The sequence below is a fragment of the Capra hircus genome, chromosome 15 (genome assembly GCF_001704415.2).
Source record: "Capra hircus breed San Clemente chromosome 15, ASM170441v1, whole genome shotgun sequence".
Taxonomy (NCBI): domain Eukaryota; kingdom Metazoa; phylum Chordata; class Mammalia; order Artiodactyla; family Bovidae; genus Capra; species Capra hircus.
Window position 1 is genome coordinate 6,358,844 of NC_030822.1, and position 59,593 is coordinate 6,418,436.

The window sequence follows — 59,593 nt, forward strand, 5'->3', positions numbered from 1 at the left end:
TCTAACTAGCAAGGGCCCTAGGGCTCAAAGTGGCGGCAGTGGGCGGGCCCATCCTTTTCAGCCCCTTTGAGCTGAATTTAGAATTTTCTAACCTGCCCTCTCCTCCCCTGGGGCCTGGCTTCAGCTCGAAGGGCGTGGGAGGCAACCGAGACAGCACTTGCCTGGTTTTGTTGGCAGCTCCACCTTCTGCTCCAGGAAGGAGCTGGCTTGGCTGAGGCCTGGAAGCTCCCAGGGGGGCCAGGCAGGAATAACACCCGCAGGGCTCTTCTTAGCCCTGGGGCCAGCCGTGTGTCAGATCCGGGCAGTGCAACGCAACTGCCTGGGCCCTGGACTTCCATCTGGTTTGCTCAGCCACAACCTCTCACACCATCAGCAAGCATCCCGGTGGTTTGGGGAGTCCCCCACCCTGCCTGGTCTCTCTGGAAACAGGACAAGAGCACTGCCAGCTGTCTCTTGCTGTCTTTCCTTCTGAGCCAGAGGCTGGTGCCCGGGGTTAGCGGGGAGCTATGCCGCAGGGAGCAGGTGAGGTCGGGAGGAGCCGAAGACGGCGGCCTGCCGTCCCGAGTCTCCGTCACACACGTCACCTCACTGAACACGTGTCTCATTACTCACAGCCCCTGAAATGGGAGCATTACAGCCAAGGAAAACGAGGCTCTAAGAGGGGTCTCCTGGGACCTCCCTGGTGGTCCAGTGGTTAAGACTACCAGCTCCCACTGCAGGGGGATGTGGATTTGACCCCCAGTCGGGGAACTGAGATCCTACGTGCCCCATGGTGTGACCAAAAAAAAAACGAACGAGATTTCCTGACCAGTCCAGGACCCCTAGCAGCCCGTCGGGCTCTGAACCCTTGCTGTGCCTCACGTGGCACTTCTCTTCCCTCCCCGGAGCCTGTCAGCGACCTGGGGCTGTGTGACGTGGGAGGAAGAGGGTAGGTTTTTGCAGGACAGGAGGCGATAAAGTACAGAAAAAGTTTATTGGAAATCTCTTGAATACACTTTAAATAGCTTAGTATTTCCAAATGGAGTCGGCTGGAGGCGGGGAGGGGCTCTTCCCCCTGGAGACGCGACTGGTCCCAGCCCTGTCGGGGGGTGCTGTGGAAGTCGGTCTAGGGCTCATACCTGCCACTGCACAGGGCTGAAGGACAAGGGCCGGCCTTGACAGTTGCCCTGCTCCTCCCAGGCTCGGCTCCAAGTCCGGCTCAGCCCCCCTGGCCTCTCACGGAAGGGGTCCTGAAGAAAGGCTGCTGCCTGCAGAGGCCAACAGTTCAGAGTCAAAGAGGACACCGGCTCAGAGGTCTTCCCCTGCTGGGCCTTGGAAGGAGGGCTGAGAGGCTGGCTGAGGTGGGAGTGGGGGGCATCAATAACTCACCAGGGCCTCCACCCTCCTCACTGCTGGGGCCCTGGGGGGTAAACCGGGATTGGTGTAGCAGCCCACAGGTGTGCTCAGCCGCACACCAGGAGGCCAGCTGGATGCCACTGCGAGAAACGTGCCTTTGTGGCTGCAGCGGGTGTGCACAAGGCTGGGCTCAGCCCCACGGAGGCGGGGACAGAGCTGACCCCAGCGCTGGGATCTGCCTCATCGCGGGGGGCCACTGCTCCCAGCCCCCGCTAACAAGCAACGGAGGGCCGCCTGCTCTGCTGCCGAACAGCTTCTGCCAATGAACACCCAGGTGGCCGCAGCAGGCCGGGCGCGCCTAGCCTTCCTCAGATGGGGCTACAGGTGAGGCGACCAGGAACAGATGGTGAGTGAGTGAGGCTGGGCCCTTGGCCGACTCAAGTAACAATACCTGAAGGGTTAAGTCAACTGAATGCCCAGCTTTGGTTTCTCAACAAGGAATCGATGCAACTAGTAAACCTAAACCTCAGGGCAGGGTATAGACCCTGGGGTTAAAGAGAGCTGGTGGCCAGGCCCAGGTGGAAGGGGGAGAAGGCCCGTGACCCCACCCCGAGAAACCAGAACAGTACCCCAGAGGGAGGGGCCTGCCCAGCCTACCCCAGGGCCATAGCGGGGGACACACACAGCCCCGTGGGCACTACCAGTGGCATGACCCTGGTGAGTCATCACATTTTGAATCCAAGACTTCCTGGGCTGCCAGGACATGGTCGGTCTCTGGAGAAGCTGGGAGATGGAAGGTTCTCCCCAGGAATATGCACGTGTCTAAGGTAGAGTCTGTGGTCAGCTGTCAGTTCAAATGCAGCAATTCTGGGAGGCTCTGTGGCCCCCGGCCCGCCCTGTTCTGGGATCCCACCTTCTACGCCTGGGAAGGAAGAGCTGGGAGCAGCAGCCCCGAGTCTGAGGAGCCTCTAGAGAAAGAGGCGCTGCCCCGGGGGCCCTCCAACCTTCCCAAGTGAAGACGTCTAATCTCAAACATGCTCTCTCTATAAAATATGATTTCTCTGAAAGTAATAAATAGTGACTGTGTCCTCTAACGGGGGAAGAGGGGAGGAGAAAGGGGAACCTGTGCTGTGACTCCAGTGACAACTCCTAGAGACACAGGCCTCTGCTTCCACACAGCTGGGCAGGCAGCCGCCAGGGCTGCTCAGATGGGCGGGCATGGCTGACTTTAGAGTTCTCATCACCTGGGGCGGGAAGCCCACCACACTGCCAACAATACAGGCCGGGGACAAAGAAAGGGATGAAGAGAGAGGAAGAAGATACCAGAACTAAGAGGAAAAGACCCTGAAGGAAAGAGTCCTGGCCCCCTCCTCCCGGCAAGGTCTCCTTCCTCCTCCTGCCTCTGCTCCAGCCTCGGGGCTACCAGCTGGAATGTCGCCCGGCGGATGGCCACGGCAGGCCGGCAAGGGGCCAGCTGCTGGGCAGACCTGGGGCCAGGGGCTGGCAGGAGGAGCGGGAGGATGGCCTCTGTGAGGCCGCCACTGAGGGTGGCATGAGCGGAAGGCCTGCAGAAGGCGGGTGGCGGGGGTCCTCGCGGATGCCGTCGCAGGCCTTCACTGCTGCCACCGGTCTCTGGGAGGGACCAGAGCAGGGGCTCTCAGGTCCCCTGAGGGGACCGCCTCCCATCGGCCTGGCCTGGAGCAGGATAAGGGGTGGGAGCAGCTGCCGAGGAGGAGGCGCTCTGTGTCCTGGGGCCACAAGAAGGGGATCCTGCTGGGACTCAAGGACACCAACTTTACTGCAGCGTTTCTACAAAGGCATCAAATTCTCGGACATTCTTCTCGTGTGCAGCCAGCTTCTCTGGGAGTGAGTCCTGTGCAGGGAGGGGAGAGGAGCTGCTTACTCAGTAGCCCGGGAAGCCAGCCGTCAGCCAGGAGTGCAGGGAGCAGGGTACAGAGTCCGGCTCTGCAGGGCTAGGCTGCCGAGCAGCTGAGCAGTGCTGGCCAGTGGGGGCTGAGGAAGGAGACAGAAAAACTGGAGAATCCAGGCTGGCCACACACGCAATGAGATGGAAAAGGGCCACGCCCACAATGGGTCGACACAGAGAAATCCAACGTGAAATGTCTTTGGCACAGAGTAGACTGACATTAGACTAAGACAGTGGGTTTAGAGCCCTACAGGTTCAGGAAGCGAACGCTATCTTCACAGCCTGCGCCAGGCCGGCGGCAGAGTCCTGTGGGGGCACACAAACCAGGCAGTCCCTGCCTCACCCTCAGGAGGTTCTGACCCGGCAGGTTGGTGGCCAGGTTGGAAGTCTGCATCTTTACACCAGCTGAGAAGGGGCTGGGTCGGGGTGCAGAAATAGGCGGAGTTAAGTGTAACTGCCCACAGGTTTCAGCCATTAGTTAAAGCCTGGCCCTAAGCAGGTGGTCTGGCCCCACTGCCAAGCATGCGCCGGCAGAGTTCACTCCCTACAGAGGATGCCCTGCCAGGTGGGGGCACCTAGAGCTCTTTGGAAGCAGCGCAGATACGCCGGCTGCTCAGGTGGGTTTGGGGGGCCGGAGCAACCGGCCAGGGCCGGCTGCAGCTTCATCCTAAGAGCTTTTGGACTCCAGCTCCTTCCAAGCAAATTTCAAATGAGTCCAGAGAGTCAGTTAAAAGCCTAAAATCAGAAGCCCGACTCTCAGGGGTTAAACCTTTGTTTTGCTGGCTCAGTGTAATCACCAGCGAGTTATTTGTTCCCAACGTCATTCCTCTCATCTGTAAACTAGGATAATAAGAAAACCTACCTCTTGGGGTCACTGAAGATTCATGGAAAGCACTTTAAAAATGCTTGGCACCTAGAAAGCTTCAATAAATGTTAATAATGACATTTTTGCTATATTATTATTACCGAGCAGGCTTTTCTGTTTAAGGCAAATCAAGGGCAGCTGAGCCAAGATGCCCTAGAGACACTACTGACTGCAGTATAGGAGGCAATATTTCCACCTCCACATCTCGTGGCATCGGGCACTCCTGGATCTGTGGCTGTGGCAGATACTCCTCTGCCCATTGAAGACAGAATATAGAAAACACCCTAAACGGTGATTACAGTCGGTGTCAGGACAGCTGGCTGAACTCGGGAGCACGGGGATGAGTGAGGAAAGGGCAAGAACACCGCCACTCGGTCCTCCTGCTGCTTCCACCTGTGTCCCTGGCACCTGCCTGGCAAGCTGGACAGCTGATGGCAAGAGCTGCTGAGGCAGCCTGGCTGAGTGGCATCAGCAAGTAGAGGACATCAGGCAAACAACAGGAGAGTGTGAGAACTGCTGGGATGAGAGTGCAGAGAAAAGGAGGAAATAAGCGCAAGCAAATTCAAGATCGTGACCGTGGGGCGCAATGCAAATCTCGAGTGTGATCGCAGGAAGGTAATGGTTTAACCATCTCGTCCTGTGACCGCAAGATGGGAGGTGTGGGTGTGGGGGAGCAGCTGGAAGAACTCTCCAGGCATGCGGAGCAGGAATGGCCACGGAAGGAGGACAGGAGGCCAGAGGGTGAGGCGGTGGGCAAGGGGCTTCCGTACCAGGTCCTCGGCCATGGACTGGGCCCCGATGTCAAGGGAGAGGCTGCTCAGCTGAGGCGGGTTCTGAAATTCACGATAGAAGGTCCCCAAGTCCATCGGAAGGATGTCATCTTTAGAAAAAGCTGGTTTCTTAAAAAAAAAAAAAAATGAGACCGACTCAAGTTTAGCTTGCCTTAATCCACAGTGGAAAGTCAGACGGGCTCAACTATCAATAACCCTCTTTCCTTTCAGGAATTAGAAAAGAAAGGGCTCCTCCAGGCTGACCTTTGTGGAATCTTTACAAAAAGTTTTCTCTTCTGAGCAGCTAAATTCATCCTGGGGATGACCTCCCTCTATCCTGGGCAAATTTCTGTCCCCTGCCTTTACACTCCTCTCTTTAGCAAAGGGCTATCCATTCATGATCAGTGAACTCCGGGAGTTGGTGATGGACAGGGAGGCCTGGTGTGCTGCAATTCATGGGGTTGCAAAGAGTCAGACACGACTGAGTGACTGAACTGACTGATCCATTCATGAATAGGACCTGCGCAGGTCCGACTGGACAATCCAATCCCATTTCAAGGTGCATTTCAATCAAAGACATAGCACAAAATGCCTTGCTGCTCATGGGCCTCCACGTCTCCCAAGTGGCATGTAAGGGCAGGTTCCCCACATCAAGGGCACAGCCGGCACCCACAGTCCCTTCCCTCTGCCTGGACCAGCCCCTTCCCTCTGCCTAGACCAGCCCATCGGATCCCCGAAGGCCTATTCAAGAGCAACAGGTGCTTCTAGGTTTACTGCCCCTGAAGCAGCAGCAGGCAAGGGAGACGCTGGCAACTCACGAAGTCGATCATGACGAAGTCGTCCTGGGTATGGCCGCTGCTGCCCCCGCTGGAGCCATCAGAGTGCAGGCTGCCCTGGAGAGGAGATGTAGTCTCTGGGGAATCTGGCGGATTCACCTGTTTCAGAACAAGGCGGAGGCAGGGGCTGGTCCTGGGCACTGGCTGTAAACCATGAGCCAAGGGCGTGGGTAATGCTCCGTGGAGGAACAGTGAGTGGCCCACCAAGAAGGACGACCACTGTGGCGCTGTCTCCCTGCAAACATCACTCAGCGACGGACTCACCATGGGGTCCGTATCCTCCAGCTCCAGGTTCTTGGGAGCAAACATGGCAAAGGGTATGTCCAAACTGGTCAGGGTCACCTGGAGAGACGCAGGAGAAAGTATTAGTGCGGCCCCTTCCCCCAGCTCGTCTGCTTCCTCAGGGGCTTCCAGAAGTGGGGGGGCATCCAGCAGGTTCACACACTTCAGCTGGCCACGCCACCCTCAGGTTCCTGTCTTGCTGGAGACCCCTCCAGTCTCCCCTGCTTCCCACCACATGCCCACAGCATCCACAGGACCCTGGAATTCAGCTCTGGAAGCCTGACCCACAGCAGTTCAGTAACAAGTGTTCCTCACTGGCAGAGCTGCGGAGGACTTTCCTGTCTCAAGCGAGGCTGAGTTGGTGACACTGCAGTGCGACGTGTGTACTAAATGGCGTGGTCTCCTCTCCTGTGAGACCCCAGAGCAACGGTTCTCAGCGTTTCTGGAGTGCTGTCACAGGTCATTCATCCTCTCCATAGAAAATTCACACACAGCCACACCATTCTGCATGTGATTTCAGTGGTTCCACAGGCCCCAGGTAAGACCTCACCCTAAGGGCTCACACATTCTCACAGGTTGCGAGGGCAGAAAAATCACCTGGTTGATAGGCTTGTTGACAAAAGCCCCCACTTTCCGGACAAAGATGGTCTCCAAGACATCGTGGGGGGAGGCCCGTCCCTCGCTGCCGTTTGATACAGTTTCAGCGTCCTCACTGGAGAAGAAAAGGTCATGTCAGCTCTCCTTCTCAAACCACGGCAGAGCCTACTGGGTTCCCCGTAAACCCACCACCTTGTGAAGCACCGCCCAGGACAGCAGCTGCCCCCACCAGCCCAGGCGTGTGGGAAATGGCAGTATGAAGCCTGCCTGGGGCCCTGTCACCCTCGCTTTTGAGTTGGGAGCAGAGGACTGCATTTCCTGGAGGAGCTAAAAATAGGCACATGTGAATGAAACTCGGTGTTACAACTGTATAAAGCTTCCATAAAATTCACTGTCATACCAGGGATAAGCATCAGTCACCGTGCATCCAGCTATCATACATATGGGCAAGCAGCTCTCATCAACAGCTAATTTTAATGTCAGTCCAGTTACAGAGCCAGACCGAAGATCTTACAGCCCCTCTTCACTTTGTCGTTTTGCTGTCTGAAGCTCCGCTCCACGTCTCCTGCCCTTTCCCTGCCCCGAGTCCTCTCTCTGTTCAGCAAGGTCTCTCAACAACACGCCCAACCTGGCTGCCCCTCCCTTTCCTCCCAGGTGGCGCAATGATAGAATGAAGAACCCGCCTGCCAATGCAGGAGGAGGGGCGAGTTCGATCCCCGGGTCAAGAACATCCCCTGGAGAAGGGAATGGCTACCCACTCCAGCATTCCTGCCTGGAGAACTCCACGGATAGAGGAGCCTGGTGGTCTACAGTCCAAGGGCTCAGAGTAGGACACGACGGAAGCAACTAAACGACTCCCTCCCTCCCTCCAGACTGATGCTGAGTCCTGAAAGGTGCGGGACGCCAAGCAGAAGAAACCGGCTCAGACTGTCAGTCACAGCCCTACGAGAAGCCGGGGACGGGAAAGCCCCAAAGCAGGGGCTCAAGATGGGGAGGACTATGCAGTCCAAGGGGCTCCCGGCCTCCAGACACCAGGGGGAACCAGCGTCTGAGAGCCCCCGGCACAGGGTCCTCTGTCTTCAGCTACTCCAGGTCTTACCCCAGGAATCTAGGCTCGGAATACGAGAGTAAAACAACTACACGGAGGCTTTCTTGGCTGTCCAGTGGTTAGCACTCTGCTCCCACTGCAGGGGACACAGGCTCAGTCTCTGGTAAGAGAACTAAGACCCTGCACGCTGCCAAAACACAAAACAACACTGAAGAGGGCTCCCCTTTGATTGTCTAATAGGAGGAAAGAAGATGGAGGTTTGAGGGGCCAGGCATGAAAGTAATTATTTTTCCTGATGGATGGCATGGAAAGATCCTTCCAAATAAACCCCCTCCCCCAACTCCACTGTGGGAATGGAAAAAAAAAAAACCCAGGAATTTCTAATATCTGAAAGTTCATTTAAGATGCAATGGGGCAATCGACGTCATTATTTCTGGGGCCTTCCAGTTAAGAGGGCAGTGGAGGTCAAGGCAGGCCCAGCTTCCCACAGAACTCTGGGTGAAACGGGAAAAGCGAGTCTGGGCTCTGTAATCCAAGAAGCCAGGCCTGTGCCTGGCCGTTCTGTGAGCTAACTATTCTCTTAGGCCAATCACTTAACCCTTCTGAGATCCTGTCACCTTTTAAAGGGAGGTAACGTGGTGACTTTAGCAGGGTGGGATTATGAGAACTTTCCACCCAATCCATGTCTTCAAAATCTGACTCACACTGTATCACTTCTGCAATCAGAAAAGACAAGGTTTCTTTTTGTATTCCAGTAAGGAAAAGCAGTTGTTTCTACGGGATCTGCAGGAGGCGAACACAGGGGAAAAAGAAACTGGATCCTAACTCCCACTGCAGACACACCGTGACTCCGATGTCATGGGTGTGGTTAACAACACTCTGTTCTGGTCTCAGGGAATTCTGAGGACACCCAGGAAATCCACCTCAGGGGACGAGAGGAACATCTCAAAACACCTTCCCTGCATCAGGGTGAGGTGCACCAAGCCCAGCTGCCTACTGTCAGAAGCCAGTAGTGCTGCCCAGGGCAACCCCCCTCACACACCAGCTGCAACGCAAGATTCTTATCGGGAATTTGAAGGAGTCCACATTTTCCCTGCCAATGCCAAGCCTGAGCCAATGCTGAAAGCTATTCTTTACTTGCTGATACCAAATAAGCAGATGTGTTGGGGAGGACAGGCCCCTGGCTGGTCTGAAGAGCGGCTGAGGCAAAACGTGAACTCACCTGCTGGACGGCGTGGCGGCACAGTGGGCCCCATCAGAAGGGGTGTAGGTTGCCAGTCTCTCCTGGTCAGCCTGGGCACCATGGGCAGGCTGGTTGGGACCAAGGGGTACCCCACCTTCCTTCCCGGGGACCATTAGCTTTGGGGGAAAATGAAAAAATACAGTGAATCACGGCAACATCAGGCAGGAGGGGAGACTTGCTGCCTAGCACGATGGCATCGGCTGTCCAGCTTTCCCCTCACCAATGCTGCCACCAAGTGGGCAGGAAACCTTGGAAATCTTGATCCTTTCTGGGGCTTGCTCAGTTAATCGAAGACATGCACGGAGGTGACTACAGAGGGAAACAGGGGGAAAACACTCGGGAAGCTCTTCTTTTCTTTCTGAAGTATAAGAGGCAGCCTCTCAGAATCATCTTAGTCCTCCGAAGTTAAAGAAGAGCTTTGCTTCAGAAGACTTAGAACATGGGTGTCTCAAGAGGCCCCTCTAGTGTGTCTGGGCAGGGGAGGCAGCACAGGAACCCCTAGTGTCCTCCCCATCTTTAAAGATACCTGGTGAGGGTGTGTGGCGTTTAAGCCAGCAGCAAACACTACTGGATAAGCCAGGTCAGCGGATCCAACGCCCAGGGCAGCAGGCTGATAGGAAAGGCGAGAGCTGGAGAGCTAAGCAAGAGAAAAACAAAGAGGGGCCGCGGAAAGGAGGAGGGAAAACAGGCACTCCCAGAGTGTGACCAGCGATCAGATCAGTGGGGTGAGGAGCGGGTCCAGCCCACGGCCGCACAGTGCATGCGCTGCGGGGGAGGGCCTCATGTGAGGGTTACAGACAGACCAGGCCGTTGCTCTGAGAGTAGGAAGACAGACTGATCTGCAGTGGGGCTGACAGCCTCAGCTCCGTGCCCTCCCAAGGCCTCACAGGAGCTCCCTGCTCCCCCTTCTCCCAGGAGTTCAGCTAACTGGCTCAGTTTCCAGCCCAGCAGATCTGGGGAGCACCGTCTGGGCAGAACTGGGAGCCAGAGCCAGCAGCTTTCCCAGGTCATTCTAGTCTCTTCTTTGACCTTGAGGTCCCTTTGAAACACAACGCATCTTTTTAAATCACACCTTCCATTACCACTAGGTCTGGGAGGGTTCCTATTTATAGTGAAAAAGAAAGAAAACCACTCTTGGATGGTTTATCCGGAAAAAAAAAATCTAAACAACTCCATGTACTTTTCACATCAAGGGTAGGAGGAGGGGCGAATGATGAATCCTATTTTGGGCTGCTGTGCAATGGCTGCATCCTGTTAAAAATCAATTACCGTACCTCAAAATAACCCACAGAACACTTGGGGATATTTAAATAACTATACCCTGTACTTTATTTATAGTTTTCAAATAAAAAGAAACCATCTGATAATATCCCCTTCTTCCCAGTATGGACTCACTTGGTGGGAAAAGGCCAGTCCTGCCGTGGGGACCCTCAGAGTGTCCGTCACCACAGGAGCAGGGGTCTGAGAAAGTGCCTTTGTGGCCGTAAGCACACACTGTGCACAGACACACACGGAGACAGGAGAGACAGGAGAGAAAAGAAGGGGCTTGTGAAAGAAGTGAAAGGAACCCTGGAAAGGGCAGTAGCAACAGAGGCTGAAATGCAGTGAGGTCAGGAGGGAAGCAGGGAGAAAGCTGTATGACCGCCTTCTGAAAAGGACCGCTTGGAAACATCTGAAGAAGAGAGTTTATCCCTGGCGTCCTCCCTGACGCGCAGGTGGAAAGCAAAGCTGAGTCGAGCTGCTATGACTTGGTGAAACCTGAACCAAGCATTAGTCTGCCTTTAGTCAAAAGAGGGTCTCTTTTAGAAAATTTCCAACAGGAGGGTCCTGAGAACGTACACAGGGTATGCTAAACAGGAATGAGGATGCTGAGACTAAGATATTAGACTGAAAGCCTTTTTCTGGGGACTCAGAATCTGTAGGCTCAGGTTTAAACAGTTGAGGCTTGTTGGCTGTACTTTTAAAATGCTCAGGGACCCAGCGGTGAACTTTCTTGCATCAGCTCAGGGAAGATGAGATGGCGTGCAGGTGTAGGCATCAGGGTGCGTGTGTGTACACGCTCACAGTACCTGAGGGTATGGAAGAGCTTGATGGAGTGAAGGCTGGGGCATTTTCAAAACTCAGAATTTCAAAGCTAATTATGGGCAAGATGATTGTTTTGGGTCTTACTGTTCCATCTTTAAGTCTCGCCAATTAGCTAATTAATTAATGCCTAGAATTGGAGGTAGGACCTCAAGATACAGTACAGGTTCTGAGTCACACTATTTATTAACTCAGCTCTGTGCCCCAATGATACAACGATCCTTACTTTACTAGAAAAACAAAACAAAACCAGCCCATTAACAGGTATTTACTGGATCAGAGCAAAAGCTCAAACAGAAATTGCTGAACACTTATGCGATTCCCTAGATTAAACAAAAGAAGAAACTATTTCAATATTTACAGGAACAAAGAGACCAGGTGGTAAATGACTTTTCTCTCTCTGTTCTACCATCAAGCTTCAAAATGAGTATTTCTGCACCAAACTGTATAGTCTTGATTACAGGTACTCAGGGAGCAGTGACAAGGCTCACCCACTGGGTGCTCTCTCTGATGAAATCTTGACGAGATCTACTTTTAAACTGTGACAAGACACAATAGGCAACTGATAACATGAAACACACAGGCTCTCCTTACGCAGGTTAATAAACCTTTTTGCAAACCTCAGCTACAGAAACGACTTAACTTCCCTTTACCTTTGGGGTCAGGCTGAATTTCCACTGTATCAGAGAAAAAAGAAAAAATGATGTGTTAAAGCCCCAGGCTCACCATCCCTAACATCTCCCAAGTTTATATATTGTTTATGAGTTTATCAGTTGTTAAATGAGCATTAAATGACATATTCATATTTTGATGATTTAAAAAAACCATCAACTCACCAATGTGCACTAGTAAGAAAGTAAGCTTTCCTTCTTTTTGGGTCAGTATCGCTCCCTGTCAGCAAGCACACCAGAAGCCACCCTCTTCCAGAGCAACGGCTATATGTATGCCTACATATATTAATGGGGAGGGGGGAAGAATAACAATTCCTACACCCCCAAACCAAACTGTCCAAACAATTTCACAAAACTCTCTTAAACTTTAAATTGTCACATTAGAAATAACAGTGACCCATGAATTTCTGTAAAGTCCTTCATACATAAGTTAGCTTTTGTGCTTAACCCCTGTTTTTAAAACAAATTAGAACTATACTTTTAATTTAGTATTTAAAAGCACAGGATGGAATAAATTTAAATTTTTCCTTAATGAAGAAAATATAAGAGGATAAAAATGTATGGACAGCTAATTAATTTGTTGGGTCCGACACCCCCAAGTAAGATGGCGAAAGTAAGATGGTGAAAAAGGATAATCAGGGGCTAATTTAGGCTTCCCAGGCGGCACTAGTGGTAAAGAACCCACCTGCCAGTGCCGGAAATGTAAGAGATATGGCTTCGATCCCTGGGTTGGGAAGATCCCCTAGAGAAGGGCTCCAGTGTTCTTGTCTGGAGAATCTCATGCACAGAGGAGCCTAGCAGGTTATAGTCTATAGGGTCACACAGAGTTGGACACAACTGAAGTGACTTAGCATGCATACATGCATGAGTCTAATTTAAAGGAAAACAGAATTCACTTAGGGAACCATCTAATATGAAAGAAAAGAGGAGGGAAAAAAATAGAGGCAGGCAACGGGTAGATGATAAACAATCTGAGGTGGAAGGGAAGAAACATGCCCTAAAATTCAGTCAGCTGGGAAAAACGACTCCTTATCTGAAGCAGTCTCAGAACCACATGTAATATCCTACACTTCTTTGGGGAAAGTGTTCACATTGCTTGGAGCCTGTGTTTTATTGAAACTGGCTGTGACACTGAAGATGGAGCCTAGTGGAAAAGTTAATGGTTAATCATGTTCAGAGGGAATGCAGACAAGCAGATATCTATGGAACTATTAAGGAAAACTGTATAGCTGGGGTCTTAATGGCATTTTATGCTAAATGATCACTGGCTCGTTTTTTGCTCCTTCCATTATTAGGAACCACATTTTGGAACCACTTCAAAGAAGCAGCAGCTACTGGGACTTCCCTGGTTGTCCAGTGGTTAAGATTCCATGCTTTCACCACGGGGGCATGGGTTCGATCCCTGGTCAGGGAATGAGGATCCCGGATCTCATGTGCTGCTGGGTTTGGCCAAAAAAAAAAAAAAAAAAGAAGTAGCTGCTAGTTCTAACAAGCGTTGCTTTCAGTGTCTCTCTGGTGCCAGAACATAATTCTGATTTTGTAGACGTTTTCTGTGGCTGATTTTCTAGGGAATTTTAAGATGTCACCAGGGACCTAAGTTACATGGAATCTTGCATGTTAAGATTACAGACTAGAAATACTACAGTATTATCTGCTGGGTAAGAAGGTTCTCCTTTACTCCTCAAAATAACTCCTTGAAATAATCACCACCACCACCACCACCACCACCACAAGAGATTGTTATCTAAATTTTCACATGAAATTTTCATTTCATAAGGCCCATATATGTACCAAATAACTACCACCACGCCAGAACCTGATTCCCCCTACCTGGGAGGGAGGCGAGGTGGAAAAGGAGGTGGCGCACACTTCTTGAGAATCTTCCACAGAAGGACACGTTACTCCAGTGTCCTCGCCGGTGGTTCTGTGGTGAGGGGGAAAGAAATCATGAACTGACTGACGGCAGCCAATTTCATAAAGGACACAAAGAGAGCTGAGATACGGATGCAAGTTGTGGTAAGAATTCTTTCTGGCAGTCCCTAATGTCAACGGAGGTGCATTGAGTCCTTGATAATTTCAAATATGTTCAGAAAGCAGCATCTAAAGGTTGACAATGGCTTTTTAAAAAAAATCCGAACATTTCACCTGACATATCTTTGAAAGCATTTTTTTTAAAGCCTGGCCAGTGTAGGGCCAAAGAATTATCAGCAACAGAGAATGCAGTGAAATAAAAACCTAGACTCCAAAGACAAAAACCGATCCAGCTTCACGAGCGCTTCACAGAAAGGTAGCATCTTCCCTGGTACACATCTATTCCAATCTCGTGACAACTCTGTTTTCTGGGATCTAGGCCTGGAGATGTTTGATTCTGAGGAATAAAACTGAATTGTGCCAGTGGTGACCTGAAAACCACCTAATCTGCAAAGGACATTCTTTCTCCACATTACTGCCACTCTCAGAGTTTCTAAGTAAAATCAAACCAAAAGTCAAATCAGTACTGTCTATGTCAAAATATTCAACGATTTTCTGAGACGTGGTCTACCTTTCGTCTAGGGGTACCTGATAGGCAGCAGCAAGGATACAGCCAGCCACTCCACTTCCCTCCCCGTGGGGTCTCCATCCATGCGCCCTGCCTATCAGTGAGTGCGGATAAAGGTGCTCTACGGGCCTGTGCGAGATGGATGTTTCCGGAGCCACAGTTTGGAAAAGAGTTTTCCACATTCCTCACCTGTAATTGCAGGGATGCATGGGCGAGGAGCTGGGATAGGGACGGTCCACAAAGTGATCAATAATAATGCCCATGATAGGTGGGGTCCTCTCAAAGTGCCTGTAATGCAGTAAGCAGACGGCCACATTTGTTAGAATGCCTTGTCACGCCCCCTGAAGCCCTCAGAGATCCCTCGGCCTCTTGTCTATTGGAAGGAACCACAGAACCTCAACTCCTGCATCCCTGAAAATAAACCATCACTTCTCAGCTTCTCCAATCTGGCAGCTGGGTTCTCTCAGTTCAGCAACGGCAACGCTGAACTCTAGGCCTAGCTGAGGCAAGGAGGGGGAGTGGTTGGAAGAAAAACAACTTTAATATCTTTGGAAGAGTTCCTTTTTTGGGGGGGAAGATTTCTGTTGGATTCCTAGGCTCTTTCCTCACCTGGTGGACATGAATGCCAAGTTAATTCTGTAAGCACAGGAAAGAGTGATGGTGCCCACAGGGGTACCCACTGTCCCAACACGAACTGTCTGGAAACCTAGGAAAAGAGATAAATAATTAGCTTTTTTCCAGACAATACTGACACTACCATCAGTATGTCTTTCCCTGAACCATTCAGCCACTTGTACAACCTCTGGCATGACCCACTTAGCTACCTTGAATGCAGCAGCCTCAATTTCATACATATGTGTATGTGTATACAAATAATTTTATTTTAATTTATTCTATGTTGACCTAATACTGGCAGGGGAAAAAGCATCTGTTTCCTGATAAAACTACCTTCAAAGTGGTAAAATGATTATTAGTCCTAAAGCTTAAACAAGTCCTAACAAACCCTGTCCAGATATGCCAATAAGACATTAAAGGGGCACAGAGAGTTCCTCACACAAATACCTCAATTTATGAAGCAACTGCACTCCCACCCAAGCTGCCACCCCAGAACTAAGCACAGAAAAAAGCCAGGGCATTACAATAAAACTTTACTAGTTTTCGGCTTTACTTCCAATTTTTCAAAATTATTGATGCTCATCAGAAACGTTTAACATGATCACTGTAGAAAATTAGGAAAACAGACAATCATATAAAGAAGAATAAAGAATTCTGAGTTACTAGAACTTTTGGGAAAATTATTCCGTTATTCCCTGGTGGCTCTCCAGATCTCCTACCTGTCTTTCCCTTACTTGTATCACACATACTAAAATCACAAGCTGTGTAGTATTACAGGCAGCATCCAAGCACATCTCTGAAGTCAGGAGAACACTTAGCACCACTACAAATGTTTTTTAACCTTGATACATACCTTCCCCTAAGCCATTCAGCTGAACGTCCCCAAAATATATTCTGTAGGGAAGAAAGAAGAAAATGTTACTTGATTCTTTATTCTAAGGGCCTGCATATTAAACATCTAGAAACAAAGTCAACAAAACCAACCCTTCTTTTCTCATCTGCATGAATATCTCTCCAAATGGAGCAGTAATGCTACTATTTGATTAAGCTGTAGGCATGAGGATGGTTATGGAGAGGACTGGTTAAAAATTTAGAAAAATAAAAATTAAGTGTGACCTACTGTTTAAGTTTCTTATTCCTGCTTCTGCAGCATATCTGTAAAGTTATATGCATGCATGCGCGCTAAGTTGCTTCAGCTGTGCCCAACTCTTTGTGACCCCATGGACTATAGCCTGCCAGGCTCCTCTGTCCATGGGATTCTCCAGGCAAGAATACTGGAGTGGGCTGCCATGCCCTTTTCCAAGGGATCTTCCCGACGCAGGGATTGAACCCGCATCTCTTATGTCTCCTGCACTGGCAGGTGAGTTCTTTACCACTAGCACCACCTGGGAGCCCTTTGTAAAGTATGCCTACTGGGAAATAGAGAATGTACAAACAAAATTGGCAAATAGTTCTGGAACTTCTATTACAAGATATAAGACTTTTTTTTTTTTTAGAATTGACACACAACATTATATTAGTTTCAAGGATATATAATGATTCAATATCTGTACACATTGCAAAATAATCTCCACACTAAGTCTGGTTAACATCTGTCATCATTCACAGTAACATAATTTTTTTTTTTCTTGTGATGAGAATTCTTAAGATCTACTTTCCTAGCAACTTTCAAATATGGAATAGAAGTCACTAGATTTTGAAGTATGATCTTCAATCAAAGTGGGCTCACTCTGCTTCTCGAAAGTCATTCCACCATTCCAAAGTAAAGAAAGAAATTAGAATATCTTTTCCACCGCTGAATAAATAGGCAAGACTATTCTAAAACTATGAAAATCTAAACACAGTAGAACCTTTCCATGAATCTCCCTGGGAAGGCCAATCTATTTAGCAAAAAGTCTGAATTATAAAACACTTAAAATGTATTTTTATATTTTTGAAGTACTACTCTTGAAAATTAAACACATACATGGGTATGTTCAATAAAAACTAAGCTCTGACAATCTACAAAGCCCTAAGGTTAGATGTTAGAGATGAGATAAAGATAAACTAGGGCCAAGTCCTAGGATGAATCTGAATCCTAGGTCTCACAGATTACAGTTTGGAATGGAAGAAAAGAAATGTATATACATATCTGAAATACATGCATGAAAGTGACAGACACCATAAAACAGGGGTTAGCCAACTTTTGTTTAAAGGATCAGTTAGTAAATATTTTAGACTTGAGGGCCATATAGTCTGGGGCAACTACTCAGCTCTGCTCTCATACTACAAAAGTAGCCACTGATAATAGGTAAATGAATGGAGTGGCTATGTTGTAAAATAATTCTATTTATAAAATTATTTGTAAAAGAATTCTATTTATAAAAACAAGCAGATGGGGGAAGAATTCCCTGGTGGTCCAGTGGTTAAGACTCTCTGCTTCCACTGTCGGGGGCCCAGGTTCAATCCCTGACTGGGGGGAACTAAGATCCTGCAAGTTCTACAACTTGGCCAAAAGAAAAAAAGGCCTCGAAAAGTAAACACACCTAGGGTTGCTAGATTATTTCAACAGAACTAGTTAATTCTCTAATCCGTGGTCCTTCCATTCTTTTATACCAATTCTTCTCAAAATCAGCTCTTTGCATGTAAGCCAAAGGCCAACACCCATGGCTCATCATTAACATGAAACAGAGTCCTGGCTAATTTGGGAACCCTGACTTTCCAGGCTCTGCTCTCGCACTTTGCTAAATATCCTCTTCACCACCACTCTGGTCCATTCAACAACCTATATCAGTTCAGTCGGTCAGTCGTGTCCAACTCTTTGTGACCCCATGGACTGCAACACGCCAGGCTTCCCCGTCCACCACCAACTCCTGGAGCTTCCTCAAACTCATGTCCAACTCGGTGATGCCATCACTTCATGGGAAATAGATGGGGAAACAGTGGAAAGAGTGAGAGACTTTCTTTTTGGGGGCTCCAAAATCACTGCAGATGGTGACTGCAGCCATGAAATTAAAAGATGCTTGCTCCTTGGAAGAAAAACTGACCAACCTAGACAGCATATTAAAAAGCAGAGACACTACTTTGCCAACAAAGGTCCATTTGGTCAAAGCTATGGTTTTTCCAGTAGTCACGTATGGATGTGAAAGTTGGACTATAAAGAAAGCTGAGCGCTGAAGAACTGATGCTTTTGAACTGTGGTGTTGGAGAAGACTCGTGAGAGTCCCTTGGACTGCAAGGAGATCCAATCAGTCCATCCTAAAGGAAATCAGTCCTGAACATTTATTGGAAGGACTGATACTGAAGTTGAAACTTAATACTTTGGCCACCTGATGCGAAGAACTGACTCACTGGAAAAGACCCTGATGATAGGAAAGATTGAAGGTGGGAGGAGAAGGGGATGACAGAGGATGAGATAGTTGGATGGCATCACCGACTCAATGCACATGAGTCTGAGTAAGCTCCCGGAGTTGGTGATGGACAGGGAAGCCTGGCATGCCGCAGTCCATGGGGTCGCAAAGAGTTAGGCATGACTGAGAGACCAAACTGCCTGAGGATTTAAAAATCCTTTCCATAGCAATCAAGACTGTGTATAAACAAAAGGATAAAGAACTTGGAAAAAGCTGAGGTTCATAAAGGAGAATAGACAGGCAATCACAGTAAAGGTATAGCATTAACCATCCAAATATCTGTCCAAAAATTAATCATGGAATACCTGAATGCTGGTCAGACAATGTGCAAATTGATGAGTCCAAAGTGTGAATCATGAAGGTGAGCTGTTTACCTGTATAAGATGACATATTCATGCCCTTGCTTTCTGGAGAGTCTGTAAGCTGGTGTCACCCTAGTTATAGCAAGCAGAGACTTCAGCAGCAATGACAATCTGTTGTACACGGCATAGGAAACTTTGATTTCTTTATCACACCTGAGGAGCAAAGACACTATTAGCATTCTCCTACTCAGCTAACACAAAACAAAGAACAAAAATGCAATGGATAGAGACATTAGTTATGCTCCATGAAGTGACTGACATTATTTGTCAGCATTAGAATATATAACTGAATAACCTTACTGTACACTATAAACTAATATGACATTAAATATCAACTTGATACTTCAATATTTAAAAGTCTAAAAAAAATCTGTTAGCATTATTCATAAATTCGGATAGAATATAACTTGATATGCAGCCTAAATAACATTTTACAGAGTATTACAGTCAAAAGAAATAGTTGCTAATTAAATGCTGGAACTGTATAAGATTAAATTTATAATTAAAACATCTTCTGAACTAAACTTCTAATCAGAGTGCTTTGTCAGCTCATCAACAAATTGTTGATGGTGACCAAAGTTTTACTTCCCCATGCAGCAAAGGCAGGTAGGCAACAAAAGCTCTCCAGTGTATTTTTTTCTAGCTTTGAAGCAGCTATCTTTCAAAGAAATAAAGCAGAACACTTAAAAACAGTAATTCAATATTGCAGTTCTATTACTGAAAGTACAAACATAATTTCACTGTACTATCTTACAGCAGTCTACTTCTATACATCTAACGGGAAATCTGGAGAAGTGCTTGGTACGAAAATTTTGGACTATAACCTGGCAACTGCTTTTTATTTAAGAAAGAAAAATAATGCCTATACCACTCATACTTATTAAAAAGATTTTTCCTTTGATGTGTTGCTATTTCCTCAATATTCCTATATATTCTTCTTGAAATTCGGGCAGGAATTCAGCTAATCTGCCCTGAAAAAAGAAAATGGAGGGGAAAATAACTCGCATTCCCAGTCCGTGACCAACACAGCGTGTCTGAAGGAGTGGTGAGGGGAAATCTTATTGGATGTCTGCCACACAGAAAACAGACAAAACAGAGTAGTCATGTTACAAGAGCTCAAGGGATTTAACCAGAGAACTGTGTGTGCTCTGGGAAAACAACAAACCCTTTTTCAGCCTCCTCTCTGCTCCTCTCCCTGTGTTGCCTGAGTCTCTCTGGACCAACGCTCCTGCTGAAGGTCATTGCTGTGCCTGGGCTGGAAGCCAAGCATGAGGCCAACTGTAGCAAAGACCTACCAGCTTTGTTAAGTGGTCAGAACATTCTCTGTGACTGATACAAGCCCTGCTTTTCACGTGATGTTGTGCACTTTATCCTCAGCTACCACAACCAAGGATTCTAAGATAGAACACTTACATACTTTTAAAATGTATTTATTTTTAATTGAAGGATAACTGCTTTATAATACTGTATTGGTTTCTGCCATGCATCAACAGGAGTCAGCCATAGGTATGCATATGTCCCCTCCCTCTGGAACCTTCCTCCTGTCTCCCATCCCATCCCACCCCTCTTGGTTGTCGCAGAACGTCAGTTTGAGCTCCCTAGAGCTTACTTTTCATTCATTTCCAGACACCAGATTTCCAGCTCCATGGAATCTCCCTGTAAATGGAACAATAAAAGGTATTGTTAAGATATTATTAAAAGATATTTCAGTTTTGCTTTTGATAATCTTTTTTATTATAAAGCACAATACAGCCACTATAAAAATATTACACAGTATAAATAAGCAAAAAGAAGATATCACTGAAAACACAATCAGTGATTTTCCTAAATAAAAGTGAGCTCATACCATACATTCTATTTTTTATCTTTTTTTTTTGTATATACTATTTTTATCACTTTTTTATGTGCTTTAAACTGTGGTGTTGGAGAAGACTCATGACAGTCCTTTAGACTGGAAGATCAAATCAGTCAGTCCTAAAGGAAATCAATCCTGAATACGCATCAGAAGGACTGATGCTGAAGCTGAACCTCCAATACTTTGGCCATCTAATATGAAGAACTGACTCCTTGGAAAAGACCCTGATGCTGGGAAAGAGTAAAGGCAGGAGGAGAAGGGGATGACAGAAGATGAGATGGTTGGATGGCATCACCAACTCGATGGACATGAATTTGAGCAAAGCTCCAGGAGTTGGTGATGGACAGGAAAGCCTCAAGGTGCAGTTCATAGGGTTGCAAAGAGTTGGACATGACTGAGAGACTGAACTGAACTGATCACAACATGGAATTCTCCTTATAATTAAAAATTCTACATTATTTTTAATGGCCACATAGTATTTTACCAGGGCTTTCCAGTGGCTCAGGAGCAAAGAATCTGCCTGCAGTGCAGGAGACCCAGGCTCTACGTGAGGGCAATTCTTTGGTTGCAGCAAGCAAGGACTAGTCTCTAGCTGGGGTGCAGGGGCTTCTCACTGTGGGGCTTCTCTTGTTGCGGAGCACAGGTTCTAGAGCACAAACTCAACAGCTGCTCCACAGCATGTGAGATCTTCCTGGATCAGGGGTCGAACATGTGTCTCTTGCATTGGCAGGCGGATTAGCACTGAGCCATCAGGGAAGTCCAATCACAACAGTTTAGAATCTGATTTCACAGATGCCTGAGAGAGGAAAGTTCTTCCTTTTGGACTCCCTAAGTATCACTAAGGAAAATAACTCACAGTATACACCAGTAATTCAATAAAGAGAATAGGATGTTTTATTTGGTACTAAGATTTCCACAAAATAAGTACTGACATCATTCACACAATAAAAAATTAAGAGCCTACTATGTGCCATCCCAGGCATTGTGACAGGCACAGAGATGATTATTTATTACATCCTGCCTCGTTTCAAAAAGAATTGAAAAACTACACAGATAAATAAGGTGTGGCATAGCTGCTGAGAATAAAAGTGTAAAGTATCAGTAGGAACATGTAATAATTGTCTACCATATTTTATTTCTATACTTTACAAATAAGAATTAAATGAAATACAGAAGTGTAGTGGTGGTAGAGGTGGGGCTAAGTAATTTGGCCAGAGTTGCTCAGCTAGGCTCTGAATTTGGGTCTGTATAGCTCTAAACTCCATTAGTCCTTTATTATTCCACGCAGCCTCACAATCCTGTAGTGGAAATAGATTAATAAACATACAAGAAAAAATACCTGCATCATGGAAAAAGGTGGAAAAACACATTTTAAAAAATCACATTCCAGCAAGTTACACTCTAAGAAGCAAATATAAGCAAAGCACACAGGAAGTCTAGAGCGGTTAGAAAGGGAGACCTTTTGGAGCCCACGAGTGCTGCAGGACGGGTGGAAGCACACCACTCACAGACGGCAAATGAAGATGAGAGTGAAGAGTCTACTCCAAGCGGCTGGAAGAATAAGTACAAAAACCATGACCTCCTCGGAGAACCATGAGAGGATCAGAGAGGGAAAGCGTAGGAACAAGGCTGGGTTGGAACCAGAGTGTAAAGTGCTCTGGGTGCTGAGCTAAGACCCTGTCCTGGCCATAACCTTACCTCAGAAGTCTTGAGTGAGATCTCTACACACATAGACCTCCCAACAGCAGGCAGCTGCCCTGCCAGGGCCTTCTTTGCTTCATGTGTAACCTCTGGGATGTCTTTGATTGCTAAATTGAACTAGAACACAAGAAGAACTTTGTGTTAAACACTCACAAGGAACATTATGGAATCAAAGTAGTAAGACTGGATACTGAGTAACGTGGGCCCTGCCCTTAATGAAGGACAGTCATTCACTTCTCCTTTCCCCTTAAGAGAAAGACCATCAAAGACCCAAAACTCAGGTTGATAAGTTTTCACTCATCACAGAGGAAAACCAAAAAATATCCAGGACTAACATTCAATGAAGAACATATTTTCCAAGTGAATGGATCAAATGGAATTAGGCATTTTAATGTTATGACTTAGTAATACTAGAAATATTATTATTACTACACCATGATTCCTTGTGAGAAACACCATAGTATATCTCTCGGCAAAGAAGAGGAATTTTACCCAGTCTGAACCCGTCGGGGAAGAAGACGAACGAGTACAAATCTTCTCTCCCAGTCGAGCCTGGACGATCACTTGGACAGTCTAAAAAAAAAACCAACCAAACAAAAAAGTCAAAGGTGAAAAGTTTCAACAAACCGATTTGGCTCCTAATCAAGATTAAAACCCTCTCAATGCAGGGTTAAAAAGGTGCCAATGATCATAACTATACTTCAGGAAAGGGTAAGATTTAAAACCATCAAGAACAGAAAAAAAATGGCACAAAAATAATACTGTAAATATTCCTGAGGACCTAGTGTCAACCAATTAAGAGAAATCAAAGTCTGAGGCTTATAATCTATAATATACTCACATGGCAGAAGGAAAGCTGCACACGGTGGCTCTGACTTTCATAAAGAAACAAGTCCAATCGTAGGTTTAAATATTCACTGCCATACACTTATGTAATCATAGTAGATTTAAACCAAGGAATCCACAATTATTCATATGACTTGGCCCATATGGCAAAAGTCTTCCGGCTAATTTTACAGCCAGAATCTACTGCATGGCTTGTTCTTACATAGCAATGGTTGAGAGGAAGGAGAGACAGAGGTGGAAATGATTTTTAGATTTAGGGAAAGACGCCTTCTATAGCACTCAAAATTCAGTTTTAATTTTTCATTTACACAGAAGGGGACAATAAGCAGAAAGTGAGGGATTTCAGAGGTAGTTAATGCTTAGGGAAAGATGCACCAACTGCTGTCCATTCTAGTCCAGTCTTTGTTCTCACCCCAAGGGAACACACTGTGCCAATAACCTGGCATAATAAGTTTGACATTTCTGCAAACAGGCTTGCAAAAAAAAAGTTATTTTTTTTAACAAGTAGCTTTGGAAAATTGGAAGCTTTTTAGTTACACCCCCAGTACCGCCCCCAAATTTCACAGTTTGGTTTACAACAGACAGAAGTATCCCTTAAAATGGGCAAGCTGCAAGCTGTTATGCTGTATTTCCAAAAAGGGAGAGGCATGGAAGTTATTTCGAACAGTTCTAGGCTCAAAAGAACGGATATACTACCTTGAGGGCAAAAAACTTAATGAACTTGTCCAGGTCCTTTCTGTCCTGGGAATTAAGATCAGTTTCCATTGCCTATAGGAATCTAAAACAGGAAAAAAAAACAGTGTTGAATAATGTGACTGTGTTTTAAAAGGGATTGCTACAACAAAGCATACAGAGATGGCATTGTCTACTAGCTTATGAACAGTCATGTAGGAGGTAAAACCTCCCCTCCCCTCGACTAAAGACACCAACATGAAGAACAGAAGATACTATCTTTTGAGGAAAATAAACTCCACACAAAGAGCTAAATCTACAGACCTAGAAAACAGATGAGACAAGCCATTTTACCTGAATATGGAACTTTGAGCTTTTAAACTTATTCATTAAAAAAGTTTTATTACCCAGCATACTGAAGACTAAGTTTTAATGAGGCAAAAACTTCATTAAAACATAAAATAAGTTAACATTCCTTCAACCAATCCAGGGATCAAACCCGCATCTCTTATGCCTCCTGTATTGGCAGGCGGGTTCCTTACCACTAGAGCCACCTGGGAAGCCCAACGTTCCTTCAAAAGACCACTAAATCAATTTAATTTTGGGTGGGAGTAGGGTGGGGGGTGGGATGAGAAGGGGCTGGTATGAAGAAGAAAGCATTTAGGGGAGAGAAGAGTATGAACAAAGGCATATAAGCCACAGGAGAAAAATGGGTTTGGAACTATTAAGTACTCCAATTTTCCAGCGATTGGGTATGGCTGGTTTAGGCCAGACCACGAGAGTCTCAAATACAGTGCTAAAGACTGGTGCCAGAAAGGGGAGTACCCTCGAGGCTTTTGAGAAGGGGAAGCAACACAATCCAAATGGTGCCTTAGAAAGATAGCACTGCTGGCACATTGTAGAATAGTTTTGGGTACGGAGAGCAGGGAAATCAATTAGGTCCTTGGCAATAATTCAGGCTTGTGGTCAGGGCTAAAAGTCTAACAGAGACATGATTTGGAAATATGGATGGGAGGTATTTTAAAGGAAGAGCTGACAGGATTTAAGGACTGAGTGTAAAAAGTTTAAGCGGGTTTCAGGTAACAAAAAAGAGAGTGAGAGGGAAAGCTAGTTTTAAGAAAAGGCTAGAGCTGAAACGGGAAATCATGAGTACAAGTTGGGTGGTGCAGAGGTTAAAGCGTCTGCCTGCAATGTGGGAGACCTGGGTTTGATCCCTGGGTCGGGAAGATCCCCTGGAGAAGGAAATGGCAACCCACTCCAGTATTCTTGCCTGGAGAATCCCATGGACAGAGGAGCTTGGTGGGCTAAAGTCCACGGGTTGCAAAGAGTTGGACACAACTGAACGATATATAAGAAATAAGATTCTTTATTGAGGTGTGAACTTACATCAGTGAAATGCACAAATCTTAGGTGTACAGCTCAATAAATATTTCATATGTGAACACTCATACGATGACAACTCAGATGGAGTTATAGAACACCTGTAAGCCAGAGGCTCCTTTTGTGTCCCCTTGGTCAATAAACTCACAGAGAAGTAATCATTATTCTAACCTCTATCACCATAGATTAGCTTTGTCTGTTTTGAATTTCTTATAAATGGAATCAAATAGTATTAACTCTTCTGTTGTGTAGCTTCCTGTATTCAGTAAGACTCATTTATAACACTGCATGCAGCAGTTTATTCTTTTGCATTGCTATGTAGCACTCCATGTTATGAATATATCACCATCTATGAATTCTGCTGATGAACATCTGGGTTGTCTCTCGCTTTTAGCTGTTATACTCTTGCATGCCATTTCTGGTGAATAAAAACCCTCGCTGGGGTCAGATGTAAGGCCGGGAGTGCTGAGTTTGGGTCAGCAGGCATACCTTGTTTAACTGCACCTCACTTCACTGTGCTTCACAGATGCTGCTTCCCCCTTTTTAAACAAATTGAAGGTTTGTGTCAACCTTGTGTTGAACAAGTCTATCAGTGCCATTTTATTTTGTGCCTTGGTGTCATATTTCAGTAATTTTTGAAATATTTCGAAACTTCCACCAGCAAAAGGCTCAGGTGATGGTTAGCATCATTTTTTAGCAACATTCTTTTTTCCGGCCGTGCTGGGTCTTTGTTGCGTATGGGCTTTTCTCTAGTTGCAGCAAAGTGGGGGCTCCTCTCTAGTTGCGGTGTGAGGGCTTCTCTCGTTGCGGAGGACAGGCTCTGGGCGGTACAGGCTCCAGCAGTTGCAGCACGTGGGCTCAGGAGTTGTGGCTCCCGGGCTCGAGAGCACAGGCTCAACAGCTGTAGCTCACGGGCTTAGTCACTCTGCAGCCTGTGGGGTCTTCCCGCATCAAGGACTGAACACGTGTCTCCTGCACTTGCAGGTATATTCTTTACCAGTGAGCCACGAGGGGAGCCCTGAAGTATTCTTAAATGAAGTTTTGTACATTTGTTGTTGTTCTTTTTCTAAGGCCATACTGTGGGGCATGTGGGATCTTAGTTCCCAACCAGGGATTAACCCGTGCCCCTGCACTGGGGTCACTGGGCTGCCAGGGAAGTTCCTGCATGTTGTGTTTTAAAGACATAATGCGATTTTACTCTTTATAGTTTAAACACAACTTTTATATGTACACGGAAACCAAAAAAATTCATATAATTCATTTTATCACAGTGATCTGGAACCAACCCACAATACATCCAAGGTATGCCTGTGTTTAGCTTTGACAATTACTGCCAAACAGTTTTCCAGGGTTTGTATCAATTTATGTCACCACCACAAATGCACTGGGCTCCTGTGGATCCACAGTTATAGCACCCCTTTGAACTGCTGGTTCTTTCATCTTAGCCATCCTGGTAGAAGTGTGGTGGTATCTCATTTAATCTGCATTGAATGACTGATGATTAAATTAAATGCCTGGCATTTAATGCCTAAATTATGACTGCCTTTCCCCTACTGGCACTTTTTTTCATGTGTTTGTTAGACATTTGGATATCCTCCTCTTTTACAAAGTGCTAATTCAGGCCTTTTACCCACTTGAACAAATATTAAAGTAAAAATAAAAAGATCTTTTAAAGCTTTAAACAGCTCAAGGCCCTGAAGCAACCCAGCCACAGACCTGAGGTAAGCACAGTGCTAGGGGACTGTGCTGCCCCTAAAGTGGGGACGTGTTCCTACTATCAGAGAATCTACCGATGCAAACGCTACAATGGCATGACTCTTGCGACTTTTTGTACCACTGGAAGCACTAAAAGGATTATCCAATAACTAGAATTAAAGGGGGGGGGGTTGTCTCCACAGAGAGTAAGACACCAGCACTTATTGTCTCCTTAGGCCTAGATACCAAGGATGTTAATTCATCCTCTACAATAAACAATAGGTGGTTTGCCTTTGCTTTGCTCTTGCAAAATTCCTTCTCTGAGTGCTCCCAGGATTATAAAGGGAAATTTGGTACAAACATTAAAGAGAGACCCACAGTTGAACTTTTCTTCCTGCTCTTTACTATGCTAACCAATTACTAAATCCTTCAAACTTTTGCTTATATAAAATCCTTTATATTTGCGGCATTTTCATTTCCATAGATAACCACCTTAATTCAAGCCTCATTTCTTATCTGGAAGAGATACCAGATCTCACTTTACCTTTGAAGAGGATCAGGCTACGCCATTCTAAAATATGCTACTTTGGCATAAAGATTATTTTAAGCTAAAGACATTTGAGATTCAACAGATGTAGAAAACCTTTTCAGCGCTTCCCTTATCTGACTAAAAGCAGCAACTTCTAAGAAATGAGGACTGCCATAAATTCTCATTTCAGGTTGGCATCTACTCCCAGGAGAAAGACCAAGAGTAAACCTAATATAAATTCCCCATCTGGGGGAGTTTCATGGTCATGAAAAAGATGGAAAGACCATTTGCACCCACACAAGGAAATATTATCACCAACTTTCTTATTTCCCATTTGTTGTCCTCAACATTCGTGTTTCCGAAAGAAACTTGTTTGTTCTTCCCATAAAAGCCTTTTTCCCCCTTTTTCTTCTACTAAGTTAGGCATAGAAATTCCAAAATTTTACTGCTTCTTTGAACTATTTATCATTGAGCACTCCTGTGGTATAAATTTTGCAGGCTTTAATAAACTCTATCTTTTCTCTTGCTAATCTTGTTTGTTAGTTTAATTTGCACACACCGACCTACTGAACCTAAGAGGGTACAGGAAAAGTTTCTTCCCCAACCTTCTAGATTATATGGTAAACCTCAGGTAAACCACTGAATGGTTAGACTAATAAAGCATTATGTTGTCATATTGCTCCTATGTGCCAGAATTTTGGCCAAACTCCTCAGTCTGACCTTTAAGATACCACATGCAAAATCAGTAGCGAAAACAGGGAAGTGATTTTTGAAAGGTAACTGGAAGCCTGCGGGCACTTTCAGGAAAGATGTTGGTCACTGAAACTAGCAAATAAATGATCATCCTGGCCCAGGGTCTAGTGCTTGGATGTACATGCTCAAAAGAAACAAATTTTATTAGTTCAGTCAAGGTCTGGGGGGACTTCAGTTACAGGAGACAGTTTATATACACAAATGCAATTTATTAATTGAGAAATAAAACTGAGAAAGGAAGCATCAAGTGATTGACATGTTGCCTTTCTTAAAAGGAGACCATTTTGGGGACACTAAAATTCTATCAATCCACTATTAGCTTCATATAGCTTTCTCCACCTTGGGGGCAAGCATGTTGGAATTCTGACACCAAGAGGCTAGAGAGGGTCTACTTCTTGGCTGACAAGGTATGTATTTGACTTTTTTCTTTCTCTTTTTTTGACTTTCTTTTCTTTACAGACAAGTACTGATGTTAGTCATTGTTACCAACATGTTATGATTGCCAAAATGACTATCTACATTAAGACCCCCGATGAGACAGGTTTTAAGAAAAATACGCTCTAAGTCGCTTCAGTCTTGTCTGACTCTTTGTGACTCTATGGATCATATTCCAACAGGCTCCTCTGTCCACGGGATTCTCCAGGAAAGAATACTGGAGTGGGTTGCCATGCCCTTCTCCTGGGGATGTTCCCGACCCAGGGATCAAATCTGTCTCTCTTAGTCTCCTACATTGGCAGGCGGGCTCTTTACCACTAGGGCCACCTGGGAAACCTAAGAAAATACATCAGCTTCTAGAGGACTAAACCAAAGTAGGGCTTGTAGGTTTGTTGCTGTTGTTCAGTAACTAAGTCATATCCAACTCTTTGCAATCCCATGGGCTGCAGCACAAAAGGCTTCCCTGTCCTTCACCATCTCCTGGAGTTGGCTCAAACTCCTGTCCATTGAGTCAGAGATGCCATCCAACCATCTCAGCCTCTGCTGCCCCTTCTCCTGTTGCTTTTAATCCTTCCCAGCATCAGGGTCTTTTTCCAATGAGTTGGCTCTTCAAAACAGGTGGCTGAGGTATTGGAGCTTCAGCATCAGTCCTTCCAATGAATACTCAGGGTTGATTTTCTTTAGGATTGACTGGTTTGATCTTCTCGTAGTCCAAGGGACTCTCTAGAGTCTTCTCCATAACCACAATTCGAAAGCATCAATTCTTCAGCACTCAACCTTCTTATGGTCCAACTATCACATCCATACATGACTAACGGAAAAACCATAGTTCTGATTATACGGACTTTTGTCAGTAAAGTGATATCTCTGCTTTTTAATACAGTACCTAGGTTTGTCATAGTTTTCCTTCCAAGGAGCAAGTGTCTTTTAATTTCATGACTGTAGTCACTGTCCACAGTTATTGTGGAGCCCAAGAAAAGAAAATCTGTCAGGGTTTCCACTTTTTCCCTTTCTATTTGCCATAAAGTGATGAAACCAGATGCCATGACCTTAGTGTTTTAATGTTGAGTTTCAAGCCAGCTTTTTCACTCTTTCTTCCTTACCAAGAGGCTCCTTAATTCCTCTTCACTTTCTGCCATTAGAGTGATATCATGTGCATATCTGAGGTTGCTGATATTTCTCCTAGCAATCTTGATTTCAGCTTGTGATTCATCCAGACCAGCATTTCACACAATGTACACCGCATGTAAGTTAAACAAGCAGGGTGACAACATACAGCCTCATCATACTTCTTTCCCAAGTTTGAACCAGTCCATTGTTCCATGTCCAGTTCTAACTGTTGCTTCTTGACCTGCATACAGATTTCTCAGGAGACAGGTAAGGTAGTCTGGTATTCCCATCTTTTTAAGAATTTTCTGGTGTTTTTCTGGAATTCCCTTGCTTTCTCCATGATCCAATGAATACTGGCAATTTGATCTCTGGTTCCTCTGCCTTTTAAACCCAACTTATACACCTGAAAGTTCTCAGTTCACCTACTGCTGAAACCTGATAAATCTGTATGCACGTCAAGAAGCAACCGTTAGAAATGGACATAGAACAACAGACTGGTTCAAAATTGGGAAAGGAGTATGTCAAGGCTGTATATTGTCGCTCTGCTTATTTAACTTATATGCAGAGTACACTGTGTGAAATGCTGGGCTGGAAGAAGCACAAGCTGGAATCAAGATTGCCGGGAGAAATATCAACAACCTCAGAAATGCAGACACCACCCTTACGGCAGAAAGTGAAGAGGAACTGAAGAGCTTCTTGATGAAAGTGAAAGAGGAGAGTGAAAAACCTTGCTTAAAACTCAACATTAAAAAAATGAAGATCATGGCACCTGGTCCCATCACTTCATGGCAAACAGATGGGGAAACAATGGAAACAGTGACAGACTTTATCTTCTTGGGCTCCAAAATCACTGCAGATAGTGACTGCAGCCATGAAACTAAAAGATGTTTACTCCTTGGAAGAAAAGCTATGACCAACCTAGACAGCATATTAAAAAGCAGAAACATTACTTTGCTGACAAAGGTCTGTCTAGTCTAAGCTATGGTTTTTTCAGTAATCAGAGTTGGACCATAACAAAGCTTAGCACCGAAGAATTGATGCTTTTGAACTGTGGTGTTGGAGAAGACTCTTGAGAATCACTTGACTGCAAGGAGAGCAACCAGTCAATCCTAAAGGAAATCAACCCTGAATATTCATTGAGAAGACTGATGATGAAGCTGAAACTCCAATACTTTGGCCACCTGATGCGAAGAACTGACTCACTGGAAAAAGACCCTGATGCTGGGAAAGACTGAATGCAGGAGGGGAAGGGGATGACAGAGGATGAGATGGTTGGATGGCATCATCAACTCAATGCACATGTGTTTGAGCAAGCTCTGGGAGTTGGCGATGGACAGGGAAGCCTGGCTTGCTGCAGTCCATGGGGCTGCAAAGAGCCAGACACAACTGAAGTGAACTGAAACATAGCTTGAAGGATTTTGAGCACAATCTTGCAAGCATGTGAAATGAGTGCAACTGTATAGCAGTCTGAATATCCTTTGGCATTGCCTGTCTTTGGGAATGGAATGAACACTGACCTTTTCCGGTCCCGTGGCCACTGGTGAATTTTCCAAATTTGCTAACATACTGAAGGCCGCACTTTAACAGCATCATCTTTTATGACTTTAAGTAGCTCAGCTGGAATTCCATCACCTCCACTAGCTTTGTTTGTAGTAATCCTTCCTGAGGCCCACTTGACTCCACGCTCCAGGATGTCCAGCTCTAGGTGAGTGATCACACCACCATGGTTACCCAGGTCATTAAGATCTTTTTCGTATAGTTCCTCTGTGTATTCTTGCCACCTCTTCTTAACTTCTTCTGCTTTTGTTAGGTCCACACCATTTCTGTCCTTTATTATGACCATCCTTGCAGGAAATCTTCCCTAGATATCTTCAATTTTCTTGAAGAGATCGCTAGCCTTTTCCATTCTATTGTTTTCCTCTCTTTGCATTGTTCATTGAAGAAGGCCATCTTATCTCTCCTTACTATTCTCTGGAACTCAGCATTCAGTTGGTTGTATCTTTTCCTTTCTCCCTTGCCTTCTGCTTCCTTTTTACCTATTAGGTTGGTGGCAAAAGTAATTTTGGTTTTGCATTGTTGAAATTTTCCATTTGATACTGAAATATATTTTTAAATAAAGGTGGCTATGTTATACATCATTATAATGCTCATTTCTTGCTTTATATGTTTTTGCTAATGACATTACTTGCTATTTATGTTTATTTTAGATTATAGAAATGATGTTATAGACAAAAAGCAAATTTGAGTGACTTTTTTATTCAAGTTAAAAATGGGTAGTAAAGCAACAGAGACAACTCACAACATCAACAACGCATTTGGCCCAGGAACTGCTAAGGGACATAGAGTGCAGTGGTGGTTCAAGAAATTTTGCAAAGGAAATGAGAGCCTTGAAGATGAGGAGTGTAGTGGCTGGCCACTGGACGTTGACAACGACCAACTGAGGGCAACTGTTGAAGCTGATCCTCTGACAACTACACGAGAAGTTGCTGAAGAACTTGACACTGACCATTCTATAGTCATTTGGCATTTGAAGCAAACTGGAAGGGTGAAAAAGCTCGATAAGTGGTGCCTCATGACTTGACTGAAAGCAAAAACAGAAACAAAAACTATTGTTTTGAAGTGTCATCTTCTTTTATTCTATGCAACAACAATTTCTTGATCAGATTATGACATGTGACAAAAAGTGGATTTTATATGGCAACCAGCGATGACCAGCTCAGTGGATGGACTGATAAACTCCAAAGCACTTTCCAAGGCCGAACTTGCACCAAAACAGTCATGGCCACTGTTTGGTGGTCTGCTGTCCATCTGATCCACTACAGCTTTCTGAATCCCAGAAAAACCATTACATCTGAGATATATGCTCAGCAAATCAATGAGGTGCCCCCAAAACAGCAACACCTGCACCCAGCGCTGGTCAACAGAATGGGCTCTATTCTTCTGCGAGACAACACCCAACCGCACGTCGCGCAACTAAGACTTCAAAAGTTGAGCGAATTGGGCTGTGCAGTTTTACCTCATCCGCCATATTCACTTGACCTCTTGCCAACTGATTACCACTTCTTCAAGTATCTCAACAACTTTTTGCAGGGAAAATACTTCCATAACCAGCAGGAGGTAGGAAATGCTTTCTAAGAGTTCGTCGAATCCTAAAGCACATATTTTTACGCTATAGAAGTGAACAAACTTATTGGCAAAAATGTGCTGATTGTAATGGTTCCTATTTTGATTAATAAGTATGTGTTTGAGCCTAGTTATAATGATTTAAAATTCATGGTCTGAAACTGTAGTTACTTTTGCACCAACCTAATATATGTAAAGCCTCCTCAGACAACCACTTTGCCTCCTTGCATTTCTTTTTCTTTGGGACGGTTTTGGTCCCTGCCTCCTGTACAATGTTATGAACCTCTGTCCACAGTTCCTTAGGCACTCTGTCTAACAGATCTAATCCTTTTCATCTATTCATCACCTCCATTGTATAATCACAAGGGATTTGATTTTGATCATACCTGAATGGCCTAATGGTTTCCCCTACTTTCTCTTTTTTTTTTGATTTACAACATCATGTTTCAAGTGTACAGCACAGTGACTCAGTTACAAATATATATTTGATTATACATATTCTTTCTCAGATTATTTTCCCTTATAGGTCATTACAAAAGAGTATATTCCCTGTGCTATACAGTAGGTCCTTCTTGGCTATCTATTTTATTTATTTATTTATTTTGCCTGAACTTTGCAATAAGGAACTCATGATCTGAGCCACAATCCGCTCACAGTCTTGCTTTTCTTGACTGTATAGAGCTTTTCCCTCGTCATCTGTAAATAACATAATCAATCTGATTTTGGTATTGACCATCTGGTGATGTCCAAGTGTAGAATCATCTCTTCGGTTGTTGAAAGGGTGTCTCCTTTGACCACCGTGTTCTCTTGACAAAACTCTGTTAGCCTTTACCATGCTTTATTTTGTACTTCAAGGCCAAACTTGCCGGTTACTCCAGGTATCTCCTGACTTCCTACTTCTGCATTCCAATTCCTTATGATGAAAAGGACATCTTTTTTTCATGTTAGTTCTAGAAGGTCTTGTAGGTCTTCATAGAACTGGTAAATTTCAACTTTTTTGGCATCAGTGGTTGGGGCACAGACCTGGATTACTATGATGTTGAATGGTTTGCTTTGGAAACGAACCAAGATCACTCTGTAGTTTTTCAGAGAGTACCCAAGTACTCTGGATTCTTTTGTTGTTTGTGGACATTGTTCATCAGAGAGTACTGTGGACTCTTGTTGACTGTGAGGGCTACTCCATTTCTTCTAAGGGATTCTTGCCCACAATAGTAGATATAATGGTCATCTAAATTAAATTTACCCATTGTCGTCCATTTTAGTTCACTGATTCCTAAGATATTGATGTTCAGTCTTGCCATCTCCTGCTTGACTATGTCCAATTTACCTTGATTCATGGACCTAACATTCCAGGTTCCCATGCGATACTGTTCTTCATAGCATCGGACTTTACTTTCACTACCAGACACATCCACGACTGAGTGACGTTTCTGCTTTGGCCCAGCCACCTCATTCTTACTAGAGCTTTAAGCAATTGCCCGCCACTCTTCCCCAGTAGCATACTGGACACCTTCCGACCTAGGGGGCTCATCTTGTGGTGTCATATCTTTGTGCCTTTTCATAATGTTAATGGGGTTCTCAAGGCAAGGATACTAGAGTGGGTTGCCATTTCCTCCTCCACATTTTGTCAGACCCCTTCACTATGACTCGTCTGTCTTGAGTGTTGGCTTTGCATGGCATGGCTCACAGCTTCACTGAGTTACACAAGCCCCTATGCCATGACAAGACTGTGATCCACAAAGGGGGAGGCTTTCAGGTTACCACTCAGTTTAAGTCAAGGTCATTTTGCCTCTTAAGTCTAGTCTCTCAATTATGTAACAAACTCTTCTGTAAACATTCAAATTTCTTTTCCCTTTCTTGTTAATATGCTGAAAAAGTAAATTAATCAGATTTACTCAATATCTTCTTTGTTAAATTTTTTTTCACCTTAGGGACATAACCGAATTACTATGTATAATTTTGGATATTTACAAAAAGTTCTATGTGGTTCCCACCCACATATATTTGATTAAATTTAGCAGGTGTCACCTTTCCTGAAATGCGTTATTTAGGTCAAAAGTATACTTATGAATCATAAAGTGAAAGTGAAAGTGAAGTCACTCAGTTGTGTCCAACTCTTTGCGACCCCGTGGCCTGTAGCCTACCAGGCTTCTCCGTCCATGGGATTTCCCAGGCAAGAATACTGGAGTGGGTTACCATTTCCTTCTCCAGGAAATGTTCCCGACCCAGGGATTGAACCTGGGTCTCCTGCATTGTAGGCAGCAGCTTTACCGTCTGAGCCACCAGGGAAGTCCTTTATGAATCATAAAGCTCCTACAAATACTGCTGTCCCTTCAAGCTTCACCAACACCTATTTTCCCAGACTTGCAAATACCTCATTTAATTAAGGCTTAAGACATTCAACAGATAACAAAAACTATTAACTGGACCTTGATTAACAATTTCAATTTAGCAACATTCTCTATATATCATTTTCATTTCATTAACAGAAGTTTATTACAACCAATAACTCTGTCAGCTTCCCATGGTGTTTAGAACAGGTGCAGACGTGTACCATAGTAATGTCTTTAAATAATTACCTGAAAATATAATGGATAAGCAAAATGTGGTATATACGTACAATGAAATATTAGTCAGCCATAAAAAGGAAGGAAAATTTGACCATGCTACAACATGCATGAACCTTGAGGACACCATGCTAAGTGAAATCAGTCAGTCACAAAAAGACAAATATTGTAAGATTCCATGGATATGAAGTACTTAAAAGTCAAAACTGCAGAGATAGAAAGTATAATGGTGGTTTCTAGGAGCTGGGGGAAGACAGAATGGGGAGTTACTGTGTAGTAGGTCAACTTTGCTTCACAAGATGAAATGTTATGAGGATGTACAGCAGAGAAGGATGAACAACTGTGTAAACATATTTAACACTGCTGAACTGCACACTCACTAATGGTTAAGATGGTAAATTTTAGGTGACTCGTATTTTAACATACACACAAAGACGCCATTAAATAAATAAAGTTCCCACTGTTATGCAATGGATGTAGATAAGCACCAACATCTAAATACTAGACAGAGATTCTACAACATGGCTTAACTGTAAATGATATAATCAGCTAAGGGAAAAGCACACTTATCTGGGCAGACAGGTTTTCCAGATCTTTTACTTACGTTCACACTGAAATGCTAATTTTAGCATTTGAAATAAATGTTTTATAAATAATAAATCTTTAAAATAAACAGATAGAAACCATTCATCTCACTATTTTACCAATCCTGAATTGAAAGTACAGAGATGCAAAAGCTATAAATAAAGCCAAAAGAAGAAATAACAATGAAAGGTGTCAACAAAATACTGGGGAGAGGAAAACAGACTGGTTAAGGATAAAGGTTTCGATGTTTCTATTTTGTTCTACTCACTTCTAAAAAACAAAGAGTGAGGAACTTAAAAAGTATACATACAGACAAGAGATAACAGCATCAAAGTCCAGGAAAGTAGGACAAACAGATAACTGAATAAGCCAAGCATAGCTGATATCCAAGCCAGCAGGAGAAACCCTAAGCAAAGAAAGCTCATCTGAACCAAATAACCTGAGAAAGGCTAAGGAATTAGTCACCAGATAGCTCCTAAAGTAGGGTGGCAGACGGGGGTGAAAACAGGATTGAAAGTCCCAGAAGAAGCAGTTAGAGCCCACTCTAAACCCTCTAAGTGCCATTCCTCCCTAATGTCAGAAAACTGGCCTTTGGGAGGTCCTAAGGCCTTCCCTTCTAGCTCAGTCGGTAAAGAATCTGCCTGCAGTGCAGGAGACCAGGGTTCGATCCCTGGGTTGGGAAGATCCCCTGGAGGAAATGGCAACCCACTCCAGTATCCTTGCCTGGAAAATCTCATGGACAGAGGAGCCTGGTGGGCTGCAGTCCATGGGATTGCAGAGTCGGGCACAACTGAGCGACTAACACTAAGGTACTGGAGTAGGAAGACTGAGCTCACCTCCTCTCACGAGCACCAAAATTACAATTATTTATAGAATAATTACTGAGGAAAAAGACCAGAACCTACCAGAAAAGATCTTCCACAACTAAATACAGAAAGGAGGAATCACAACATGATAGGTAGGAGTGTGGAATCCTAACACAGTCAAGACCCATGACTCTAGTTGAGGGACCTACAAACAGAAAAATTGTTACAATATATTTTCCCTCTGAGGGAATGTCTCCAAAGAAGAATTTCTCCAAAGAAGCCCCCAATCTCCTGCTGAAAACAAGTTTTCAACTCCTTTCAGTAAGGAATGGGCATGCAACCGTTGGATAAGAGTATGTTTATTTTGTAAGAAACCATCAAATGGTCTCCAAAGTGGCTAAACCATTTTGCATTCCAACCAGCAGAGAGAATTCCTATTGCTCCATGATCTCTCCAGCATTTGGTGCTGTCAGTGTTTTTGGATTTTGGTCATTCTAATAGGAAAAGCAGTACGTCAAGGCTGTATAGTGTTACTCTGTTTATTTAACTTATATGCAGAGTACATCATGAAAAACACTGGGCTGGAAGAAGCACAAGCTGGAATCAAGATTACCAGGAGAAATATCAATAACCTCAGATATGCAGATAACACCACCCTTATGGCAGAAAGTGAAGAGGAACTAAAAAGCCTCTTGATGGAAGTGAAAGAGGAGAGTGAAAAAGTTGGCTGAAAGCTCAACATTCAGAAAACGAAGATCATGGCATCGGGTCCCATCACTTCATGGGAAATAGATGGGGAAACAGTGGAAACAGTGTCAGACTTTATTTTTTTGGGCTCCAAAATCACTGCAGATGGTGATTGCAGCCATGAAATTAAAAGATGCTTACTCCTTGGAAGTAAAGTTATGACCAAACTAGACAGCATATTGAAAAGCAGAGACATTACTTTGCCAACAAAGGTCCATCTAGTCAAGGCTATAGTTTTTCCAGTGGTCATGTATGGATGTGAAAGTTGGACTGTGAAGAAGGCTGAGGGCCGAAGAATTGATGCTTTTGAACTGTGGTGTTGGAGAAGACTCTTGAGAGTCCCTTGGACTGCAAGGAGATCCAACCAATCCATTCTAAAGGAGACCAGTCCTGGGTGTTCATTGGAAGGACTGATGCTAAAGCTGAAACTCCAGTACTTTGGCCACCTCATGCGAAGAGTTGACTCATTGGAAAAGACCCTGATGCTGGGAGGGATTGGGGGCAGGAGAAGGGGCTGACAGAGGATGAGATGGCTGGATAGCATCACCGACTCGATGGACATGAGTTTGAGTAAACTCCAGGAGTTGGTAATGGACCGGGAGGCCTGGCGTGCTGCGATTCATGGGGTCGCAAAGAGTCAGACACGACTGAGTGACTGAACTGAACTGAATAGGTGTGAGATGGTAACTCATTGTTATCTTAAAAGATATGTCTTTTGCAAATATTTTCTCCCATTCTGTAGCTTCTTCTTTTTAAAAAAGATTTATTTATTTGATTTTTGGACTGTCCTGGGTCTTAGTGTTTGCACATGGGCTTTTTCTAGTTGCAGTGAGCAGGGGCTACTCTTCACTTCGGTGTACAGGCTTCTCACTGTGATGGCTCCCCTTACTGCAGAGCACAGGCTCTGCGCACGAGGGCTTCAGTAGGTGCAGCACGTGGGTTCAGCAGCTGTGGCTCGTGGGCTCTAGAGAGCAGGCTCAACAGTTGTGGCTCAGGGGCTTAGCTGATTCGCAACATGGGGGATCTTCTCAGACCAGGGATCGAACCAGGTCCCCTGCACTGGCAGCTGGATTCTTAACCACTGGACCACCAGGGAAGCCCCTGTAGCTTATCTTCTAATTCTCTTGGACAACTTTAGCTTTTTTTCTTTTTAAACAAATTTATATACTGAACCACTCTAATATTAAAGAGTTAAGGTTTCCTTGATTTACGGATGAATGTTATTAAGTAAATTCCATTGTTTTGAGTAACATCTCCTGGCATATTATCAATACTGCTTTCACATTTCTTTAATGCCTATTTCTATTCACAATACTCTACAGAATAGTAACTTCAAAACTATTACAGAGATAACAGGATGCTTTTGCCGTTAACAAAAAAAATTATTTTTTTGCTGACAAACGCTTAGCACAAACATTTTCAAGACTGATAAGTATTTAAATAACACTTTCTACCATCAAGTGTTTTTAAACTTATGTTTCTCATGCAGTATGTAAGTATGGGGAACACCGAAATTAAAACTGACAATTTTACATTTACTTCTTCAACTAACATTGTGAAAGAGCAGAGATAATCTTTTCTTGCCATAGTCATTATTATATAGCAAGAATTTTCATATTTTCTCCAACACTGGTTTCAGAGGCAATTCTATAATAAATGGGGGCAAAAAGATACTTCTTCCCTGCAAACTGCCAATTAGTAAATGCATAAGAAATAAAAATTATTAGAAAAATCACCCATTTTGCAACCACTGCAGGACTAACTGGTTCAAGCAAATCACCAGGGGATGATAAATTCATGGCATGAAAATGTGTTTGTTGGCAAATGGTATATTAACAGTCTTCATGTGGATGACTATTAATTACAGAGTCATCAGTGAACACAATCTTAATAAAGTAATCACAGAAACATACCAACAACTGAAAAACTGGTATTACATTCTCTTGATATGATGTAGTGAGAACGACATGACACTTAGGACTTTTCCAGTCAGTTGTACAACCCACACCTAACCACAAGGAAGCAACCGGATGAGCTTCCATTGCAAGACAAGAACTTGTACACAATAAGGCGCTTTTACTCTTCAAAAACTGTCAATCTTAACGTGAGAAAAAGCCTGAAGAACTGTTATAGAATAAAGGCAATAGAAGAGGTATGACAACTAAACGCAATCCTCGATCCAGGACTTTTTTTTTAACTTGCTATAATGGACAGTATGAAAACTATTTGGCAACATTTGAATACTGACTATATACTACTAAGGGCATTGCATCAATATTAAATTTCTTGAATTTGATACAGTTACACTTTGGTCATGTTCTTACTCTAAAAGTTACTCTAAAGTAACTTTTCTCAAGAATCCAGGGGAAAAAAGAAACTGTGTATTACTCTGTTACACACTGTGTGACACTGACAGAGAAAAGTAAAGCAGTGTGGCCAAGAGAGAACTGTATGTGAACCAAGCTGAAGAGTATATGAAAGCTCAGTTATATTTTTACAATTTTTCTGTATTCCTTTCATTTTTCAAAAAATTTTAAATTCAGAAACAAAATTCATTCTCATCAAATGGGCTATAGTAGGGTAAAGATCTTAACTAATTTTCACCCAGCATAGAAGTTTTATATCTCCTTGTAGACCTATTGAAAATACAATTTTTCAAACATCTGAATGACTGCTCTAGTTGTACTTCTAAGATCCCATCACGGGATATCCTTGCCTTGAGAGTAAATGAGACATAGAGTTTATTGCACTGTACTATGAAAGACATGAGCTTAAAATCTTTGAGGAGGAGGTCTGACAGCAATATGGACTGACCTGATGTTATCAGTCACCCCCACTACCTGCCACTACAAGCACATAAAAATGCAGATAAAATATGAAAATAAAAAAGGTCTTGATACCCAGCTAAACTAGAAAGATTGAAAAATTGCAGCTTCCAGAGAAAAGGTGAGTTAAAGCCATCAATATAAGGGAAAACTGATGACAGGGAGCTGAGGCCTATGGGGAGCAAGCTCAGGTTCTTGTAATGAACACATGAGAACACGACTGCAGCCGGTGGGCCATCATAACTCAAGCTTGTAAGCAGGTAGAAACCTGCATAAAACCCCAGAGTCAAGTGCTCCTTGATCAGAGGCCAGAAGAACCCTGCTGCTGCTGCTGCTAAGTCGCTACAGTCGTGCCCGACTCTGTGCGACCCCACAGACGGCAGCCCACCAGGCTCCCTCATCCCTGGGATTCTCCAGGCAAGAACACTGGAGTGGGTTGCCATTTCCTTCTCCAATGCATGAAAGTGAAAAGTGAAAGTGAAGTTGCTCAGTCTTGTCCGACCCTTAGCGACCCCATGGACTGCAGCCTACCAGGCTCCTCTGTCCATGGGATTTTCCAGGCAAGAGTACTGCAGTGGGGTGCCACTGCCTTCTCCAAGGACCCTAGAGAAGCAATAAGCAGGTTTGCCATCTATCAGGGCAAGGTTGGGAGGTGGGGAAGTCACTCTAAAACTTCAAAAGAATAAGTCAGTAAGGTACAAAGATATAAGATCCAAAATTTACATCACCTACATGAATAGTAAGGAAACAAAAAGCCAAGAAACTAACCTAAAAAGTTGTTTAGAACCACTGAAACCCCTAGAAACAGGCTGAAGAAAGTCTGAAGGAGCCTTGAGAGAAACTTTCACAGATTTGGATTGTTGACAGCCAGGCCACTTATAACCCTTCCTTCCAACTTTTAGCTAGATGATTTCAGAATTTTAAAACTTATGGATTGCCCATGGAAATAGAACACCAAGAACTCAAAAGAACAAGACAATGTAAGAGCCTACACATCGGAGGTAGGAGATTTGGCACCCTAGAAGAAAATATGCTTACTTGTGAACTTGTTAAACATGTTGATTTAGAATGCTGAGAGAGGTGGTGGGTCAAAATTTTTTAAAGGATCACTTTATATAGTTTTTCTTAACAGTTATAACTCACACACCATAAAATTCACGGTTTTATAGTTTATAGTTTGGTGTTTTTTAGTATATTCATGAGGATGTACAGCCATCCCCCAATTTTTATCACACTGAAAAGAATCCCACATCTGTTATCTGTCATTCCCCTTCTCATTTTCCTTGGCAACCACTAGTATACTTTATGCCTATGGACTTGCTTATTCTGGAATTTTCTCATAAAGGAAATGTGACTTGCTTCCTTCACTGAGCATATTTTCAAGGTTCACCCTATACTGGAGCATGTGTCAGTACATCATTCCTTTTTATGGCTTAATTGCCAAAAGAGGTCCGTCTAGTCAAGACTATGGTTTTTCCAGTAGTCATGTATGGATGTGCTAGTTGGACTGTGAAGAAGGCTGAGTGCCGAAGAATTGATGCTTTTGAACAGTGGTGTTGGAGAAAACTCTTGAGAGTCCCTTGGACTGAAAGGAGATCCAACCAGTCCATTCTGAAGATCAGCCCTGGGATTTCTTTGGAAAGAACGATGCTAAAGCTGAAACTCCAGTCCTCTGGCCACCTCATGCGAAGAGTTGACTCATTGGAAAAGACCCTGATGCTGGGAGGGATTGGGGTCAGGAGGAGAAGGGGCTGACAGAGGATGAGATGGCTGGATGGCATCACCGACTCGATGGACCTGAGTTTGAGTGAACTCCGGGAGTTGGTGATGGACGGGGAGGCCTGGCGTGCTGCGATTCATGGGGTCGCAAAAAGTCAGACACTGCTGAGCAACTGAACTGAACTGAATATTCCACTGAATGGACAGATTACATTGTGTTAACTGACTCATCAAGTGATGGGCATTTAAGTTGCTTCCTCTTTTTGGCTATTATGAACAATACTGCTAAGAACACTCATGGGCAAGTTTTTGTGTTAACATATGATTCTCTTGTATTTCCTTGTTACTCTTTTCCCTTTTAACCCATAATAAATAACCCAGATAAAAAGGCTGTTGCTATATTTAACTTTTTTTATAGTAGTTCTTCTCTCAGAAAACCAGTGTAGCTGTAATTTGTAAGTCTTCAAGCTAATTTTTTAAGTTTTATTATGAAAATTTTTTCACTAAAGTAAGCTTTTTAATTGAAAACATACACCCAGAGAAGTGTACATACATTAGACTGCAACCTGATAAACTTCCACAAGGCAATCCCACCAGTGCAACTGGCACACAGATGAGGCACAGCACAACAGCACCCAGACTCCCCCAGGGTCTCCGTTCAGCCATCACCTCCCAACAGAAGCCACTGTTCTGACTCAGTCACCACAGACTGGCTTTACCTGTTTCAGAATTTCATATAAATGGTTGTGTCTGATTTATTTCATTTACTATTAATATTATATTTATGAGCATCATTGATAATAGTTGCACACAGCTGTAGTTCATTTGTATGTGAAAAGTTTTAAACATCATTCAGCTTCAACGGTGTCGAATAAGGTGGGCCCTTAGCCTCTGACAAAAGCAAAGGTAATTTCTTGCTGAATGAAAATTGTGTTATCCTAGCCCCAAATTATCTCTATAATTTTTCATATACAATTTCTGGCATATGTTAAAGTAAATTAGGCACTCATGGAGACAAACACAAATGACCAAAATCCAAAAGACATCAGAAACATTAACAGTTATCAACACAGACCTCAAAATTACTATGCAATATGTTCAATTAAATGAAGGACAAAATTGAGAATTTGGACAGAGAACAAAAATCTATAAAAAGAACCAAACAGAAACTCTAGAACTAAAAACTAAAACGCTAATTTAAGAACTCAATGGTTGAGTCTAACAGCAGATCAGATCAGCAGAAGACAGAAATATTGAAAGGAAATATAGACTGAAGGAAAATATCCAAAACAAAGCATAGAGAGACAAATGGACAGGAAATATGGAAAAGTGTATGAGAGAATGTACGAGAGATAAGGAGTGACCACAAACTGGGGATACTTTTGAGTGTGAAAGGGTACTATTTAAGGTGTTTAGTTATATCATGACAGTAGGTACAAAATGATACGTGAGGTTATCTGAGATACTAAGGACACAGGGAAAGGTCTAGCATGTGTAACTGGAATCCCAGATGGGAGAGGAAAAAGAAAGAGGGAGAAGCAAATTAAGAACTGTATAGCTGAGAATTTTCATGTAAAGAGGTAAAGCAAAATAAATTAGGTAAGTACAATCAGTCCAGATTAGTAGGGAGACAGAAAAGTGGGCAAAAGAGACTAACAGTGTATCAGGAGGGAGTCAATGGAAATTCTTCTACAGGTAACAATTTAAGGACATTAATCTGACTACAGAGAAGGGGAGATGAAGACCATCTAGGAAGACATTCCAGTAATCCAGATGACAGTGGTGATAACACTGGATTAAGACGAGGCAGTCAATAAAGAAAGGAAGAGGCAAATAATTTCAAAGCAACAGCTGAATAATTTGGCAAGACACCATACAAAAATGATCCCAGATAATATCTCTAGCCCTTAAAACTGGGAAAAGTTAACATTGATCACTGAAAAAATAATTTCTATGTTTTCTAATTTTTAACATAGACTTTTTGTTTTTATTTTATTAAAAAAATTTTTTAGGCCACACAGTGTAGCATGAGGGATCTCAGTTCAAGGGACACCATAAATTGATCATGTTCTTTTTTTTTTTTTGATCATGTTCTTGACCATCTAAAAAATTTTCTTTCCAAGCAAACTAGAAACATAATAAAAAGTTAACTATGTATACATTAGAAATCTTTTTATAATAAACATTGAAATAAAAACCAGTTACAAATGATCTAGAAATTAACCACATGAAGAATATTTGACAACAAATGAGACAAAGAAGTCAGAAGAAAATTTACAGCCTTAAATGCATTTATAACTAAAAAAACAAAAGCCTCAAATAAGTATCCAATTTAGGAAACCAGAGTAAAATAAACCAACAGAAAATGGGAGGTGGGAATAAAGATCAAAGCTGTGTCTGATTAATTATGAACAATTTAAAAACTAGTCTAAAGAATAAATAAGGCCAATATCTGATTTCTTGAAAAATCCAACAGAAATAAAGGGTAAAAACCTCCTTAAGCTTATACTTAAAACAAGAGTTCTAAACCTCTACAAGTATTTCTCAACTTAATATCTTCTAATGACCTAATAGCTGTGGGCAACACAGAAGGAAGGTGAGGCTGGGGACAAACCTTAAGCCTGAGGGTATAATACGATTTTTAACTTTCTTTCTTTTATATTTGTATGAATCAAAAGTCAAATGTGAAAGCAGTATTTTCCAAAACAAGAATACTGGGTTATCACTTCTCTAAATTCCTTTTCTTAATTTACATAATATTTTAAAAAGTTATTTATTTATAATTGGAGGATAATTTATTTATTTTTAACTGGAGGATAATTGCTTTACAATGTTGTGTTGGTTTCTGCCATAAAACAACATGAATCAGCCATAGGTATACAGATGTCCCCTCCCTCTTGAACCTCCACCTCCCACCTCCCACCCCATCCCACCCCTCTAGGTTGTCACAGAGCACCAGGCTAAGCTCTCTGGGTTATACAGCAACTTTCCATTATCTATTTTACTCTCTCAATTCATCCAGGTCCTCCCCTCGCTGTATTCATAAGTTTGTTCTCGATGTCTGAGCCTCTCTTTTTGCCCTGCAAACAGGTTCATCAGTACCATTTTTCTACATTCCATATATACACATTAATACATGATATTTGTTTTTTCTGACTTACTTCACTCTGTTTAACAGGCTCCAGGTTCATTTACCTCACTAGAACTAACTCAGATTAATTCCTTTTTATGGCTGAGTGATTGCATTGTATATATGTACCATAACTACTTGATCCATTCATCTGTCGGTGGACATCTAGGTTGCTTATAAATTCTTTATTTACCTTTACTTTTACTAAGATACAATTGACAGATTAACTATTCCATGTTAATTTAGTTGTTTTTCTATGTAATGGTGATTCACAATCTTATCCTTTCTCTTATTAATTTGTTTGGCTGTGTCAGGGCATGTAGGATCTTAGTCTCCTGACCAGGGATGAAACCCATGCCCCCTGCAGTGGAAGCTCAGTCTTAACCACTGGACCGCCGGGGAAGTTTCCTCTTATCCTCTTATCCCATCGCTTGTAACCAAGGGCATAGGGGGGACACGACCAGGGCAAAAACAAATTTCTGGTGCCACTTACTCTGGCATTTCAGGGATTTCACTAGTAAAATGGTCCACATTTACTCTACAGTTAAAAACAATTTAAAACTAATTTTAAGTCCTTTTAAGGGATTTAAAATACTTTTAAGATTTAAAACCTAAATTTTTAAGTTTCTTTTTTTTGTTTGTGTGTTTGCTGTGTGGCATGAGGGATCTTAGTTCCCCCACTAGGGACAGAACCCATGGCTCCTGCAGGGGAAGTTCAGAGTCCTGACCACTGGACCGCTAGAGAATTCCCAAGAAAACTTGCTCTATTCCCCTTGGTCACAGAGGAGTAGCTAGTCTTCTTTGTATTCTCCTTGGCTACACTGCCTTTATACCATTAGTGACTACTTGCCATTTTTATTGTAGTCTATGATTTGACAAAGAGGAGGCGAAGATCAAAACCCCATGAACCCTCTCCTCTATTAAATCCATGCAAGAAAAGACGGTGTCCTATGGAAATTCACCTTATTCAACTCATCACCAAAAATTGGAAATTACTTCTAAGTCATCCACACATAAAGTTTAGGTAAGCTTTTTCCAAGAATAAACTTTTAGTATACATATTTTAAGACTCTCAAGTCAACAAACAAGTCAAAAGAGTCTTAAACAATATGGTAATTCAAATATTACCTGAATAGCTTGTATTTCTTATCAGTGAGTTTCTGTACCTTTCTTCATTAAAAAAGGAAAACACTTAAGCTGAATAATAAAGGGTCATAACAGTGAGGAATTTTTTAGGTGAACTCTTCATTCTCTGGGATCTAAGCAGTGTTCCAACCATAGTGTAATGATGTCATTTTCATCTCTTTTATAATAAAGTAAAGAGTGTTTAAAAAGTAAAATAAATATTTAAAAATAAAGTTTTAGGGATTTCCAGGTATTACTAAGATTAAATAAATTCCCTCCAGATGAAAATTCCAAAATAAGTAACTTCCACTACAACTGGAACAAAATGTAACTGCAGAACATCGGTAATGAACTTTATCAAGTGAGTGCAATAAGTTCTACAGTGGTTGCATTTTCTGATTAGTCAAAATTATCTTTGAAAACTCACTCATGTATAATCAGGTCTTTGGAAGCTCAATACTAATGTCTTAGGCTTCTTTTTGCATTTAGACTATGGACTCCCTGTTCTGGGTCATGGAGGTCATAAACTAAGGCAGTTGGGTGGATGCAAGCAGGTAAGACAATGGAAAAAAAGAGATTATTGCCCTATACCTCCATACAGTACAACCCCAGGATGTGTATATAGTAAGACTGAACTGTGTCCAGCTGATTCCTAGGCCTTAAATAAAAAAATATATATAATTTGGATTATTTAATAGCTGCAGACCTGTAGTTTTTGCATATCTTAATAACAACCCAAGGGAAAAAAAATACAAATATACAATAGGAACTGTTAGGGGTAAGTACAGTAATTGCAACTTTCATGAAATATAAATCTCAAAAGTTGCCACAGCAGTCTTAACTTTAGATCCAATTCTCTTGAAAACAGCACGAGAATTAACCACACACATTCTACTATACAGATCAGAATATATGACACTTGCTTTAGCACTTATTCATCATCCACTAGGTAAAATACTATCTCAGGATTCCATTCCACAAGCATTTAACAAGACTTCTGCTCAGCTGAAAAATGGAGTTGAAGAAACAAAGAAAAACTAATAATTCAGTTGGAGCCACAATATTCACATATTTTTTGAAAAGGACTAACACATAAAACAATGCACAATAACCTGGAGTTAATTTAGCGTAAAGAAAGGATCTGTTGCTTATTATATTACTGCACATCTCCCATTGAAGTGTTCAATAAATTCTATCACCTTAGGAGATGACTTCTAAACTTATTAAACTAATTATACTGAGAAAATAGGTACTTTTGTTCTTCACATATTCGTTCATTCGTATCTCCCCCCCATCCCACCGCCCCACCTTCCACCCCTTTCTCTCTGGCTGTGGGATAGCCAGAAGAGGAAGAAATACTAAAATGAAACGCTACATGAATTGATCAGGAAAACTTGGTGAATAACTGACTGGGAAAGTGAAAACTGAGATAAGTTAGTGATGAATCCCAGGAAGGTGCTTGGCCACTTACCCAGAGATTTATTTAATGAGAATGGATCGCAGGTTTCCACAGGTCGTTCCACTGCCAGTAAGAGAGTCGTGAACCTTGGGTCCCTTTTTTCACTAGTCAACAGTCTCCCTCACCTACACGCGGAGTACATATTTGGCACTCAACAAATCTTGATTGACTGAAAACCTATCTTTTTCATACTGGCACCCAACCACAGAGGTGTGGCCCCGCAAATTCCCTCCAGAAAAGCCTTACAATTTAACCCAAAGAACTGAGAAAGTAGTCAAAAGCTCTGGGGATCTTGGTAAGGGCTGGGAATGATCAAGGGCCAATTGGGCCTACACTGACCCGATTTCCCAACGAAAGCTCAGAGGACTGATCTACAGCTAGCAGGCTTCGGCTTCGCCAGGAGGTACCCGACAGGCCGCAGATCCAGAGCCTCCCACCCGGGGGCGCTGAGAGACCCGGGGGCGTATTCCCTCCCCAAGTTAGTACCTGTGAAGCTGCGACACAGAGAGTGGCTCGGGGCTCTCATTACGGAGGCCGGGGCCTGGGGCCGGCCAGCTGCGTCTCCTGGCTGAGGGCTCCGCGCTCCGGAGCTGCAGGGACAGCACGGGTCGCAGATAATACCTCTCACCTCGGAAGCCTCGTGGCTCGCAGGCCTCGGGAATTTCGTTCCCAAGACAGCGCGAGTCGTCGCACTCACGTCTACCAGGCTCTCTTCAAGGCTTCCCTCACAGCTCAAGCGATCAGTCCTGCCTTAAGCCCAGCCGCCGGTCGCTTCCCAGTGCCGCCATCGTTAGTGTTTGTTTTCATCCGCTTCGGTGACGGCCGGGGGAGGAAGAGGGCTACGGGGGAAGTACAGCTACTTAACATCAGTCGCACTTTCGCTACAACGTGGATGCCCTACTTAATCTTCTTCCTCTTTTATGTGCCCGTAAAAACTGGTTTCCTTACCATACAAGTCTGACTCCCCAATCTCTTCAAGCGTCTCAGAAAAGAAAGACGTAAACAGCGGCGAGAAGAAGAGGGGCTGGAAGAGGGCGCAAGTTTGGGCCGTGTGTAGAATGTGCGTTAACGAATCGCAGGTCGCGGCGGCGGCAGCAGAGAGGACGCGGCTCGGGGCGGGCACTGACGCGGAGGGGCGGGGCCTATACTGAGCGCCGTGGCGGTTCGTCTTCGGCCGCAGGTTCCGGAGGCGGGCCAGGCCCGGCCGGGTGGTTGGGGAGTGTGACGGGTAGCCTGGCAGCCGCGGAGAGGTGGGTGAGCGGCCTCGGCTGACTTGGGCCGGGACCATCACACTTCCGTATCCACTTCTAAGTCAGCTTTTCAAAGCCTTTGAGGTGGAGTTGCCTGTCAGCCCCTCGCTCTCCCAGCCTCCTCTTCTGCGCCTTCCTTCCCACCTGCCTGATCTTCTCTGCTTCCTAGCTCTCAGCCTCACGATTTGGGTTTTTTGGGGTGAGGAGAAGGCCTTTTGTTAAGAGCACGTAATCTCCATCGACCAGCCTGGGTCGTGGGCGGTTTTTTTTTTTTTTTTTTTGCCCCTTCTTCCCTGTTAGACGGGTTTGAAGCCCAGTCTCTTTACCCCTTACTTATGCTGTGGAGCCAGAGGGGCTTGGGTCATGAATCCCGCCGTGACTAATCTCTGTCCTGAGTACTTATGACGTCTGTCAGCTGCTTCGTGGCCTGTCTACTTAGGAGCAGACCTCTTACTTTGTGAATAATTATGCCATCACCTCCATTAACCTTTTGCTCTTCCCAGTTCCCGGTTGTGGTGGTTTAGTTGCTAAGTCATGTCGACTCTTGCGACCCCATGGACTGTAGCCTGCCAGGCTTCTCTGTCCATAGGATTCTCCAGGCCAAGAATACTGGAGTGGGTTGCCAGTTCCTTCTCCAGAGGATCTTCCCAACCCAGGAATTTAACCTGGGTCTCCTGCATTGCAGGCAGATTCTTTACCAACTGAGCTAGGAGGAAAGCAGTTCAAGTACCAGGCAGGCACTAAATGAGCCACCAATACTCAACTCCCATTCTCCAAGCCAAGGCAAGCCCGTCCTGTGGTCGTGAGTTAGTGGAGAAAAACCCAGAGTTAACAGTTACAGCACCTTTTGCTTGAACAAAATGGAAATTTGAGAAAAGAATCTGTTGTGGTCTTTGGATCACTTTAAAGTCTTCGGTGAGTGTCTAATGTCTTGCTTTTTTTGTTTTGTTTTGTTTAACCTTTACAGAGAGAAGATTATAAATACCACAGGCACTTAAATGACGGTTAGCCGTTGAATTCTGACAGTTCCTTAAATACTTTCTTTCATCAGCATCTTCGCTGGAAAGAGTTCAGGAAAAGTAGCAGAGTGAAAGAAACATTTACATGTACCATGGCTATACCAATAACAGTACTTGACTGTGATCTCTTGCTATATGGCCGAGGTCACCGGACATTGGACCGCTTTAAGCTGGATGATGTGACGGATGAATACTTGATGTCCATGTATGGGTTTCCACGACAGTTCATTTATTACTTGGTGGAGCTCTTGGGGGCGAGCCTTTCTAGACCTACTCAGAGATCCAGGGCTATTAGCCCAGAGACACAGATCCTTGCAGCCCTGGGCTTCTATACCTCGGGTTCCTTCCAGACTCGGATGGGAGACGCTATTGGAATCAGTCAGGCGTCCATGAGTCGATGTGTTGCCAACGTCACCGAAGCGCTTGTGGAAAGAGCTTCGCAGTTCATCCACTTTCCAGCTGATGAAGCCTCTGTGCAGGCTCTGAAGGATGAATTCTATGGGTTGGCAGGGATACCAGGGGTCATAGGGGTAGTTGACTGTATGCATGTAGCAATCAAAGCACCAAATGCTGAAGACCTTTCCTATGTGAACCGTAAAGGTCTTCATTCTTTAAATTGCCTGATGGTGTGTGACATCAGAGGGGCACTGATGACTGTGGAGACAAGCTGGCCAGGAAGCCTCCAAGACTGTGTTGTGCTACAGCAGTCTTCTCTCAGCAGTCAGTTTGAAGCTGGGATGCACAAAGAGAGCTGGCTTCTTGGTAAGTCTGAGGTATAAATGCTTCATTCTGTAGATAGTGAAAAGATACTTGGGACAGAAGAATGAAATATGGAGGTCTATAGACCTGAGTCTCAGTCCTGTTCTCTTTTCAACATGACCTCGGATGAGAACTCTCTGAGCCCTAATTTTTTTAAATCAACATTTAAAAGACACTTATTAACATCAAAAAATATTTATCTATTTATTTGGCTGTGTGGGGTCTTAGTTGGGGCACACAGGCTCTTCCTTGCAGTGTGAGGGCTTCTCTAGGTTCAGGGCCTTCTCTGGAGTTGCTGCATGTGGGCTTAGTTGCCCCTCAGCACATGAGATCTTAGTTTCTGGACCAGGGATCGAGCCTGAGTTCCCAGCATTGGAAGGTGTATTCTTAACCACTGGACCACCAGGGAAGTCCCAAAAGACACTAACATTTAAAAACATATGATTTGACTCAGTTCGTCTAAGAACTTATCTTGGAGGAACATATTTGGAAATATGTAAAATAAAATTACACCCAGGAACTTGCATAACAACAGTATTTTGTAGTCACAAACAACAGTAGCAACAACAACAACAAAGATTCCCCTTAAATAAAGTCAAAGTACTTAGTGCAGATCTGGTTAAATATAGTACCTTCATACAACTGAGCCTTAACTTTTTAGAATTTATTTGGCTGCACCAGTCTTAGTTGCAGTACATGGAATCTTTGTTGAGGCGTGTGGGATGGAGTTGCCTGACCAGGGATTGAACCTGGGTCTCGTGCGTTGGGAGCATGGAGTCTTAACCCCTGGACCACCAGGGAAGTCCCAGAGCCTTCATTTTTATCATCTGTAAAATAGTGGAAGTAATGCTAAGGGCAGTAATATCTATTGTTAGGATTAGGGAATATATATGGAAGTTCACTCTGAAGTATTGTGCAAATGTATTCTTTTTGCCATTGGTGACTGTCACCATGATGTCTATATGAAAATGACAGTAGACAGTGCATTCATACAGTTCTTACGGAAACTTGCTTCATAGACCTGACTGCCTAAGTGCCCTCGGAAAGCCAGGCTTAATGATCTGAGTAGAACAAGAACCCATTCAGTACAAAGCAGTGCAAACCAATGTGACTGTAGAACTGAGAGGAATACAGTTAGTTAGCAGTGATGAAACCCTCAAGCCTAGCAGCTCTCTTTTTGTTTTATTTTTAAAGCACTGTTCTTTATGTGAGCAACAAGACAGGGGTTATCTTGTATACAACATATGTGAGAGATGGAGGGGCACATTAAGCATCAGAAGACCTCTCTTTCAAAAGCATGAATCTTAGCCTGGTTTGTTAAGGCCAGTCTGCACTGCACATGCTCATTACACAGTGTTTCACATGTAATAGATGCTCAGGAATTTTTTTTTCTTTAATGTGCTTACTGACAGTTAAAGAAAAACCTTTCCTTGGGACTTTCCCAGAAGTCCAGTGGTTAAGATTCTGTGCTTCCAATGCGTGGGATTCAGGTTTGATCCCTGGTCAGAGAAATAAGATCCCACACGCCTGACAAGGTGGTCAAAAAAAGAAGAAGAACCCTTCCCCCCTTCCAGGTGAAGAGAGACTGCTGCCATACTGGCTGGTTTGGAGCTGCCAGGGCACCACGGGAGACAGCTGGGAACTCAACTGAGTTTCTTCAGTTGTTGCTTGTACACACTGTTGCCAGTGCATCACCTTCTCATTACCCTACTGGATGTTTGTCTTAATCCCGCCTTTTGCCTACTCTGAATTTTTAAATTCTATTTTCATACAACTCATACCAAGAAGAGAAGGAAAGACTGCAAATGTCTCTTCCAGCTTCTTCTTCCACAGCTGGGGAAGTACTTGGGTTCCAAGCTGATTTCTTGTGACATCACCTGGGTACCCTAACTCTAAAGCCAGCTAGAAATGACTGAGCACTTCCAAGTTAGGCGATCTTGTAAGTACTTTGCCTTGGATTATCTCACTTCATCCTTATAAAAACTTTTAAGGAGTTATATGCTAATGTCAGCATTTTCACAGAAGAGGAAATTAAGGCACAGAACACGTAAACACAAATAAACATTTGTGTGTATTTTTTTTAGAATGAATCATGTGAGGAGTTACTCTATTTGGCAAATGGTCTTTTCACTAGGACTTCAAGGTCATGTACCAATTACTGATTTTCTTTTCCTTCACAATTGAGGACCCCAGGTTCAGTTGGAATTATAGTTTTAAAGTAGTTTTTCAGTTGTTTACAGGACATAGTTGAAAATAAGTAAAAATTTTGGCAAATTTTTATGTATTTTTCTGATTGCCCTCTTGACAGAAAGAGTGCAAGTGGAAGAGATGGAAACATTGCAACCACACTTAACAAATGTCTGTTAAGGCCAGTTTTGGTACCCGGCCACAGGCTAGACGCTAACGATGCCAGGGAAGTACACCCACAGAAGCTGATGCTGTGGAAATTAATTCCTTTCGTATCCTCAGTTCTACCACAGACCCTTTGAAAAGCCTCCATGAGCTGTAACAGGCAAGCTAGTTTGAAAACGTGAACTAGTGTAGTGTTTCACAATTTTTCCAAATAAAAAAGAGTTATCTGGGGAATTTTAAAAATGTGTTTATTTATTTTTGGCTGCGTCAAGTCTTAGTTGAGGCACGGGGCACATGGGCTCTTCTCTAGTGGTGGAGCATGGGCTCCAGAGTACCGACTGCACTGTAACAGCGTACAGGCGGCCCCTCAGCATGTGGGATCTTAGTTCCCCGACCAAGGATTGAACCCTTATCCCCTGCATTGCAAGGTGAATTCTTAACCACTGGACCACCAGGGAAGTCCCCTATCTGGGAAATTTGTTTAAAATAAAGGGACCCACTTCAGGCTTCAGAAATGAGATTCTTCAAGAAAAGAATCCGATCATCATTTTTAACAGGTCGCCCAAATCATTTGTAATGAATAGATGGTTGGAAAACACTGGTCTCACATGTAGGGAAAACTGTCAGGATTCCGAGGAATGACAAGATGTTGAAAAAAGAAAGAGAGATAAGATGCCTGATTGTATCTTAAGTACACCATCAGATTTGTAGAGCAGTTCTAGATTTGTTAAACCTAGAACTAGCTGTGATTCTCCCTTGGGTTTTGTTTGTTTGTTGAGCATATTTTCACCTTGGGTGTCATCCCTTCACGTCCTCATCTTGTCTGCCCCTTCAGAGGGCATCAGCTAATTCTTCCTGTCTAAATGTTCCTGCTCCTACACACAGTTCAGCCCGAGTTATTCCTTCAGCTCTTGACCTAGTCCTGTTAAGCAGCTTCGGGTAAGCTCTGCCAGAATGTCTCTTGGATGACTGATCATATAAGCAATTATAATCTGTTTAGCAATTCTGATCCTAATCCCCTCCTGAGTGTCTGTCTTTCTGGATTATAACCAGTTAATGGTGATGGGGTGTTTTATAAAAGGTCACCACTAACTAGCTGGTCTTGTATGTTTACCCAATTAAAGTTCATACTGTTTCTTAGAGTGACATTTAACAAATATTCAGCATGTCTGTGTTTTCACATTCGTCTTTTTATTTATTTATTTATTTATTTGTTGTCCACGAGGCATGTGGGATCATAGTGCCCCGACCAGGGATCAAACCCACATTTCCCGAGCCTTGGAAACACAGAGTCCTAACAACTGACTGCCAGGGAAGTCCCTCGACATCCATCATAAATGGTTTTTAATTGTCTCTTGCAGCATTATACCATTGTTTTAGTGACTCCGCCTCTGGCATGATTAGCATTTAGTTGACCAGCTCCTTCCTCTTCCTGTGCCTGACAGATCATAGGATGGCCGACATACATTTTTATTTTCTCATTTATAAAATGAGTTCAATAATATCTGCCTGGCAGAGCTGGGATTGGAAAAGAGATCATACGATGCCTACTACATAGTAGGTATTCAGTGTCATAGATATTATTTTCATTATGACTTACAACATCAGTTTTTTATATACAGTATTTGGTAGGGACAAGTTCAATTAAAGAAGGTTGTACTTAGGAGGAAAAAAGTCAGCCAAATATACAATTTGAAAATATTTGATATCTCAGATACTTAAAGTTAATCCAGGGGCTTCCCTCGTGGCTCAGTGGTAAAGAATCCAGCTGCCAATGCAGGAAATATGGGTTTGATCCCTAATCTGGGGAAATTCCACATGCCACAGAGCAACTAAACCCACGTGACGCAACTGTTGAGCCTATGCTCTAGAGCCAGGAAACCACAGCTCCTGAAGCCTGCGTGCCTAGAGCCAGGGCTTCGCAGCAAGAGAAGCCATTGCAATGAGAAGCTCATAAGCCACAACTAGAGAGTAGCCTCTGCTTACCACGTCCAGAGAAAGCCGGCGCACGGTAATGAGGACCCAGGGCAGCCACAAATAAAAAAAATTAAAGTTAATCCAGTCTACCTAAAACTAATAGTGTTATATGTCAGTATCTCAGTAATGTTTTTAGTTAAAAAGCTGCATTTAAAGTTAACCCAGTTCTTGGAAATGTAAGCTCCTAAAAGAAAGGAGTTCTATATATTTGGAACAGTGCCTAGCACTCTCTGAACTATTTACTGAAATTGATGGTGGGTGAGGAACACAGCAAGTATGCAAGCTGGTATTCCTTAGGTCTATTTGTCTCAAATTTCTAAGGGTTTGTTCTTCTATCTGAGACATTTCACCTTCCAAATTTAGTGACTCAAGACAAGTAAACATTGTAGAAACATTGTGCTATTGTAATGGGACGCTGCGCACCAGTTTTGTTTTTAGTGCTTCCCGGGATCATTGATACAGAAGCCATTTAAAGGAAATGCTTTGTATATGTTATTTTAATTGACTTCTGATTTTACCTCCCTATCCCTGACTGTTACTATTTGCATCATTATATTTATGCCTTCCTTATTAATGTGAAATTCTACCAGTTCCTCTGTTACAAAGGTGTGGTTCTAATGAGTGTGATTTCTAGGTTGGCAGAACATCTCTGCTGGCACTTTTATTCTTCTGAGCACTGGAAGAATGAATGATTATTGTCTATAAAATCCTCTGAAATCCCCTGGTAGTGCCTTCACACCTGACATTTTAATGGTAAAGTTAGAGATTTTTTTCCTCACAAATGTTTTGAGGTCTTCTGGCAGAACTTCCTGTTTCTCTCTCTTGCACTCTTGCTCTTTAGAGGTTTTATTTTATTTTTAAATATTTATTTATTTGGCTGCTCTGGGTCTTTGTTGTGGCCTGGGGGATCTTTAGCTGTGGCATACAAACTCTTAGTTGTGGCATGTGGGATCTAGTTCCCCGACCAAGGATTGAACCCGGGCCCCCTGCATTGGGAGTGCAGAGTCTTGGTCACAGGACCACCAGGGAAGTCCGTGGAGATTTTAAAGATTGGCTTGCTATGTGATAGTTTCTACTAACTTTTTATTAGAGAACAATATCTCTGAATTTAGAAAATCCTGGAATTGCCTGGCAGTCCAGTGGTTAGGACTCTGTGCTTCTGCTGCTGGGGGCCCAGGTTCAATACCTGGTCGGGGAACTAGGATCTCATAAGCCACATATCACGGCGAAAAAAAGAATATTCAAGAATTTTATTTTCTCTAGTGCTTTCACCTCCGTCCCACATTCCATCAGACTTAGCTTTCTTTAGCCACGTCAGCTTTTTTTCCCTGTTGGTTTTAGCCGAGGGTATTCCCAGCCAAGACGCCTGGCTTCCTGCTCATGACGTGGGCATGCCTTCTCTATGCCACAGCATTTCCCTCTCTGTTTCCCTGCTCTGCTTCGGCTCCAGAAACAGTTACGTATTCTTGTCCGTTCTCTGTATATGCACCTGGCTTTTCTTTTTTTGTTTGTATTCCAGTTATAAACATCTGTGATTTCTTTGGGCCTTCCCCACAGGTGACAGTTCCTTCTTTCTCCGCACCTGGCTCATGACCCCACTTCACATTCCTGAAACTCCAGCTGAATATCGCTATAACATGGCCCATTCCGCAACTCACAGTGTGATTGAGAAGACCTTCCGAACGCTCTGCTCCCGATTCCGCTGCCTGGATGGATCCAAGGGGGCACTGCAGTACTCCCCAGAGAAGTCCAGCCACATCATCCTGGCCTGCTGCGTCCTCCACAACATCTCCCTGGAGCATGGGATGGATGTGTGGTCCTTTCCAGTGACCGGCCCGGTGGAACAGCCCCCCGAGGAGGAGTATGAGCACATGGAGTCGTTGGACCTGGAGGCTGATCGCATCCGTCAAGAGCTGATGCTCACTCACTTCAGCTAATGTGAAAGGTGGGGAGGAGGGAGGCTTTCCAGGAGCTGTGACAAACTTCCCCTCTCAGTATCCCCTCCACGGTCCCATCGTCTAGCATGACTGAGTGTGTGGACACCTGTCACAAACTGACGTATAATCTGCGTGTTTTAGAAGGGTTGGGTCAACACCAGAATATCTTGATTCATTTGCAAATTTATTAACTAAACAGAAACCCCCAAGACCAACAGTTCCCTGCTATGCACTGAACACCAGGTTAGCACCGTTCACTCATTTGAAAGTTCCTTGGTCGTAGACATTTATATCATGCTTACAGAATCAATGAGGAAAACAGAATCAATGAGGAAAACAGCATCTAGCCAGACAGAATGCTTTTGTTTGTTGCAGTTATCTAGAGATTTCAAAAGAAAGCGATATTTGTCCTGAATTATTTGGATCGTATTTTAGCTTTTCTAATTTCCTACCTATGTAGACATAATATGAAGCAAGTGTGAAGAGTGATTTTCAGCTGGGGAATGGTCTTCTGACGTAAGTAAATGGCTTCTAATCTGAGTTTGCAGTGTGTGTTTTTAAGAGGCTGTGAGGGACAGTCTGAAACCTCCATCTTAATCTGTCTATGGTAATTGAGCTGACTTGGACCTAGCTCCCAGGGAGAACATCTGGACTCCAATCTCCTACTTCCCACCCTGAGTAGGTGCTAAAGGCTAAGTGGGTTTAGGAATTCAATCAGCTTAAAAAAGACAAGTCAAATATAGATAAAACAGAAAGCTTACACTTTCACAGAGGATCTAAAGACTGATAGATTGACAGGCAAAGGAGACTCACCCAGGTTTAGACAGTCCCCATCTAAATGGATCACATTTCTTATGGTCAGGATGTTAGAATGTCCGTTTGGCCATTCTGCTTTGAAATTCCTTGTTCAGAAGGAAAGTTTAGGGAATAAAGTATTAAAAAAAGAGAGGTAAGAGAGATATAATTTCTTGATTTGAAATTAATTTTGAAGTTAGATCTACTTGAATTATCTTGTGTGCAAAGTGATGGACAGAATTTCTCAGGAAATAAATAATCCCCCACCAAGTCTTATTCTAAAATTATACTGATATATAAATAACCCAATTGGAATAATGAGAGTGTGAATTAGGTTCACACATTGGTGCCTTTGCTGGGACAAAAAAGAGACTTTCCTGAGATTTGTTTTGTTCCTGGTTTCTCAGCCACTCACCATGAGATTGCTCTGAATTGTCCTGTTGGATCTTTTCCTACCTGCCTCTGGCAGTGTTAATCTGGTGATTTTCAAAGTAAAGAAATGAACAGCTGATGACAGAAGAAATTTGGAAATAAATCGAGAGTGACTCAGCCTCAAGATTAAAAACAATTATGGATTATTATCTGCTGTTTATTTCTACTCCAAATGCTATTTCCCATCACCATCCTACTCTATAAAGAGTGGGTCCATTTGGCAGGAGGTGGAGCTTGACAAGTATAGTGACATCGTCGAGCTGGGAGTGGACAAGGGAGAGGAGACTGGAAACTTTAGTTCTAGTCATTATGCAGTGAGGTGCCTGGTTATGGGCTTTTTTTTTCTTTGTGAAGTTTTAGCTTGTGACCCAGGCTTGCTTTGTCTCTCTCATAAGGCAATATTTTAACTCAGTCTTTCCAAGTTCCCTGAGATGGGTATTTTTCCCTATGAAGTTTTGGTTCCATTATGAATATTGCAAGAGGAAAGGCTTACTGCCCCCCGTGCATGTTAAGTGGCAAGGTGGAGTGTAATCTTGAAAAGTGCCTAGCCTTTTAGCCTTCAAAACCTACATTAAAGGAAAATTGGGGGTTTTACAACTTAACTCATCAGTTGGTGACAGGAAGCCTCAATGGGAAGAACAGTCTAGGGGCGATTTCATTAGCACTTTCAAGTCTATTACTTGCACACCAAAAGTGCTTTCTTTGTGCTAAACAGACCAACGGAGAAGGCAGTGGCAGCCACTCCAGTGCTTGCCTGAAAATCCCATGGACGGAGGAGCCTGGTGGGCTGCAGTCCATGGGGTCTCGAAGAGTCAGACACGACCGAGCGACTTCACTTTCACTTTTCACTTTCATGCACTGGAGAAGGAAATGGCAACCCACTCCAGTGTTCTTGCCTGGAGAATCCCAGGGATGGGGGAGCCTGGTGGGCTGCCTTCTGTGGGGTCACACAGAGTTGGACACGACTGAAGCGACTTAGCAAACAGACTAAATATTGGCTGGCAGTGTTTTTCCCCAGGAGCATTTCATTCCCTAATAATTCTACCGAGTAACTGTTCAAATCTATTCCTTTAATCTCCTTTGGATCTGGATTTCTGTAGGCCAGGGTTTTTTTTCAGTCCATAGTTATACTTTACCCAAAATGATCTTGGGGAGGGATCCGGATCTGCATTTCCACGTTACCAAGGGTTTCCTCATAGGAGCTTTTTATAAGTGCCTGAAAAGTCTTCTGTTGAGGGCCTTATTGTGGATATATAGTATCTTCATGGTATAACTTTGGGAAAGAGTCAAGGATTTTTCCCTTATGTAAGCTTCATCTTCCCATAGATGGTTCCATCTGGCCAGCCTGAGAGTCTTCCAGATTTGCCCTTAGCTGTTCCAAAACAGCCGAAGTCTCAGGTTATACTAAGGAAAAACTACAATATTGGGTCACCATCGGTTTACCAGTTC

The 59,593-nt window shown here is 43.6% G+C and overlaps 2 protein-coding genes across 7 annotated transcripts; one reads left to right on the top strand and one right to left on the bottom strand.

Annotated features, from left to right (window-relative positions):
* On the bottom strand, nt 955-48,716 carry ATG13 (autophagy related 13). Of its 6 annotated transcripts, XM_018059147.1 has the most exons (20): nt 48,572-48,588; nt 48,110-48,462; nt 47,636-47,748; nt 23,660-23,741; nt 22,610-22,690; nt 22,115-22,234; nt 20,171-20,217; nt 18,574-18,714; nt 15,664-15,704; nt 14,805-14,901; nt 14,385-14,483; nt 13,487-13,580; nt 10,299-10,397; nt 9,430-9,540; nt 8,883-9,019; nt 6,613-6,727; nt 5,998-6,075; nt 5,716-5,790; nt 4,898-5,026; nt 955-3,208 (listed from the first exon to the last, which is right to left on the bottom strand). In XM_018059147.1, exons 4-20 carry the CDS (start codon nt 23,726-23,728, stop codon nt 3,131-3,133), a joined length of 1,611 nt encoding a protein of 536 aa, XP_017914636.1. In that variant the 5' UTR covers nt 23,729-23,741; nt 47,636-47,748; nt 48,110-48,462; nt 48,572-48,588; the 3' UTR covers nt 955-3,130. The 6 variants fall into 6 exon arrangements, with proteins under 6 accessions (XP_017914636.1, XP_017914633.1, XP_017914635.1 ...); XM_018059144.1 differs by lacking the exon at nt 48,572-48,588 and having other exon boundaries at nt 5,716-5,832; nt 48,110-48,475; XM_018059146.1 differs by lacking the exon at nt 48,572-48,588 and having other exon boundaries at nt 5,716-5,832; nt 9,430-9,513.
* HARBI1 (harbinger transposase derived 1) lies at nt 48,772-57,457 on the top strand. Its single transcript, XM_005690150.2, has 3 exons — nt 48,772-48,873; nt 49,841-50,654; nt 56,538-57,457. The coding sequence occupies exons 2-3, from the start codon at nt 49,985-49,987 to the stop codon at nt 56,915-56,917; spliced, it is 1,050 nt and encodes a 349-aa protein (XP_005690207.1). The 5' UTR covers nt 48,772-48,873; nt 49,841-49,984; the 3' UTR covers nt 56,918-57,457.

Coding starts and splice junctions, on each gene's coding strand:
- ATG13 (XM_018059145.1), bottom strand. CDS start 23,728: ATGGAAACTGATCTTAATTCCCAGGACAGAAAGGACCTGGACAAGTTC. Junction 20,218..22,114: donor TCTCACTCAAGACTTCTGAG/GTAAGGTTATGG, acceptor TTCCATTTACAG/GGAGATTCCATGGAGCTGGA. Junction 9,020..9,429: donor ACGCCACACACCCTCACCAG/GTATCTTTAAAG, acceptor TTTCCCCCAAAG/CTAATGGTCCCCGGGAAGGA.
- HARBI1 (XM_005690150.2), top strand. CDS start 49,985: ATGGCTATACCAATAACAGTACTTGACTGTGATCTCTTGCTATATGGC. Junction 50,655..56,537: donor CAAAGAGAGCTGGCTTCTTG/GTAAGTCTGAGG, acceptor CCTTCCCCACAG/GTGACAGTTCCTTCTTTCTC.